The 70762-nt window shown below is 47.6% G+C and overlaps 3 protein-coding genes and 1 long non-coding RNA gene across 9 annotated transcripts in view; 2 read left to right on the top strand and 2 right to left on the bottom strand.

Moving 5' to 3' along the window:
• Nucleotides 1–3992, top strand: part of Zfp609 (zinc finger protein 609) — a 133591-nt gene extending 129599 nt beyond the window's left edge. For 2 of the 3 annotated variants that reach the window (XM_087563028.1, NM_001173371.1), the window contains 1 exon segment: nucleotides 1–3992. This exon segment is cut by the window's left edge and continues 89 nt beyond it. The gene's annotated coding sequence lies outside the window, so the exon portion shown is untranslated. 3 annotated transcript variants of the gene reach the window in all.
• Nucleotides 3993–5042: 1050 nt separating this feature from the next.
• Oaz2 (ornithine decarboxylase antizyme 2) lies at nucleotides 5043–18893 on the bottom strand. Of its 2 annotated transcripts, none has more exon segments than NM_001109899.2 (5): nucleotides 5043–6245; nucleotides 6437–6522; nucleotides 7359–7534; nucleotides 8441–8598; nucleotides 18707–18893. In NM_001109899.2, coding segments are annotated over 5 exon segments (570 nt in total). In that variant the 5' UTR covers nucleotides 18727–18893; the 3' UTR covers nucleotides 5043–6114.
• Nucleotides 18894–19035: 142 nt separating this feature from the next.
• Nucleotides 19036–22582, top strand: LOC103693122 (uncharacterized). The gene is made up of 3 exons (XR_015627789.1): nucleotides 19036–19120; nucleotides 20218–20306; nucleotides 22462–22582. It is a non-coding gene; the product is annotated as an uncharacterized LOC103693122 (long non-coding RNA).
• Nucleotides 22583–34286: 11704 nt separating this feature from the next.
• Rbpms2 (RNA binding protein, mRNA processing factor 2) lies at nucleotides 34287–65589 on the bottom strand. 3 transcript variants are annotated; one of them, XM_087563460.1, is made up of 9 exons: nucleotides 65147–65589; nucleotides 63793–64001; nucleotides 44923–45000; nucleotides 44340–44378; nucleotides 43369–43431; nucleotides 42934–43084; nucleotides 42376–42527; nucleotides 35608–35677; nucleotides 34287–35374 (listed from the first exon to the last, which is right to left on the bottom strand). In XM_087563460.1, the coding sequence occupies exons 2-8, from the start codon at nucleotides 63877–63879 to the stop codon at nucleotides 35615–35617; spliced, it is 633 nt and encodes a 210-aa protein (XP_087419586.1). In that variant the 5' UTR covers nucleotides 63880–64001; nucleotides 65147–65589; the 3' UTR covers nucleotides 34287–35374; nucleotides 35608–35614.
• Nucleotides 65590–70762: the final 5173 nt, after the last annotated feature.

Genomic DNA, 70762 nt, shown 5'->3' with positions numbered 1-70762 from the left:
GTGTTGATCATCCTGTTTGCCATTCCTACCGTGACTGAAGGCAGACCTTGGCTTTCTCACCTCCACTAGACCCTCCGACCCCCTGACCCTCCCTCTTCCTCAGGAGCTGGAGAACTGGTACTTTGCAAAAATATTTATTCTCTCAGCCACAGTTCTGACTGTTGTGGCATCTATGAGATGAAGGCATAGGAGCAACTGAGAAAACAGCCTCATCCCAGAGAAATGACTGCTCTGTTACCTTAGCCCCTGGTCTACTGCCAGAGCAGCACCACACACACCTGGGAGGGACCCCAAGCATGGGATAAGGTCTGAAGACAGCACAGCAGCCATACCCCTCACTGTCATTACCACCATAAACCAGATTCCATATCTCTTCAGTGGTTTGGGCCCTGGGAACTGGCAGCACGTGGAGAAATTAGAATCTCAGGAAAGAAGTAGGGGCTGTTTCCTCTGTAATTACGAAGACAAGGTCTTCAAGTGTGGAGACATCCCCCTCTGATGTGAGCACAGATAAATGCTCAGAGCCTAACCCGTAAAGGGTTAAAGTGAGGCTCTTGCCCCACCATTGTCTTGTGCTCCTGTTAGGAGAAGACAGGGATTCTAGCACCAGCACAGGCTCTCTGGGGATGCTGGGAGGAGCTGGAGCATAAATGGAGTCTGTGAAATTGAATCTGCTTCCTCACCAAAATTCCTGCTGCTTTTCATCTCCCAACTCCTTGCCCTTTCTCTTTCTTTTTTAACCCCTTGGTGCCTTTCCCAGGGGGGGATTCCCCATACTGACCTCACCTCCTCTACTGCTTGGCTCCTACAACTCAGGCAGAATAGACTTCTTCCCGGCATGGGTAACCTTGGATCTGCCACATCACTTTAGAGCAGCAACCAGAAGGCAGGCTGTTCTTGGAGACATTGAGTACCCTTCTCATTTAGGGTCACAAATGTGTACATCCCAGTTTCTCTGTCTACAGGTACATGATTTATACAGTTCACTCTGTAACTCCATATGTGCCAATATGAAAAGTGTCTTTGTAACACACATTTTTTAGGGGCTGCTGGCCAAGGAAGGTGATTTGCTCCTTAGACCCTAAAACAGCATATCCAAGCATTGCATGCCCAAGTCAGAGTGGACTCAGTGAATGAGGCTTTGAGGTGGCAGGCATTTCTCTATTCTCCTGAGCTACAAAGTCATGTTAGGGGAAAGTGATGACCTAGTTGTTGGAGTCACTTCTCCGCCTGTGGGATGTTTTCTAGTTCTCTGCTATTGCAGGGTATCACCCCTTTGTTCCCCTTTCCTCCTGTCTTTGCCCTTTGTACTGCAAGAGAGAGAGAGAGAAAGATGCACAGATACCAGCTTAGGCTAATGGGGAGCTTGTAACAAGTGTGTCAAAAATGACAGTTTGAGAGCAGGAAGGTGGGAAAGTGGGGTGGTGGGAGACAGTAAGCACAAAGCCCAAGAGAAACCAACTCCCAAGAACCCACAGACCCTCCCTGTCAGGCTCTGGTAGTTAGCACCTCTGACCTCCAAACCTTCCTGTTTCCAAGTCCTTGTTTTTGTTCAAGTTGGGTTCTGGGCACTTGGAAAAATCCTTTTGTTTTAGAACCGTTTGCAGGACTCCAAACAGCCTCCTTACCATCATCGTTCCCTCTGCCCCATGCTGCCCCAGTAAGTAGTAGTTTGGGCAGTGACCCCCTTTCATTAATGAAAGTAGATGTTGGGGATACCATCTTACCTAACCCGATACCCTTACTAAGAAAGTGACTGTCAACCCAGTTATGCCCCCAAGACTCCAGTGAGTATAGCCATGCTCCCATCTGTTCCTGTTTTTTAAATATGGTTGTGTGTTTTGTATGTATCTGTGGCACTGGCTTTCAGTGTGCTTTGTACATATTGTAAAGACCAAACCATTGGAGCAATTTTGTTTTTCATTGAGTAGGCATGGCTCACATTCCTGCCCTTTCCACTTCACCTTATAACTGAGGAGGTGTGTCTGTATTTGCAAGACAGCCTTAGCTTCTGCAGAGGAAACAGCTTTCTCTCTCACCTCTCCCTTTCCCCTCCATCCGTCTGTCTCTCCCCTTCCTCTCCCTCTGTCCATCTGTCTCTCTCCCCTCTTCCCCTAGAAAAAGTCAGCTCTTTGTCCCCTCTGCCCAAGTGCCCTCGAAGAACAGGCGTTGCTCTGAAAGAGGTTAGCAGTAGAAAAACGACACTGTTCTCAGCTTGATCCTCCTGGTCCCTGGTCTGAGTCCAGTGTTCTCTCTCTGAAATGGCACTGCACAGCTGCAGCTGTGGCAGTTCCTGACCAGTGCTTCTATTGGCTGTCCACCTCCACACTCCACAGCAGGGAAAGAAAGACGATCTGGTCCAGACCACCAAACCAAGCCTCTCACCAAGCCACCCTGGTGCCCGTGCTCTTGGTGTTAATGATCTCAAGAGACCCATGTGAAAGAGAAGCTATAGGAAGTAGGGGCCTCAACCCTGAGGAAGGGCAGCTACCTTGACAGCTCTGCTGGAGTCACATCTGCGTCCTTGTTTATGGTGGCCAGCTCACTTCAGCTCCTCCCCATCTTACACTCGTACATGTAGTCCCCACCTAGCCTACACTCTCCACACATCTCCAAGAAACACAGAAGGGTCAGAGGGTGCCCTCTGATGATCATTTCATGCACCTCCTCTCCAGGCTCCAGGGTGGGGTGGGGGGACTTAGTTTGAGGAGTTAAGACTGCAGAAGGGCTAGAGAATTGGATGTAGGTTTGAGGCCTCATCACTTACCCCATGTACCCTCTCTATGTACTCTGATGCCCCCCCAAGATTCAGCTGGGCAGCTAGCTGGCCCATAACTCTGGGCCTTTGTCATTTATTACTAGGGCATCCCAGGAAACCTTCCAGTGATTCCCTGCCATGGGCCCCTCCCAGGCCTTGTCCCCAGCCCCTCCTGCCCCAGCCCACCCGCTTGCCTTGGTGCTCAGCCCTCCCGTTGGGAGCAGGTTGGGGCAAGCAGGAGGCCCGGGCTGGAGGGACAGTGTTGCTGTTCATAGCTTTTGTTCCATTGGCGTTGCTCTGTTGAATTTAATTTCAGTCTTCCTGATTCTTCCCTTCTGTAAAGTGTACATTACCAAGTTCCTTGTTTTTTTACATATATATATATAAATATATATATATATATATACAAACTGTACTCTTTTTGCCTTTGTACATTCAGGCAAGAAGAGAAAATAAATCTTTTTAAGAGACAATCACAAATCTGTGAGGGCTGCTGATTATTTCTCCTGGAGTTTGCTGCTGAGCTGCTGCCTCCTCCCCTAGCTGTTCTGTTCCCCCTCAGCTTCCCTGTCTTTTCTCTAGTCCTGCTCCATAGCTCCTCAGCTTCACCTTTCCTGGCTGACAGCAAGCTATTGATCCCAGTGTGCCGACTCCCTGCCCTGTAGCTTCTCTGCCCAGCATCATTTCCCAGCTTGGCCACTGGCTGATCCTGTATCCTGACTTCTTTTTTTAACCCTTAGATCTCATTCACCAAAGTGGCTTTGGACCCCTGGGTGTTCTGGGACCTGCCTCCCAGAGGCCCTTGGCTTTGGACATTCATTCATCTATGAAACTATGCACCTGGGAGCTCTCTGCCTGAGATTTTGCACTACTTAAACCTGCCTGGGCGTTAGAATGAAAGGTTTTTAGGAACAAGTGGGAAATTACCTGCCCCACCCCCACCCAAGCACTCCACCCCACACTACCCCTAGCCTCAGAGGTCTGCTGGTCCTAGGACTCCTCCTGGACTCCATGGTTACCCTATGACATCAGGGCTAAGGAACTATTGGTAAGAACTTTTAAGACTCTGAAACAGCCCAGCCAAACCATGTTCAGCCTTTCTTCTTTCCTTACCTTCTCTCCCCTCTTCCCCCTTTGTTTCTACTTCCTTTTCTTAATTGGCTTTGGAATTGAAGTATATTTTTAAATTATTTGTTGTATTTATTGAATAAAGTTTTTAATGTCCCTGTTCTTACATTTAGACTAAAGTTTGCCTTTCACGTATCTCCCCCTACCCCTCTTTACCACCCCCAAATTTTCTACTTCCTAAGTTGCTTTTGTAAAAATGAAGTACGGCTGCCTGCTAACCAGGACTGTGTTCTGTCAGTGGGAGTCTTCAGCAGGCCCTCCTTTCCTCCTCTTTTTGGGCAGGGACCTCTTTGGGTAGGTATATGGTTTACGAGTCAGCCCATTGGCTGTGACAGGAAGCATCAGCACCAGCAGCGTGTCCCCATCTGCTTTGTGAGCTTTGGCTGACAGGAAAGGACTGTCCCCCCTATTTGTGGATGAGTATCTCAGGCTTGACATCTGACTCGTCCTTTAGGCTGCCTCTAGGAGTCATCTGTTGGATGGGGGCTGTTTTCAAGCCAGTCACTTTGAAAGTTTAGTGATTTAGCTAAATACAATACAGGTAAGTTCCATGAAAAAACAGGCTGAAAATTGGACAAAGCCTGTAATAAGAAAGTAAGGGTTGACTATAAGGCAACTGCAAAGGTAGAACAACATTGCCTTGAGGGTGAGGAGGTGTCTGAGAAGTCTGAGAAGTAAGGCAGTGGGGGTGCTTAGCCCCCGCTCCAGGACCACTGAGAGGTGATGCTTTATGCTGGTGGTACACAGAGCCACAAAACATGCAGTAGAACACTGAATGTGCTGCTTAGAGCCTTGAGCCAGGCATGATGGCACTGCAGAGGCCAAGCCAGAGAGACTGTGTCCAAAAGGAAAAAGAAAAAGACTTCAGGAATAAAGTTAGGCAGTGTCATAAAAAGTAAAGATTTAAGTCCCAGCCCTGTGTGTAACAACTAGAACTCTGAGTTGGTCTTCATCACAGGAAAGTGTTATGTATACACCTTTCTCTCTCTATGGGCACTTAGTGTGTCCCACTCCTAGCAACCCTGAGTTTCACAGTATAACATGGCCCCAGAGACCAGCAGCCTTGTCCCTGGGAAATATGTATCACACTTGAATTACGTTAAGCTCTGGTCACAGTAGGAAAGTTTGTGCTGGTACAGAAATAAACAACAGGCCACCACAACTTTAAATCAGTTTATTGACACAGTAACACAACACACTTGCCTCCCTGACACCCCCACACCCAATGTAGCTCTCTCTCCCTTTTTTCTTTAGAACAAGCCGTTTGGTGAAAGCAGTAAAAGGCTGGTCATTTCTGCAACCCAGCCCTACCCCTCGGTCCTGCAGCCTCGGCTCTGTTCTGAACCTGTTACAGAGGCAGTCAGTACTATGCTTGGCCAGCCAGAGGCATCCAGTTACAGATTCCCCCACAAACCCCAGGCCCTGAGTTTGGTATTCTTTCTCTCTGTTCTTGCTAGGAAAGAGATCTTGAGGCCCAGGCCACAGAGGCAAGAACTCTGGTGGTAACTTGAGATGTAGTTTGGCTAGTTTCTTAAGGCCCAGGCACCCCCAAAAAAGCCCTGGTGTGGGGGATGAGTTTCAGTGCCCCTATGTAAAATGCACGGGTAACATTAAACAGACTCAGCCAGCTTAACCAAATGCCTGAATAACACTAAGCTGTAAAGAAAGCAAGGTCAGACCTGCTTACACCAGGCCAGACACAAAATGCCGGAAGCTCAAGGTGGAGTGTCAAACACAACCCAAGGACACTGCCCAGGAGCTAAAAGCCTATACTCAGGAGCCCCTGGATGACAAGAAGCAAAGAAAGAAAATACCTAAGTCTTAAAAATCAAAAGAAAGCCCAACTCCAAGGAGACCGACCTGAGCCTGACAGTCCTGCCCAACAGCCCTCCAGACCTTGTCCTAGACCAGGCAATCCCTCCCCCTCCAGGCAATGTCCTCCCTTGGGGTAGATGGAGCACATCACAGCGAAGTTTAAAAAGCTTCTAATGCCAGTTCATAAACATCTTCATTTACTATTGGTGATTACATGTGAATAATATGCTTATACTGTTCTTTATGGAAAACAATTTCAACGAGTCAACTCCGAGAACACAATGGGCAACCCTCAACCTGAGCCCCTCAATGTCCTTCCCTAGACAGCCAGAAACCCTCTCCTCTGTCCCAAGGCTGCCTAACTTCCCCGCTTCCCCCACTGTGGCTCTTGGGCAAAGCATCCTCTGTGACCATTAGTCCTCATCAGACAAGTTCTGGTCCAGGGGGTAAACCATAAACATCACATCTGGCCGAGAGGGGACACAGGGATGACCTGGACGCACAATCTCAAAGCCCAAGAAGCTGAACGTCTTCAGGAGTGGAGCTGCAGAAAATGAAGCACAGAAGGGACTCTGGTGAGGCTCAAATGCAGGGAAACCCAAAGATCAATCAATCAAACAAGTACTAGGTCCTCAGGCACTTCCTTCCCCTCAGCCACAACTCTCCAGCTTGGTAAGGCAAATGTACACGGTGTACAGCCCTCTGCACAGGTGTCAGACTGTTGTGACTGCTCACCTCTGTCTTCCCGGCCCTTCCTGAAGCAGATGAAGACGTAGTTCACTTTCATCTTCTCCTCAGCAAACTCTAGCAGTGCTAATAATCTGCAGAAACAGCACTGCTCAGGTCCACTACCACCTTCTTAGACCTCCTCCCCTCCCCACCCTTAAAAGGACCTTCTGAGCCTAAAGCCAGCAAAATTGATATAAAATCTCCAAAGAGTTTCCCATTTGAAGACCCCCAACCTATAGCCCTACATGAAGAGAAAAATGAGTCACGGACCCTGGGAAAAGGGGGTGGTTCTCTCTATACATACATAACTTGAGTTCTTCCTGATAGCAATACTGTTTTAAAGTAATGCAAATCACAAGACAGTATGGGGCCTTCAATAGAGCCCAGTTTATTGTGCTCCTTAACACTGACAGGAATGCTCTGAGCCCAGTTTCCTCAATAAACTGAGGCCAGGTTTAGTGGCTCACACATTAAATCTTGGCACTCAGGAGACAGTGGGTTTCAATGAGTCTGGTCTGGTCTGGTCTACATAGTTTCAAGATAATCAGAGCAATACAGTAAAAAGAAAAATAGAAACTGGCGTCAGTCAAGAGAGTGTCCTGGGTCTGCCTTTTACACACAGGCTACTTCAGGAACAGTGCCCAATCCAATAAAATTCCACCATTTTACCTGTATTCCCTGGTCTTTGGGATTGTACCTTTGTGTGCAGGCTCAAGAGGAACTTGGCATCTTCTGGGAATCTGATAAACTGGTGAATGACTGGTTAATATGCTATAATTTGCTTCAATTATAACCCAGAGCAAGCCTGATTTACTAGCTAAAAATGATTTATAACACAACATCACCTACAAGACTAAGGGAGAAGACACAGACACCCACCGTAAAGCCACTGTCCTGCAGACAGACACTCTCTCCATTGGTTCCTTACCCTTCTTTGCTCCCATCAGCTAATAATCCATCTGGGATTTCTACAAACAGGCTCTGGCTGGACAGGACTGCATCCCAGGAAGACACCTTCACCTCGGTGACCTCATACTGGAAGTGCACAATGTGAGGTTTTCCATCGCTCACGGGGAGATCCTGGGTTACAGTGAGCTTCTCGTCCTGGGAGGGAAAGTTAGGGCAGAGGGCAGGGTCTCTACTACTGGCCACATGCTTTACTCCCTAAACCAAAGTGCTGGCACCTCTTGGGCCATTTTCAGAGTTGTGTGGATCTGGGTCATTTCAGAAATACAGTAGTCTAGGTCAGCTAACTACAGCCATTTCTAAGAACAGCTGCTGTTGATAAAAGCCAGAATGAGATGGGAAAGATCTTTACTAAGAACCAACTGAGTGCTGAGCACTATGCAAAGTAATATTGGTGCACTAATAAATCTACCTTAAATATGAGCTAGCAAGGCAAGAGCAATTTAGCAACTGACCCAAGGTTCCTACAAACATGAAGTTCTAGCATTGCTATGCTGGAGACTGGAGCAGGAGGAGTTAAAGGCCAGCCTGGACTACATAAGACCTTTTGTTGTTATTTTGTTTTTGAGACAGTATCTCACTATATATAGCCCAGCTGTCCTGGAACTCCTAGAGATCCACCTGCCTTTGTTCCAAAGTGTTGGATTAAAGGCATGAGCTGGCATGTGTGGCCTGAGGCCTTGCCTTGAAGTAAAAGATAACTGGGCGTGGAGTATGCACCTGTGATCCCAGCACTCATGTCCTCACACACAGAATTCTGAGGCCCTGCCAACTTTTCCATTCCCTGAAAAAGCAGCTGAACTGGGTCCTGAGCCTCAATCACTATAAGATTAAAAGGCAACAAACAGTACTGGTAATTCTCCCTCTATGATTCCAATAAGGCATATACAGCTTCAACTGAAAAAAAGTTATCAATTCCCATTTTTTCCTCAGTCACTTACTACTTCTGCCTAAGAGAAGACTAAGGAAAAATTAAGCATTTGAGCAGCTACTCAGTGGGATCTAGAGGCTCCACCCAAGTGTCTATACCAAAATCCTCCTTACCTTATATATTAGAGCTGAGAGAGAAGGATCCCTGCCGCCCCCTCGCCCACCGGGGATCTTCGACAGTGGGTGAGGGGCATCAGGAGCACCACAGAGGCCCTGGAACAATGTGCCTGCAGCACTGGAGCTGGGGACAGTTACTCAAAGGCAAAATACTACTGCAAGAGACAAAAAGTCAAACAGTAAACACCAAGCCATTTAGCCTATATCCCTCCAGCCCCTGCCCTCCCTCTGCCTACACAAGTATTCTAAGGCTTCCCCACCGCTCAAGTTTTCTTCTTAAACCTCTACAAATGCTACTTTAATCAAGAAGCACATAGTCCTAGAAGTTCAAAGGAATCCTGATGGATTATCCAACCAGAGGATCACCTATCAAACAAACATCAGCAAGCTCTTAACATCGGGTTTACCCGCTCCTAGCTTGCCTGCTAAGTCTCCAGCATCATGTCCTCTCATCAGTCTCTTTCTTTAGCCATCTGTGCCTTAACCACCAATATAGCACAATCACTAAGCTTCAAATGAAGCGTCCACATGGGCTGGGTACTGTGGGCTGAGAAACTGCCAAGGCTACTCATTTTCCCATCCTCAGCAAAGGAAACTGGTCTAGGGTTATGGACAAAGCATAGGTGATATTGACACTGCCACAACAGACACAGGCACGAGCAAAGTACATGCTGGATCTACATAAAGTAAGGAGACTCCAGCTCACAGATGTTTAAAGGCTCTAGAGGATGTTACAACCACCTGTGTACCCTGGTTGTCAGGTACTTTTTTTCAAGACAAGGTTTCTCTGTATAGTCCTAGCTATCCTAGAGTTCAATATGTAGACCAGGCTGGCCTTGAACTAGGGAGGTATACCTGCCTCTGCTTTCTGAGTGCTGGATTAAAGGTGTTCACCACCACTGTCTGGCTGAAAGCCACTTTAATTTTCAGGAAAACACAAAACTACTGCCGTCTTTGGTTCTGGCTTACTGACAGGGTAAGAGGAAGCCTGTGGATGTGTACCATGACCCAGGACAGACCTGTCCCATAGCCACAACACACTGCCACAGGGGAACTAGAAGCAGTGAACAGGAGTGCTACAGGCAGCTCCCTGCACGATTGTTAACAACCTGAAACCTGGACCGGCCAAGTGTATGTGGTTTAATCTACACTACAGAAATCAACGTTTGCTGGAAATTGGGGCTTTTTTCCTCACTGAAACGGTGCATGGTTTGCTGGTGTAAAGTTTTTACCTGAAAAGCAACAAAAGTGAACATACCTAATATGGCCTAACCACCAACTAGTTTGTATCAATGTTCTAGCTGAGGAAAGGAAATGCAAGCCCACCCTGACTCAGTTCTCAAAGAATCTTCTCAAGGGATTCCAACTGGGGATCTAAAAACGTACTAGAATGTTTGAGAAACTGAGCTCCTGGGGTGGTATCCACATCTGCAGATGATTACACATACCCACCTCTTGCCTTCTGGAAATCCTCAGGGAATACTCAACTCCTAGTTTCCAGCTACTGAACTAGGACAGGTATTATTTTCTACTTTAGACAAAGTTATTGTGATTTCCCCTTCTAAAATAATAAGGAACAGAATAACCATGACCAGGCCAACAACAACAACAACAACAACAAAAAAAAAAAAAAAAGGCTGGACTACTAGGGAAAATAGCTGGCTGGGTAGCTATTGTACACTGGCAGAACTATCCCAAGGACTGAGCAAATCCCATCTGTGATGATCAGAAGTGCTTGATTTACAAAACAGCTAGACACCAAGGCCCTTGCAATTCTAGAATTCTGCTGTCAGACTCCTACTAACTGGACATAACCCTTACATTCCAACCAGCATCCTGATTCTTAATGAAGTCTTGATCAGAGATGGCAGAAACAAGAGGCTGCCCCTAAAAAGGATCACAGTACAGTGATGGAGGGGCAGGGGCACATAATCCTCTTTTCCTAGAAATAATCCCTGGGGCCTGCCTCTTTCCTACACTAATCTGTAAACCCATGTTATTTCTGGTTTCCTTATCTCTGAATAAATGCAACAAGTCCATACCTTGATAAAATATCTCTCTCTCCTCTCTCTCTCTCTCTCTCTCTCTCTCTCTCTCTCTCTCTCTCTCTCTCTCTCTCACACACACACACACACACACACACACACAGGATCATCGAATGCAAGCCTGTTGTTATAAAAACCCTGTAGAAAGTGACATGTGTCCAAAACCAGTTCCCTTAAGAGAAACAACTGAGTATACATGAGATCACTATCTTCACTGTCCATTATAATACACTGATTAGTTACCTGTGTGAATGGCAGATCACTATACTCAAAATATCTGATTGTCATTTCCAAAGGGATGAGGGATGGGCATAAATTATGGGACATGAAACTGCCTGGCAACAACCTTCTAATATTGCTCAAACGATATCAAAATCAGCTGCCAGTTAAATGAGGAATGAAATTTTAAAACATTTGAAAGAGGGTTGGGGATTTAGCTCAGTGGTAGAGCGCCTGCCTAGCAAGCGCAAGGCCCTGGGTTCGGTCCCCAGCTCTGGGGGAAAAAAAAGGGCTGGAGAGATGGGTCAGCAGTTAAGAGCACCGACTGCTCTTCCAGAGGTCCTGAGTTCAATCCCCAGCAACCACATGGTGGCTCACAACCATCTGTAATGAGATCTGATGCCCCCTTCTGATGTGTCTAAAGACAGCTACAGTGTACTCACATATGTAAAATAAATCTTAAAAAAAAAAAAAGAATTTAAGCACAAGGGAACTGCCCCCCACCCCCATCCCACCCAGGTTTCTCTGTATAGCCCTGTCTGTCTTGGAACTCTGATCTGTAGGCCAGGCTGGCCTTGAACTCAAGAAATCACCTGCCCCTGCCAGGTGCTGGGATTGAAGGTGTGTACCACCTCTTCGAGGTTTGAGAATGTGGCGTCTTAAAGACAAGTCTCTTAACACAAGATAGAAAGACTTCGTATTCAGTTTAGTTTTATTTCAGCTTTGCCAATTGCCAATCCTTCCACAGATTTTAGCCATTCCACTAGAGGGCATAAATGACTCAATCCCTTATACCAAAAAGATGATTTAAATTTATTCTAGCATGAGATGGAAGAGAAGGCACAACAGGTAAGGACTTGCCACCAAGCCCAGTGACCTCAGTTCAATCCCTTGATCGAACATGGAAAAATGAACTAGCCTTTGGCCTTCATACACTATGCACACACACAATAGATGAACATTTTTTTTAAAAAGTTTAAGGCCAGAGACGTAAAAAGATAAGCTAAGGAAAGTCAGAGGGGCTGGAGAGATGGCTCAGAGGTTAAGAGCACTGACTGCTCTTCCAGAGGTCCTGAGTTCAATTTCCAGCAACCACATGGTGACTCACAACCATCTGTAATGGAATCTGATGCCCTCTTCTGGTGTGTCTAGGGACAGCTACAGTGGACTCATACACATAGAATAAATAAATCTTTAAAAAAGAAAAGTCAAATGTATTATACTGCACCCAGACATCCAGCAAATAGACGACCATACTAGAAATAAATGTGTCTGGTATCTACCTAAAAAGCAGCTCAAGACACTGGAGCTTAGAGCTGATGTTAGAGCTTCTTGTTTACTCAGCTGTTAAAGGACCCAGCCCTGGAAACACACCTCAGATCACCTATATACAATTCACTTACTGCTGGTAATTCACGTATCACAAGGACGGGGATATAGCAAAGTGGGAGTGTCTGCCTAGTACAGGCAGGGCCCTGGGTTCGACTCTCCAACAATCAATGTGTCTGTGAATCTACTGCCTGAAACGTCCCTAGCACACAAGCCACAGTTTCATATGATGACTATCAACAGGTACCAGATGTATACAAGGGAAATGATGCTAAGCAAAATTTTTATCATTGGAATCAGATTTTTAGATCTTACTAATTAAAACAATTAACTTTTTTTTTCAAGTATATTTGTGTTGAAATAGGGTTTTACTTAACTCTTGTCTTAAACTCACCAATCCTGATCCTCCTGCTTGCCTCTCCCAAGAGCTGGGATTAAGGTGTGCAACTCCACACCAAGGCTATCAAATATCTTAACAAAGGACTTCAGGGCTGAAGATGTAGCTGAGAGGTAAGACAACCGGCCTAGAATGTAAAGGCCATGTGTCTTAGTGAGCCCCAGTACACAAGGAAAGGGAAAAAACTCAACAAATGCTCATTTGTAGTCCCAGGTCTCTGGAAGCGGAAGCAGGAGACTGCTCTGAGTTCAAAGCTACATAGTGATTTAAGGGTGTGAGACCTTGTCTCAAAACAGTCCAAAGGCAGGGCTGGGAGAGGTGGCTCAGCGGTTAAGAGCACCCGACTACTCTTCCAGAGGTCCTGAGTTCAATTCCCAGCAATCACATGGTGGCTCACAACCATCTGTAAAGAGATCTGATGCCCTCTTCTGTATGTCTGAAGACAGCTACAGTGTACTTATATATAATAAATGAATAAATCTTTAAAAAAAATAAATAAGGGGCTGGGGATTTAGCTCAGTGGTAGAGCGCTTACCTAGGAAGCGCAAGGCCCTGGGTTCGGTCCCCAGCTCCGAAAAAAATAACCAAAATAAATAAATAAATAAATAAATAAATAAATAATAAAAAACAGTCCAAAGGGGGCTGGAGAGATGGCTCATCAGTTAAGAGCACTGACTGCTCTTCCAAAGGTTTGAGTTCAATTCCCAGCAACCACTCAGTGCCTCACAACCATCTCTAATAGGATCTGATGCCCTCTTCTGGTGTGTGTGAAGGCAGCTACAGTACTCATATACATAATAAATAAATCATTTTAAAAAGAAAGTCCAAAAAACTTCCAGCTTACTTTGTCATTTCCTTTTTTTTTTTTTTTTTTTTTTTTTTAGTTTGCTCAAAACACAACCTAATCTAACAAATACTTGGAATTCAAATTCTCCAATTGTTTAGTTTTTCACTCCAATGCAGTGGCCCCAACCATTCAGGTCTGCTCCCTTTCATTCCCACTGCCTGTCAGAGAATCATCAGCTGGCCTTGGTAGTATCAAATGAAAAGACACAAAAATAACACTCAAGTATTCTACATCCATTCCCTCCACTTCTGACCCATTCGTGTCTCAAATCCTGCTTCACACAATACCCAAGGCACCCTCAGTTCCCTCACATGGGTTGCTTGTACTCTAGGGCTAGGAATATCTCTGATGAGTAATCCTTACGTAAAGCAAGACTAACCCAGAACTACAAGCACACTTAGCAATAAGGATGCAAGAAGAAAGGTAGGAATTGTCAGCTACCTTCAACCTAAAGTGACCACACAGGATGATTTCCAACTGTCAATTCTTCTCTGCATCTGAGAGAGAAGCCATGTATAGTACCATGCATTAGTCACTTAAGTCACTTCACCAGAGCTGTTACAAGCTCCAAAGGGAGTCTACTCAGTAATCAGTATGATTATAAGAAAATGACATCACCACTCTGAATCATAGGCTGAAAGCAAAAATAGGTTTTGGTTGATTTTTTACAAGAAGCATACATCTGATGGCAGCCCAAATATCTGTATCCGATGTTTGCTAATCACAACTAACAATGGTACATCTGCCAATGGCAGGCACAACCCTATTGCCACTTGTGGTTGCTGGATAGCTAACAATTGTACTGTACTTTAAGATATTTTTCCATTTTAAAGACTTCAGTGTAGTTTATACTGATAGCTCTCCACATAGTCCAGCTTCTCCTCGAAGGCACGATTACATCATTGTTTATATACTATCAAAAGCGTAGGAAATTTTTTTAAAGCTCTTAACAAGAATTTGCTGCAGCTGCACTGAGCCATTAGAGTCTACTCTACAACCTCCTGTTTTGTTTTTGCTTTGTGTTTCTTCTGTTGTAGTTTGCCACCAAAGTCTTATTAACCATGTAGCCCTGGCTAGTCTAGAACTCACTATGTGGACCAGGCTGGCCTATATCTGTCTACCACTGCCTCCTGGGATTAAAAGCCTGTCACCATGCCCAGCCTTATCACTTTTGATTGTTGGTTTGCTCTTTGAGAGACAGAGTTTCGCTGTGGGCCATGGCTGTCCTGGAACTTGCTTTGCAGACCAGGCTGGCCTCAACTCAGAGTCTGCCTGCGCCTGCCTCCTGAGTGCCGGGGTTAGAGGTATGAGCCTCCAGGCCCACCTTGTTTTATATATGTTGGGATTTTACCTGCATGAACACCTGGGCTTGTGAAGGCCAGAGGCGGCTTTGGATTTCCTGGGATTGATATTACAGATGATTATAAACTAGCACGTGGACACTGGACACTGAACCCAGGTCCTCTGAAAGAGAAGCCAGTACTCTTCTTTTTTTTTTTTTTATTCTTTTTTTCGGAGCTGGGGACCGAACCCAGGGCCTTGTGCTTGCTAGGCAAGCGCTCTACCACTGAGCTAAATCCCCAACCCTGTCAGTGCTCTTAACCACTGAGCCATGCCTCCAGTCCCAGACCTTCCAAATCTAACCACTGTACACCAGTTCAAAAAAGAATGAATGGCTTTTTCCATAAATGCTCATTTGTAACATGCCTCTGTCCTACTCCTCAGTCTCCTTCATATATAAGCACAGCTCTAGGGCTAAATTTGGATTTCTTGGCAGAATGGGGATTTGCTATTATTAGTCCCCATTGCTTTCTAAAGCATACAACCAATGTAGTGACTATACTAGCTGTCAGTCTCCCTACTGCCCCACACTCGTCAAGCAAAACTGATGAGAAAGGAGAATTAACAATACCAAATTATTTGGAAAGAGACAGAAATTCCATTACAGAGGAAGCCATGCAGTGAAGATACTATAGATGGCCCCTGAAGTATTATTGGGAGCTCTCTACCCTGCAAAAAAACACCTGTGGAACCTAATGTTTTTCTCTAGAGCCCAACACACAGAGTGACTATAATATGGCTAACCAAGCCAATGTTGACTCTACATACTCGATTGTCACATGGTACCAAGCAAGCCCCAGACAGATACTGTGTCCCCAGTCCCTACAAATCTAGGCTGAGATAAGGTCATGAAATTTGACTTCCTCTTCAATTTCAACCTATTGTTCAAAGCCCACAAAACAGGGTCTCGTACTTGCTCTTCTCCTTCCCATCAGCAGGGATTCTGACACTTTAGATAGAGATACTAATCTGACTGCGAGAAAGGAAGAGCCTTGTTTTCAAAACACTGCCAGCTCTTCTGCAACTATTTCTTCCAGGGAAGTAGGCCTCCCTCTCCTGAATTTTTCACTGGAGCCAGGGAAGCTGGGAAGCCCATCCCCCACCCAATGGGAACTAAACTCTTAGCCAGCTCCCTACACTGCACATTAAAAATACCAACACTGCCTGGGAAGAACATCCGGCTGTTATCAGAACCCCCAGCTAAGACTCCAACAGGATTCCTTTCAGAAAGTTAAGGGCCGCAGAGGAGGCTGGGAAGCACACTATGGAAACAAGATTGCCATAAAGCAAAGAAACCAGACACCCAGTACACCCCACCCCACCCCCAGGCCAAAGGAGATGAGCCTGATCCAAGGACCAGCTTTTGCCCAGGCCTGGCAGGCCCACTGACTCCTCCCTCCACCTGCCTCACACAGCCAAGCCCCTCAAATTACCAACACACTAAAGCAAGGGCCCTGGAGACAAGTGAGCCTGTTTTGCCACTTAGGCAGCTAGAAAGAACCTTCCAAGTTAAGCTAACTCAACCCCCTTCTTTTTACATGTAAGCACATTGGCTAGGTGCCACACAATTAGACTACGAGAGCTCACACTCAGGTAGTGAAAGCCTGTAAGTGTTGGTCTCAAATACTCAAATCTGTGGCTCAAGCTGCAAAGAACTTGGCACCTAGACCCAATTAGTCCAAAGGACTCCTAAGAATGACTGCTGAAATGCCCCACTTCCAACCCCAAAGAAAAACCCCATCTCACATACCCTCCAACCTTGCCCTCCATCCTCAGCACACACAGTCTTCCAGACCACAACAGCACCTTTTGCATCCTGCATCATCCAAGGATACACCCACCTCCACCTCCTGAGCTGTGAAGGACTGGGTTAAAGAAGATAGAATCAAAGAATGGAATGCTCTGGGGACCTACATGGAGAGTCTCTGAAAAGGAAAAGGGAAAAGCAGGATGGGACTGACTACAGGCTAAAAAGGTTTGGTAGTTTGATGATTACTGGCTCAAGCACAACCAAAACAAACCAGGAAATAGGAAGTAAGTGAGGTTCCTATGTGGAAAGATGAAATGGGTATAGAAAATGGCCAAAAATGGAGCAGTAACAGTAAAGAAGGGTAAAAAAAAAAAAAAAAAAAAAAAAAAAAAAAAAAAAAAAAACAGGATTTCTTTGTGTCTCCCTAGCCGGCATAGAACTTGCAGAACAGACTGGTCTTGAACTCAAGAGATCCATCTGCCTCTGCCACCTGAGTGCTAGGATCAAAGGCGTGCACACCACCACTATCAGGCTAAGAGTTTCTTTCTGAACAAAGGAAGACCAAGAACTCCCTTGACAGTAGAGGAGGGGCTGACACTGCAGGAATGTGATGGGAACAAGGCTAAGGCCTTCTTGGGGTGAGAATACTTTTCAACCCAGGCTCCACTTGAGAATTGGAGAGCTTAAAAAACACCACTAACCAGGCTTTACCCTAGACCATTTGGAGTAATCTAGGAAAGAACAGAAAACTGTTTTTGTTGTTGTTGTTGTTGTTGTTGTTGTTGTTGTTGTTGTTTGTGTTTGTTTTAAATATGTACTAGATTTAAGACACACTGAAATGTGAGGAAAACAGAGCTGGAGAAAAGATGGAGAAGTATCAAGCAGGAAAGAGAAAGTATCAACATCACTTAGGGAAAAAGAAACCCAAGCTTCAAGAGGACCCTTGAGTGGCTGGGCCCTATATGAACAACCACAAGAAAGATAACTTGTAGGAGGGAGTCATCTAGCTTTGGAGGCATGGTAACAGTTTAAGGGATGGATCTGTTTGCTCAAGGTCAGAGGCCATAAAAGTCCAATGTGAGGATAAAGGATCTAGGATGGGGTCTGAATGGGTTTCAAAAAAGTTTTGGAGGATTTAGCAACAATCCCTACATGAGGGATAAGGGAAAGGAATCACATCTGAGTTGCTAATGGAAGCCACAATAATACAAAAGCAAGTGGCATCACAATTCCTGGGAAGTGGGAAAATTATGGAATAGTTTTGGAGAAGAGCAGCTATCTGGGGCAGAAACACAGGATATCTGTGGAAGTGGAAAGAGGAGAAGGAACTAAAGGACTTATGCCTACTTTGGTTGAAAGTTAAGAAACCTACACCATTTCAAAAGAACAGTGCATTTCAAATCCTGGGGGAAATGGGGATTGGGTCTTGAGGTAGGTAACTTCCAAAGGCCCAGGGTCCTGTTCTGGAGACACTGGAGTGAAATTGAAATGGGGATAGCACTTAAAAATCTTCCCAGGAAAGGGGACAGGCTAAGTTGGGCTAATGTACTGACTTTAAAGATTTGGGGGCAGGGGGTGGGGTTGAGAAGGTAAGATGATTTCCAACGGAGACTCTGTAGTGTTTAAAGGGTAGGAGTGTATAGAAGAGTGTTGGCGACATCACTGGGAAAGCAGGGTAGAGAGCAGGAATGGAATCCATAGTGTTCGAGAAATAAAGAGTCTGGGGTTCCCAGACAGGAAAATGGGGCCTACCTGGAGGATGGGGAAAGAAAGTGGGACCAAGGAGTAACTGCACATCCAAAGGAGGTGGGAAGAGGAGTAAAGGGTCAAGATGAGAACTGCCAGACAGATCTTGTCTTTGGGAAGAGCCAGGCAGGGCTGAGAGAGAGTCGTCTGCCTGGGGAGCAGTTTTCACTAGAGAATGGATTTAAAGCAATTAAGTGACTTGTGGAGCAGTAAGTAAGATTTAGAGAAGGTAAGAACCAATTCGGGGAATCTGTGGGAGAAAGCCCACAGTAAGGGGAACTGGGCACCGTTCCTAAGAAAATGGGGCGACTGACTGGAAGGCTATGTCCAGGTTGGGGGGGGGGGGGGGGGGGGCTCCGGGCGAGGAGGAAACCCGGATGAGGGGGATGGGCCGGGCTGGAGGAAGGGGGCTAAAGGACGGAAGGAGGCCCGATTTCAAAGCTCGGGTGGCAGGGATGTCGAAGGGGGAACAGGGGAAACGAAGCGAGCCCTGGGGGCTGGGGGCAAGCTGCTGGAAGGGGTGGGGGGGCGAAGGCCTCTGGAGCTGCGGAGGGAGGATGGGGGCGGGGAGCCTGCGCCGGGCCGTTACCTGTCCTGGGTGTTTATCATCCTCGGTGGCTCTGCTCAGGGTGGGAGGAGGCGGCGCGGGGAGTGGGTAGGTGGACGAGTGGGTGGGTGTGGGGTCGCGCGCGCGGGCCGGTCTCTGCGGGCTAAGTCCCTGTCAGGCCGCGGGCCGAGAGCCCTCCTCTTGCCTCAGCGAGCGCCTGCCTCCAACTGACCCTCCCCGGCCGCCGCCGCCGCGCAACCGCCCCGCCCCCAAGCGCCTCATCTGCATAGCCCCACCCAGCGCCGCTTGGTGTCCTGGGAAACTGGGGCCCACAACAAAGGGCAAAGCACCGCCCCGCCTTAGGCGCAGGCGTAGCAAGGGCAAGCTATCATCTTGGGAAGAGGGGCGGGAGCCCGGGGGAAAGCCAGGAAGGAGGTCTGGATGCCAGGGACTCAGGTTCGGATTGACCAAAGCCAGTCTTTATTTCTGCTTTTGTTCTTTCTTAATAATTTATGTATGTTTATTTTATATACACATTGGTGTTTTGCCAGAATGTATCTCTGTATGAGGATGTCAGATCCCCTGGAACAGGAGTTACAGTGTGAGCTGCCATGTAGGGGCTGGGAATTGAACCCAAGTCCTCTGGAAGAGCAGCCAGTGCTTTTATCCACTGAACCCTCTCCCCTCATTCATATCTGCTTTTTCTTTGTTTTTTGATACAGACTTTGTAGCTCAGACTAGCTTCAATCAAACTCGCTGTAAAATGACTGCCTTTACTTCCTACCTTTCCACCAAGTGCTGGGAATATGAGTGTGCCTTGCCACACTGGGCACTTGCTGCTCTTTGTGTATGGCCCGAAGAGTTATGTCATTAAACAAAACAAAATCTGAAATAGAAGAATTACTATTCACTATTAGTACCATTTCCAGTATGAATCTAATCCCACAGATCTTTTCCTTCAATTCATAATGCAGATTAATCAGTCAATGGACAGCAAGCACCTTTATTGCCCCAGCCATCTTGCTGGTCCCCCACTGTGGGTTGAAAATAACCATCTCTCCATTTTGGAGAAAATCTCAAGTCAGCCCCTCACAACAGTGACTGACCAAGCACACTGCCATGTGAAGCCAGCTTTGTAGGTCAAGATTATAGGCTCCTCACTAACTTACCGACAATTGTCTCCAGTCAGTCAATGCAAGCTACTTCAATGGACCATGCAAGGCACCTAGTGCACTGCCACTGTCTTGACTGGTCCTCTAATCACAGATTGGTGTCAAACCTGTGCATAGACTGCAATCAGTAGCCATTGTGTAAGCCTTTATCCTAGCACCAGAGGCAGGGACAGGTGGATCTCTGCAAATTAAACACCAGCTTGTGGTATGCAGTGCGTTCCAGTCTAGCCAATGCAACACAACGAGACCCTATCTCAGACGGGGGCAGGAGGGGGTGGTAGTGCGCTCTCAGACCACAGTGGTCACCTCAAATCATCCATTCATTTAGTCCAAGTTCAGTAAATAAACATGTACTCACTTATGTGCTTCTGGCATGGGCAGGAGTCCAGGAATATTCCACGATGGGCTGGGCAATATACCTACCTTGGATGTCACAATCTGGCCAGGGAGAGAGGCCATCACAATATGAGGTAAGTACTCCGTCTGAAGGACACTGCAGAGAAAGCAGCAAGTGGAAGAAACAACTTGAAACACTAATTTTTTACTTTGGTATTACTCCAAAATGCAGCGGTCACAGTGACCTCCATTGCAGCACAGTCCCAAATGATGGTACCCCTTGGGACCTAAGGATTCTATCACACACACAAGATTGTAGTTTTCAGATCATGGGGATAGGGAAATAGTACAGAAGCAAGAATGGGGCTTTCGAACTAAGTTTTTTTTTTTTTTCTTTCAACAAAAGTTGAAGCGGTAAAAGAATAGCTGTGGTTGTTATCGGATACTCAGAACTCTCTGGCAGTGGCTCACCTTGCTGGGCATGGTGGTGCTTGCCATTAGTCTCAGCACCGGGGAGGCAGAGGCAGACAGATCTCTGAGTTGAGGTCAGCCTCTCTCGGTAGTTCCAAGACACGGGGAAACTCTCTCAAAGTCCCTTCCCCCAACAACAACAAAAACTTCAGCAGGGCAGGAATGGCATGAGCCCTTAATCCCAGCACTCAGGAAGCAGAGACAGGCAGTTCTCTGTGACTTCCAGACCGGCCTGGTCTACAGTGAGTTCCAGGACAGCCAGGGTTACACAGAGAAACCTTTCCTCAAAGGGGGCAAAATCCTCTATCTTGTCACCCTTAGCCATTCCTACCTATCCTTCCAAGTTGAAGTCAGGTTGTAACGGAACTGGACTATTAAACCTAGCTCCACCCACCTGCCCAACCCTCCTGCCCCAGAAGAGAGTGCCTCAGGCTGTGACAGACCATCTTGACCAAGTTACCCTGTGACCTAAAGAACACTTTCTGGTTAATCAGTTGACGATTACTAAGAGCACATTATGACAATGACGCCAACCATTTACTAAGCATTCTTGTGGGTTTGTGTGAGGTTGGATGGAATGTATGTGTATGTACACATGTATGTACACATGTATGTGTATATACACATTCACTTGTGTGCAGGTGCATCTGGGCTGTGTGTATGTATAAATGTCTGAGGCCAGAGGACAGCCTGAGGCTATACTCCTCAGGTGTCAGCTACTAGGTTGATGGAGTGAGTGACAGAGACCTAGAATTCACCAAGTAAGCTAGGCTGGCTGGATCCCCACCTTCCCCCACAAAACCCCTGGAATCCCCATCTTCCTAGACCTAGAACAAACCAGCACTCATTTTTGGGGGAGGGGTTAATTTTGGGGGGGTTGGGAAGGGGTTCATACTCAGGTCTGGGTACGTGCAAGGCAAGCCCTGTACTAGCTAAGGTTCTGAAGCACTAATTTTTTTACAACTCTGTTTGTTTGTTTGTTTGTTTGTTTGTTTGTTTGTTTGTTTGAGACAGGGTTTCTCTGTGTCACCCTGGCTATCCTGGATCTCTCTCTCTCTGTGTAACCCAGGCTGGCCTCAAACTCAGAGATCTACCTACCTCTCTCTCCTGGAGTTCTGGGATCAAAGGCGTGCACCACCACCATCAGACCTTAATTTTTATTTTTTGGTAAAGAGAATTACTGTCAATGTTTATTGACTCATCTATAGCAAGAAACGTACTTGCTCGATTTCAAAGCTACCAGATGAAGTTAGATGCTGTATCCAGGGTTGTCTAGATCCCAGCAGGAGTCAGAAGCATGTGCCGCAGCCTGCAGTTTAGGAAGTGACCATCTTCCTGCGATTAGGCCAGCAAGTGAGAAATCACAAAGATGGGAGCCGCCTTCCTCCACCTACACTGTCCTGCACAACTGCTCCTAGCTATTTAAATTTCCATTAACTTAAATAACATAGAGTTTGTGGTGTAACCCCACAGTAAAATGCTGGCCCTGGGTTGGATCCATCCCCAAACCAAAATACCTGATGGTGCAACATGAGAAGACAAAAGTAAACTGGTCTGCTTGCCAGCCCTGTGACTGAACTAGTCAGGTCTGAAGCCCTGTCTGACCTGTGTGAAAATCAAGTGAATTGGCACCCGAGCAAGTCTCAGCTTAGTGTCTAGGAGATACCTCACGAACATAAGGCAGCCCTTGTGTCCTCTAGAAAGAGGAGAGTAAGGATATTCAGGAACACAGAGTAGGCAGGAAAGGATCAGAGGGAGAATACATTCTTACAAAAGTGGACTTTGAAGAGGTTTTGCTCACTTTTGTATCCCTTCCAGCTGCTCTAACCAACCAAGGCCCAGGCTCCCAGCTCCACACCTGTGATCAGCTCCTTGATCAGGCCTTTTGGGATGAAAGCTCCAAGACTGAAAAATAAAAAGGAATTACTGTGTAATTAAATTCTTTGACTTTGAACTCCTGATCATCCTGCCTCCCAAGTGTGGGATTCAGGCATGCGCCTGGTTTCCACAGTACTGGAGATCAAACCCAGGGCTTCATGCATGTTAGGCTGTTTGCAGTCTAACAATAGAGTTACACACACCCAGCCCTAAAATCCATCTTTTTTTATTTTCTTCTAATATTTGTTTGTCTTGGTTTTTTGAGATAGTGTTTTTCTGTGTAATAGCCCTGGCTATCCTGAACTTGCTTTGTACACCAGGCCATCCTTTAACTCACCTAAATCCACCTGTCTCTGCCTCCTGAGTGCTGGGATTAAAAAGTGTGTGCCAATCCAGCAGGGTAAACTTTGAGGCTGGCTTTGAATCTATTAAGCAGCCATCAATGACCTTGATCAACCTGCCCCCACCTCTCAAGTGTGAGATGACGGGCGCACACCTTCACAGAAGCTATTTAATTTTCCAATGGGTTCTCACTCTGTAATCCAGGCTGGCCTAGACCCCTTGGGATCTATTTATTAATCCTCCTGCCTCAAACCAAGTACCACAATGAGAGGTGTGTGCCACACCAGTCATAAACCAGGCATTTCGAGGTTAGGGAACTGAACACTGAACCTGGGACTGACTGGGAGTCAGGGACGAGAGCAGAACGCTATTTTAGACCAAGTGGTGGTTCCCACCATCCTCCAGCACAAAGAGGCTGGAAGTGATGAGTTTACTGCCATGTGTCCCCGAGGGAGCACTTCCACTATCCCAGTGGGAGGACTTGCCAGGTCTAGAAGGGCATCCGACCTTGATATGGTGAGAAAGAGGGAAGGAAGACACTGTGGGCTACCACACCCCAGGGAAAAGACCAACGGAAGGAAGAGGAGGACTTGCTCCCCAGGGGAGGTCTCCTAGCAGAAATGAGGCCTGAACTGTGAGAACGCCCAGGAGCAGCAGGGCAGCCAGAGGTCAGAGTCCACGGCCTGCTGAAGACCTGGCCTGGCCTTGGGCTCTAGGCACTGTGCCCACTCTCTGATCTGCCACATTGTTCAGCAATTTCCTCCTCTGAAAGTAGAGGGGGGAGTCCTGGGGGGGGGCAGGGCTCCTAAGGCCAAGAATGGCCAACAGTACATTGAGCAGGGTGGGGTGGGCCTCCACAGGGAAGGGGCCTCAGCTCATTCCCATGACTGGCTGCCCTTCCGGCTGCTTGGGACTGTGGGACTTCATGGGAAAAGTCTTGGGAGTGCTAGTACAGTAACTATGAGAGTGTGTGTGTGTGTGTGTGTGTGTGTGTGTGTGTGTGTGTGTTTATGCAAGACACATTTTCCACTTTAGGCATAGGACTCTGCCCTTTGAGAACTAGTTACCAGGGTATGTTTGTTCCCACTGGACTCTGTCCAGAGAGAAGCATAGAAACCAGCCCTAAAGCCTGAAATTACCCTGGAGGCCACTGGACCAACTCCCTGGGGCTCTCCTCACTCCTGGCAATACTGATCACCTGACCTTTCTGGACTAACAGGGATCCTTCTAGAACTTCCTAGCTTCCCAGCAGAACTCTTATTACTGGGTGGATGTAAAAAAGCAGGTGGAAACCCATGAGAGTCAGAAGCCAGTCAGCCAGCCATTTCCACAGCATCAATGAGACAGTCCAGAACCCTTTGGAACCACTGAGATAGCAGAACCAAGCCCATGGCCATGGATGGACAGAAGCCCAATGCTCTGCCTTCAGGCAAAAGGCTCTAAGAGTACCACAGGCCAAAGGTGGCTCCAGCCCCAGCTTTTCTAACCAGCACAAAAATTAAGAACTTTGTGAGTCAAACAGATTTCAAACAGTGATCTATAATCTAATGAAAATCAATAGAGCTGGATGGTGGTGATTCACGCCTTTACCTCCAGCACTAGGGAGCCAGCCTGGTCTACATATTGAGTCCCAAGTCAGCCAAAACTACATTGTAAGACCCTGACTTTGAAATCGGAACACTGAAAATAAGGCCAGCATTGAGCACATTCCCCTTAGACCTGGCACTTGTAGTCCCAGCACTCAGAAGTGCTGTGTGGCCGGGTGTTGGTGGCAACGAACCCCTTTCAGCCCAACACTCGATAGGCAGAGGCAGCAGGGTCTCTTTGACTGCAGGGCCAGCCTGGTCTACAGAGAGAGTTCCAGCACAGCCAGGGCCACACAGAGAAACCCTGACTCAATAAACAAACAACAGACCCTGTTTGAGAAAACCACACTAGAGGCGAGGTCGTGGTTTAGTTGATAAAGCATTTGCCTAACACTCGTGCAGCCTTGCGCTTGACCTTTAGCACCAGTGCTGCTGGAATTCCTTCCTGTGGAAGACAAGCAACAGTCACCCTCCTCCTAAGGTCCCAGGGACAAACGGCTGCACCATTCCACCAAACATCCCTCTGGGAAGCTGTAGCACTTACTGGACTTCCTCACTGAACACAGCTGAGGAAATGACATACAGGGGTGTGCGTACTCCTCCAGGTAAAGGCCATAAGTCTTCAACAAGAAGGGGTGAGGGCTTCTAGAGTCTTCCCCAGTCTGTGGTTCTCGACCTTCCTAATGTTGCAACCCTTTAACACAGCTCCTCATGTTGTGGTGAGCGTCAGCCATTACCATTAAATTATCTCTCGGCTACTTCATAGCTGTAATTTTACTACTGTTATGAATTGTAAGGTAAATATCTGCTATGCTGGCCATCTGATAGGGATCCCCAAAGCAGTTGAGACCCACAGATTGAGAACTGCTGCTCTAGCTTCTCCCTGAGGTCACAGTTAAAGCAGAGCTGCATATAACTGGGAACAGCTGGCTGCTTAGGTGAGGGTCTCTGGTCCTTCCTGCCTCTCTGTAGCTGGATATAAACAGCCAGCAAACCTGGACACGGTGTTGCAGACTTTTATCCCAGCACCTGGGAGGCAGAGGCAGGCAGACCTCTGAGTTCAAGGTCACCCCAGTCTATAGAGTTCCAGGATAGTTAGGGCTACACAGAGAAACCCTGTCTTGAAAACCCAAAAATAAATAATAGCCAAGTCCAGCTGGGCCAATTATTTTGAAAGAGGGCACAGCTAAACTCTCCACAATGGTGATTGCTTCACTCACAGAAAAGTCACAACAACCAGATAAACCAGGAGTGCTGGTAAATGCTTGTAATGTCAGCACTGGAGAGGCGGAGGCAGGAAGATCAGAAGTTTAAGGTTATCTTTGGTCATATATGAAATTTAAGGCTAGCCTGGTCTACATGAAACCTTTCCTTAAAAAACAAACAAAACAATACAAGCTGACGTGACGGAGCAGTAATATCACCTCGAGGCTCAGTGGTAAAGAGAAGGGACCAGAGTTTGCCTCTAGCACACACATCAGACAGCTCACAACTGTCTGCAACTCCAGCTCCAGGCAGACCCAAGACCCAAAACCTCCGGCTTCCATGGGTACCTGCCCTCTTGTACTAAACTCCACACAGACCACACACATACACACCTTTAATCTCAGCAAGAGACTGAAAAGAGACAGGCAGGCAGACCTTTGTGAGTTCAAGGCCAGCCTGATCTACAGAGTGAGTTCCAGGACAGCCAGGGCTACACAGAGAAACCCTGTCTTGAAAAAAAAATCATAAACACACACACACACACACACACACACACACACACACACACACACACACACACCTTTCAGAAGAGCTTGGACTACCCATTCCTCCATTTTGCCGCAGTCCCCTCCAGTTCCTGCTGTCCCTGGCACTGAGACTGAATTTGAGTTGCCGTTGCTCATTTTACACCGCCATGGTTATTATACTTTGACTTGGTCAAAACTGAGGATACATGGGCTGGAGAAATGGCTCAGTGGTTAAGAAAACGGACTGCTCCTCCAGAGGTCCTGAGTTCAATTCCCAGCAATCACATGATGGCTCACAACCGTCTGTAATGGGATGTGATGCCCTCTTCTTCTTCTTTTTTTTTTTAAAGATTTATTCATTTATTATATATAAGTACACTGTAGCTGTCTTCAGACACACCAGAAGAGGGCATCGGAAGAAGAAGGGGCTGACTCACAGGTTCAGAGGTTCAGTCCATTATCATCAAGGTGGGAGCATGGCAGCATCCAGGCAGGTGTGGTGCCCACAGGCACTTCGGTGATGGTCCTAAGCTTTAGTTTTATGAGATTATACCCATGCATATTTAAACAGTAAGCCAAAGGCTGGCTCGGTGGTGAAGAGCATTTGTTATTTTTGCAGAAGACTAGGGTTTAATTCCTAACACCTACACTATAGCTCACAACTGTCTCTATCTGCACCTCCAGATCTGATGCTCTTTTCTGACCTCCGAGGGCACTAGGCATGTTCATGGTGCACATACATACATACATGCAGGCAAAACACTCATACAAATAATGAATCTTAAAAAAAAGTCTGAAAGGCCAGAACCCAGACCTCATGATGTAACTGAAGCTTACTCCCCAGTTTATTTCACACTTGTGTGGTGATCTGGTCTACTGACAGTTCCCATCATGCCCTGCTTTGCCCTCCATACATGCTTCTTCCTTCTGGGAAGAATATGTATTCTTTGTCTTTTACCAGGTCACTTGTAGCCCTTCTCTCAATTAGAAGCACAGACAACCATGCCCAGCTTCACCATCATAATATTTCAATCATTTGCTTTATATGCACCCTAGGGCTGGAGAGATGGCTCAGTGGTTAAGGGCACTGACTGCTCTTCCAGAGGTCCTGAGTTCAAATCCCAGCAACCACATGGTGGCTCACAACCATCTGTAATGAGATCTGATGCCCTCTTCTGGTGTGTCTGAAGACAGTGATGGTGTATTCACATATATAAAATAAATAAATCTTTTAAAAAATGCACTCTAAATGTTTGTTTTTTTCTAATCACATACCCAAACCATGTGTGTTGGCTCACACCTATAATCCCAGCACTTGGGAGGCTAAAGATTGCCTTGAGTTTCTGGCCAACATGGACTACAATATGAGAGCTTTATAAAAAAAATAGTAACAATAGTAAGACAATTTTCCCCCTGAAACAATGTCTCCAGAGAGCCCTGGTTGTCCTGAAACATACCATGTAGACCAGGTTGGCCTCAAACTCACTGTCTATGACTTTCTTTCTTTTTTTTTTTGAAGTATTTATTTTATGTATGTGAGTACACTGTAGCTGTCTTCAGACACACCAGAAGAAGACATCGGATTCCATTACAGATGGTTGTGAGCCACCTTGTGGGTTGCTGGGAATTGAACTCAGGACCTCTGGAAAAGCAGTCAGTCCTCTTAACCACTGAGCCATCTCTCCAGTCCCTGTCTATGACCTTTCAAACACCAGGTTAAAAGTGTGTGCCACCAAGCCTAGCCCAATAATACAATTGTTTAAAGGGCATGGTGGTACATTCCTCTAATCCTGGCACTGAGATAGAAAGGCAGGAGGATCAGGAGGACTTCAAAGTCATCCTCAGTTACACAGTGAGTTCAGTGCTAACCTGGGCCCTGTGCGATCCTATTTCAACTACTCCACCCCTTCACCCAAAAAACAGAAAACAAAACAAACAGACATGTATACATGATACACATAACCAGCCGTATCCAGCATTCTGCCTCTGCCCCCTGGTGGCCTCTTGCAGGCACCCAAAAACATCCTTACAAACCCATGTCCAGTGGGCAAAGGTAAGATGCCTAGGTAAAGTGGCCTTTGTGCATAGCTCTCTGCCAGCTATGGAAAGTTACTATGGATGAACGGGGGCTGCCAAACACGCATAGCTGAGCACTTGAAGGCAGATGTTTGCCCATAGATGTCACTGCACAGACTCAAAAACTAAAAGTTCTTTGAGCTGCAGATGCAGAACGACAAGCATAATTTAACCCACAGAAAGGCTTTCGGGCTTTCATTTTTCGTTATAGGGTTTCTCCTTGTAACCCTAGTTTTCCCAGAACATGTTCTGTAGACCAGGCTGGCCTCAATCTCAAAGATCTGCCTGCCTCTGCCTCCCAAGTACTGGGATTAAAGGTGTGCTACCCAGTTTGCTTTCGTGGTGTTTTTGTTTTGTTAGTTTCTGTTTGATTAGTTACCAACAAATTATGAATTTTCACATTAAATTCTGAGTGTCTTTCTATAGAAAAATATTTCATCCGCACAGGCCCCGCCCTGCTGAGCAGCAAGAGCTGAGAACGGCTCAGCCCGGGACCTGCCCTCCGGTTACTGCTGCCTCCCTGGGCCTCATCCTCCCTGGCTCCTACAGGCCTGGTGTGTGCAACTCCTGGCCGAGCCTAGAACTTCCTGGAGAACAGGGTGGCACACATCTGCCCTGGGAAGCATCCAGCTCTTGACTCAGAACCGCTCCTCTAACATTAGCCAGCTTACTTTTGACAACATCAGGAACGTGAACGTTAGTGCCCTCGGGCACTTCATTGTGCCTCCAGAAAGTTCCCACTGCCTTCCCTGGGTGGGGGACTCCTAAAGAAGTTAGGTTCTCCTGAGGACACATGGGAGGAGACTTGCCTAAACAATGTCTCAGAAGTGAAGGAGCCAGTTAGCTGCCACGTGTAAGGTCCTACCAAGTGCGCTGGACTCGTCCCAGGCAGTGACCGGGAATGTTTGCAAAGATGAAATAAACAACACCTAGTGGCACTGTGAGGTGCCACTGTATACAATGCAAAGTGACACTGGGGAGGCTGGAAGGGGAATATTTCAAGTTTCAGGTACCAGAGGGGTCTACTTCCGTCATTCCAGTGGGCAGAAAGTCTACCAACTTAAACAAGGAAGTAAAAGCTCTGGGAATAATAGCTATAGTTAGAAGGTATGCGACCAGGGTTGGGGATTTAGCTCAGTGGTAGAGCGCTTGCCCTGGGTTCGGTCCCCAGCTCCGAAAAAAAGAAAAAAAAAAAAAAAAAAAAGAAGGTATGCGACCAGTCATTACTAAAGATGTCCAGTAATGAAGCAAGCAGAGGGCGCTCTGTTACCCAGATTGCTTGACACTAACAACGTCAACCAGGGTAGCCGTGAACTTGCAAAGATCCCTCTGCCTTTGCATCCCAAGTGATGGGATTACAGGCTGACATATCCCACCCAACCCAGTCTGTGACACCTTTTATACCAGCTCTGTATAGCCGATTGGACTTGGACTTGGACATATCTCTCTGCTTTTTAGGGCTGAAGCTCCCCTACCAGTGAGCCGAGATTGCTGAACACTTCAGACATTGTGGGGACTAACACGGTTGCGCCCTGGGATCGGTAGTTTATGCAACTGTCTAGGATGTAAAGCATACATATATCCAGGAGGAGGTCCCTGCCTGTGAATGATTCCTCAACTCGGAGCTTCGAAGCAGGGTCCAGATAGTTCACGGCTAAGCCAAGTGTGTCCTGGAGGATCCAAAGGAAAGCAGTCAAATGGCTTTGAGCTCTTTCACCAAAAGAGGGCACCCCAGCCTCAGGGTCTAGATGGCGCCTCAGCCATCACCAGCAAAGGGAAGAAACCAGAGAAACCTCACCCTGCCAGAGACAAGGTACAACAAAGGCACATGGGCGCAGGATAGAGGCAGGAGGAGAAGAGACAGGCGTGGCTGCAAGCTCAGCACCAGGATGCAGAATGAGGGGCCAAGGTCATCTACAACTACATAGTAAATTCAAGGTTATCCTGGGCTTACGTGAAACTGTCTCAAACAAAAACCGTGACAAAAAAGCAACAAAACCCCTAATAAATTAAATAGAGCTTCCTGGGGCCAGTGTATGCCATGCCTATAAGCACAGGAAAGAACAGCTAGAGTAGGCTCACCCTAGCTCTCCCGGCTAAGGAGAAGGCACTGCCGTCTACAGTGAACACAAGCCTGTCCTGCCCTGGAGAGTTGGGCTGACTGCAACCATTGATATGCAATGTGTATGCTAACTCACACGGAGCCACACGGAGCGAAGCGAGGGCAGTCCTGAGGAAATCTTAGCGGAGACCTGGGCTCTGCCTTTTGCACCTCACCACCTTCAAACAGCATCTCTCCTCCAGTCTCTCTTCCCTGAGCAGAGCTCATTCCCAGGAGACAACCTGCAGTCTAGGAACGCGACTCTGAATTTAGACAGAAACAGACCCATCAGAGATGCCTCCCATTCATTCCCCTGTCCTGGGAAGCCAGGGGGGAGAATGACATCCATACACCTAACTCTTCCCATTCCTGGGTATTTCTCACTTCAGCAGCTCACCATCCAGGTCTCTGATTGTATATGCCATTCTAAGAACAGAAACTGAACCTTATTCTCCACCTTGCACCAAGTGCTAGGCTCCAGTGGAGCAGTGTGTGTCTGTGTGTGTGTGTGTGTGTGTGTGTGTGTGCGAGTGCGCGCGTGTGCATGCAAGCTAACAGATGATTTTCGAGAAAGGCATGACTTTGTTCAAAAATGCCAAAATGATACTTTTTTATTTCAAAAGCATGTTGAAACAAAATTTAAAACTATTTTTAATGTATTTATTTAATTTATGAGTACACTGTAGCTGTCTTCAGACACACCAAAAGAGGGCATCGGATCCCATTACGGATGGTTGTGAGCCACCATGTGGTTGCTGGGAATTGAACTCAGGACCTCTGGAAGAGTAGCCAGTGCTCTTCACTGCTGAGCCATCTCTCCAGCACCCCCCTCCCTTTAAAAACTATTTCTATATTAATACCTCACAGAATTGTTCAATGGGACCCCAAGGATCACCAAATAAACTCAACTTTATTATTTGCTGGGACCCAAGAGTCATATTTTTTACCACTGGCTCCTAACGCAGTAAGAATCAGTTTCAGGGTTGGGGATTTAGCTCAGTGGTAGAGCGCTTGCCTAGCAAGCACAAGGTCCTGGGTTCGGTCCCCAGCTCTGGAAAAAAAAAAAAAAAAAAGAAAAGAGTACTTGTAAAAGAATCAGTTTCAGCTGAGCAGTTACACATGCCCTTAATTCCAGCATTTGGGAGGTCAACAGGTGGATGGAGATCTGTGAGTTTGAGGTTAAGAGCACGTTGCTGGTTCGTGCAGGGGCCCTGTTTCATTCATAGCACCCACACTCTGGCTCAGAGCTCGAGCCCCAGGGGATCTGACTTTTCTGGCTTCTGCAGGTACCAGTCATGCACATGGTATGTAGAAACATGTTCTCAAAACACAAACACACTTTAAAAAAAAAAAGAGAACTGTGTGTGTGTATAAGTGTACTTTGTGCACGCAGGTGGCTGAGAAGTTAGAGAGTGTCTGGTGTTCCCAGTGGCTGTGACCTTCTGTTTACAGATGGTAAGAATAAATGCAGGGTCTCCTGCTGAGCCTGCAGCTTACAGGCCTGCCTCCTCCCGTTAGCCCTCTTACCCGGGGTCCCCCTTTCTCCTGCTCAGTCTTAGGATTACAGGTGGACCACCACAGTTTTTCTGCAGGTTCTGGGGATCCGAACTCTGGTCTTCTTGCTTGTAAAACAAGTGCTTTGCCCATTGAGTCATCTCCCTGTGTGGGAACTTGAAAAGACATTTATTTATGGTGTCTGAAGATGTGTGCATTGTGCACATAGGGAAGTGTTGGCATGATCTGAAGAAATTGGTTCTCCTTTTCTACTATGTGAACCCCCAACATAAAGCTCAGGATGTCAGGCGTGGTGGCCAACACCTTTACCTGCTAGAACCAGTTTTGATAGCTCCATGGGAGCTTTTGCCTTCAGTCTTCATAGCTATTAAAAGTAGATGAAAGTACATTTCCCGCTTCAATGGACTTTGATGGTGATCACACCACACACCTCTCATGTCTCTCACATGTATGTGTGGTAAAGGTCACATCGGGACAGGAGTGGATGACCCCGGTTTTAGAATCCTGAAACAGAGCCGGGTGGTGGCGGGACACAACTTTGATCCCGGCACTCAGGAGACACAGGCAGGTGGATCACTGAGCTTGAGGCCAGTCTGATCTACATAGCAAGTTCCAAGGCAGGAACCTGGAGACAAGAACGGAAGCAGAGGCCTCGGTGGGGGTGCTTAGCCTGCTTTCTTGTACGCCCAGGACCAGTGTCCTGGTCCACTGCCTCCTGGGTGCTGGCCCCTCCCACATCAGTCATTAATCAAGAAGATGCCCCAGACACGCCTATAGGCCACGATGATGGAGGCGATGATGGAGGCTTTTCTCAATTCCCTCTTCCCAGATGATCCTGGCTTGTGCCAAGTTGACAGAACCTAATCAGGATGACACCCCTGCTGGCTCTCAGCATACCACATGCATTCTGAACAAGGCTGCTTGAGTCCAGCTTTACCCTGTCCCTGCCAGGCAGCTCCTTGACTATGGGTGGCTCTGCTTGTGAACTCAACCCCAGGCCAGATGTGACTGTCCATCGAGGCCTTTCTACAGAGGCCCCGCCTCAGCAAAGCTCCAGCCGAAAGGGTGCAGGACCTCCCTTCCTCTCATATCAATGCCTAGGCCCTGCTCAGTAAAGTGTGAAGGAGTCCCCCTCCTTTCCCCGAAGCCACAGGCACAGGGGCTTTTAAATTATGGAGTAGCTTTCTCTGTCCCTCTCAGGAAGACCCAACTGCCCCAACTAAATAATTCAGCACCTTGGGAAGACCCAATGGATCCTGACACAGCTGAAGTAGGTCAGACCACAACGTGGCCCCAGGAGGGGGCTGTCAAAAACATAACAGCTTTTTCTCCATGCTTGAAGGAGCTGCAGTCTGGGAAGGCCCTTGCTCACATAGCAGTGAGAGGCACCAGGCTACAAAGAGCTCTTTCCTGGAACAAGTGCAGGTATGTCCCCTCCTGAGTTTTCCTCTAGGTTCCAGGCAACCTGCCCACCTGCCACCCCGAGTTACCCCATAGCTTGTACTTGCCTGGGTTCTTCCCAGCACACTTAGCACCTAGATGCATGTCACCCCTGACACCTGAGCAGTTAACAGTCTACACCCAGGCCACACAAGAGAAGGGGTGAGGTGCCAGTCATTCAGTTCAAATGGAGCCAGCCACAACCATTTTGCTCAGAGGAAACCAGTAGGAGGCAGGCTCTGCTCACTGGCCCTGCCCTCTAGGACCAGGGCGGACAAAGCAAACTCTAAAACCACTCCCTCTAGGAAGGGCTGCAAAGGATTCCAAGCCACTTCTCACATTAAACTAAAACACAGATCACAGTAGAGTTAGGGCGGCCATGGGCACCCTGTCCATGCCAACCCAGGCTCCCAGCACAACCTAACTTTGAAGACCGTCTGCTCTCTTCCCAGGAATCAGCTGCAGTCCACAGCTAAGAGCACGGGTTAGTTTAACCCATCACAGGCAAGGTTTTGTGGCTCCTCTGTCCCTACAGGCCAACCTTTCAGATGTACACCAAGGTCAGACTCCAGAGAGAACGTAGCACACCAACTTCAGTGTTTCTGTCCTAGAGGGCTTGAGAAGACCACAGGGTCGGAAGGATGAAGGTGGGCAGACAAAGGCACACCAGGGTCCCAGGCTGGGTGCAGAGTAGACAAAGGGTCCCAGGCTGGGTGCAGGGACTAAGGCTTTCTTTCTACCTTCAGGATTCCCTGAGCAAGGAGGAAATTCATCATACAGTATGGGATGATGGATTAAACACTGGTGCAGTCACTCCCCACTCTGAGACAGGGTCCTCGGCTTGGTACACAAGGCAACAATAAAATGGCAGCTCTGAGGTGTCCCCACCCAGATGGCCACCAGGAGTCCCTGTTGCCATCCCTCAGCCCAGCAGCCTGCATCCCATGGATTATAGAAGCAAAAGTCAGAGCAGTCACTTCAGGTTTTTATTTTGCATTTCATTTATGATCCAGTTTCACATTCTCACAGGGTCACCAATTACAAGAGCCACCTCCAGACGTCATTGTCGGAAGTAGCCAGACATCCAAGCTGAGGTTAAAGGTGAAGCAGACATGCTCGTCAACTAAAACAAAATTGCACAATTTATCCTTCATCTCATTCTTAAACCAACACCCGACACAAAGGCTGACGGCTGAAGAACGGAAACCCCTTTTCTTCTTCATGCTTCAAACTAAACATTAAACTTATCTGACAGGCTGAACAAGGTCTCTTCAATAATTAATGGTAAACACATGAAAAACCCTTTATGATCCATAAATATTTTGTTACACAGGGTACAAAAATACTTTTCACGTTTTGGTTGGTTTCGAAGTTCAGGAAGAATGAGGGGCAGTGGCAGAGTGGGGTACATGGGGGAGGCAATCGCAAGGAAGGCTTCTTAGACTTGTCGGCCTGGAGAAGGAGACGATGCAGGACTCTGATTGGACATGGAACTCAGAGGCTGTGGATCTACTGCTGGATGAGAACGGAGTCTGCATGTGTGTGCGTGCGTGCGTGTGCGTGTGCATCTGCATTAGGAGCTGGGGCCCCCAAGGCAGAAGTGACCACAGGGTCAGGCCCCCCCGAAGCAGGGTGGGTGCAGGAGTCGGGAGTGGAGAGGAGTAGGCTGAACCAGCCTCCGTTGCCAAGACCTGTTGCTACGGCGACAGTGTGGGAACAAACCGTACACACATATGCACAAGTGTCACAATTCATAAACATGCAAAATTAAACGTCCCTTTTCCTTGATGGGGAGCTACAGGTACAAGTTTGAGCAGGAGGTCAGGCTGCGCTGGGTCCCAGTGAGGCCTGCAAGCTGGACCTAGGTATCCAAGGCCTCTGATCCTCCCGAAGGCCTTGGAGAACTGAGGAAGAAAACAGGAGCCATCCAGAGTCAGGCTTCAGATTCACAGTGTCTAGAGGGAAGCAGCAGGTCCGTCCGCACAGGCCTCGGGTGGCAGTGAGGGCAGAGCCCTGTTCTGGCCCCATACAACCCAGGACCAACTCCAGGGTGACAAGACCTGAAGGGAAGGGAAAAGAGCCATCAGCAGAGTAGAATGGGAGCTGCTATGGAGGCTGTGAAAGGGGATGCAGGGTCACTACAGGACAGAGGGGTGAGGTAGCCAGGGGCCCCTGCCCTGTAAACAGGCTCTGGAGGCCACAGCCTGAGCAAGCACCCAAGGACAAGGAGAAGGGATCTGTGGCATGTGAGTGGCCAGCATGAAGGACACTGACCCCAAGGGCCAACACTTACTGAGGAGCTAACAGAACTGGCGATATTTCCACCCTTGCTGAGCGGTGTCCGAGGAGGGGTACCAGCGCACCTGCAAGAGACGCCCGTCAGGACATACAGCTCCTTCCCTCAGCCCTCAGCAGGAGCCGGAGTCTTACGGCTGTCCAGGCTGCCGCTCGGTAGAGCCTGGGCCAGCTACTCGCCCCTAAGCATCAGCTTCTTTCTCTTAAGAATAGGAAGTCACCACCTGGCATACCTCTGCAGGTCAGGGTTCCGCAAGGAGGACGTCAGGATTTGAACCTCACTTTTTAAAATACTGTGAGTGTACACGTGTCCATTTGTGCATGCTTTGGGCATACATGAAATTACAGCACACCTTGAGGGAGTTGGTCCTCTCCTTCAACCACATGAACTTCAGTTCATCTCATCGGCGTGACACACAAGTGTCTTTACCCGCTGAGCCATCTTGAAGGCCTCTGGGTTTTTTGTTTTGAGACGGGAGCTCAAGAGTCTCAGGGTGGCTTTGACTTAAATAACTAAGAATGACCTTGAATTTCTGATCCTACTGCCTCTCCCTTTTGAGTGCTGGGATTAGAGAAGTGAGCAGCTATGTTTGCTTTTTATGCAGTGCAGGGGGATTGAACGTGGGGCTTCAAGCATCCCACGCCAACTCTGCCAACATGATGCAAGTGAGACAGCAGGTAAGACATTACGACATCAAAGCCAATGTGGTCGCTGAGGAGTGGGTCTCCACACATGGGCCCTGGCAATTCTTCAATGCAGCCATTTCTATCTATCCCACACTCTTGTTACATGGCTCCTAAGTTCAGAGACTCAAAAGCCCTACTGAGCCCTCAGGCAGGAGGAGACAGCTTTAGACAGTCCCAGAAGGCCCCAAAGCTGGATTCTCAGAGAATGGTCAATAAAACAGTATATATCCCTCTCTGAGAGCTAGATGTCTGGCAAGAACAGCTGAGCAGAACCCGTTCCAGCAGTGCACAGCCAGGGAGGAGCACGTCAGCCCCAGCTTCACCCAAGACTGTCTGGGTGGAGGTTGGTCTGAGTACCCAGGGACAGTCTAGAGTCCCCTTAGGAAAGAGTGGGGTGGTTTAAGAGCTACTGTAGAGGATGAGTTAGAAGCTGGACATTCAGATGACACACATGGAGCTGTGGCAGGCACACCCAGTAGGCCCACTTGGCTGCATGTGATTCCTGTCTCTTGGGTAAGCAGAAAGGGTATGACCATTGCCAGGCCCTCTGGGCTGAGGAAGATGATCTAGGAAACTGCTCTCGTGTCCCTCCCAACTCTTGGTGCTACTTGAAGAGTACAGCACTTAGGCCATCACATCCTCCAAGGACAGACAGGCAGTGATGAGAAGTTAGGGACTGATTATCCCAACACTGTATACTTGGCACATAGTAGGACAGGCTCATTCTTCTCCTGGCTACAGCTGTAAAGGAGGAAGCTCCTCAGGCCCACAGCTGGACTAGGATATTCTTAGCTGGATGCCAGGTTAGACACTAGAACGTATTCACAAGCAAGGCTCTAAGAAGTAGTAGTAGTTTGGCCACCACACAAGCTCAGGGCTCCAGCCAGCTCAGAATCTTCTCATGAGCCCTGCCTACCACCCTTCACCCAGCTGGAGCAGCCCCGTGACAACCAGTGCTTGGCTGGCTGGGAGCCCATGGGACCAGGCAGAGGGTAATTGGAGGGAAACTTTCCATACAGGGGAGCGGAGGCCTCACATGGCTGCTCAAAAGTCTCTCCCATACTTGCTCCTCAGGTCTCTCAACTACAGCAGTTCCTTGGCCCTAGATAATAGAGGTAGGGGATGGGAACATTTCTGGGCAGCCAAGCCACTGATGCCAAAGGAACGTACTCAGTGGGGTTGCTGTGGAACATCTCACAGACGCCTGGAATAAGCCCGTGGCCTGGGTCCTCTAAGAGCATCCCAGTCCCTTTCTGTGTCTCCTCCTCTTGTCCTCTGACCTCCATACATGCACCATAGCACTCATGCCCACATAAACATCATAGATAGGGAGGAAGAGGAGGAAGAGGAAGAAGAGGAGGAAGAGGAGGAGAAGGAGGAGAATAAATGTTTTAAATGATCACGGCATCAACAAACTTCACTCCTTGCCTGTCAAGATTATCAAGTTTGTACCATGACTTTGTAACAGGTCCAGGAATTCGCCATACGCCATAAGGAAAACCCATCAAGCCAACGACCCACAAATGTGTGCAAGAAGCAATTTTCAACAACGTCTTTGACACCTGCCAGGAGCTGGTGCATTTATACAATGCTGTGCCAGCCAGGCACCTGGGCATAAATCTTGTTACTGACATGGAAAACTAAGTGTCCTAAGATTAAGTTCCAGCAAGCATGGTGGTTACGCTCCTTATGACAGAACTAAGGTGGGTAGAGATAAAAGAGTGAGGAGTTCCAGGCTGGCCTTGGGTACATGAAACTTTGTCTCAAAAAGCCAAAAGAAGGGGCTGGAGAGATGGCTCAGTGGTTAAGAGCATTGACTGCTCTTCCAGAGGTCCTGAGTTCAATTCCCAGCAACCACATGGTGGCTCACAACCATCTGTAATGGGATCTGATGCCCTCTTCTGGTGTGTCTGAAGACAGCTACAGTGTATTCATATACACGCACTAAGCTAAAAAAAAAAAAAAAAAAGCGAAAAGAAACAAATTGATGACTTTGTATAGAAAATGTTATGAAGGACCCACACCTATGGATTTTTACTTATATACGCACTCCCAAATACAGTAATTTATTTATTTATGTACCATCAAGTGTGCATGTGATGTGTATGCCAGTGTGTGAGTGGAATCTGTTCTCTTACCTCTCTAAGGGTTTCAGGGATCAAATTCAGGTCACCATGCTTGGCTACAAGCACCTTAACCCTCCTGAGCCATCTTACCACGTTCCCCAAAAAAGAATTTTTAAAACAGAGGCAGCCATCCCTGGGCATGAAAGAACACGTCTTATATTCCAGCACTGAAGCTGAGGCAGGAGGACTTCCACAAGTTTAAGGCTTTTCATTTTTAAAGGAAAGAGAAAGGTTTTCCCTTGAGTAGAATAAGCCAAGGTTAAGAGAAACCCATTCTGTGTAGTGTTCTCTCCCTAAATGCAGATCTGCAGGTGCTTAAAGGCTTCTGAGGTACCTGCCATATGCCACATGCTGTGCGTGCATGAGTTTCACTCATGAATTTCACTTTGAGTGTCAAGAGTCCCATTACACAGGCAGGAAAACATGCAAGGCAGTTTGTGTCCTTGTGGCCATACCTCCTCCCACAGCTCCCTGCTCACAGGGAAAGTTTGCTATCGAGACAGTTTCAGTGAAGCACACGTTGACTACAATCTGCTGTGTAGTAGAGGCTGGGCTGAACTCTGGTGGAAACCCTTCTGTTTCCACCTCCCTAATGCTGGGGCTCAGAGGCAGAGGCCACAATGCCTGCCTCAGTAGAAGCCTGTTACGTTAGAACAAGAGAGCCACAGAATTCTCTTCAGGGTCCTCCTGCAGGCGTGTTCTGTGCAGCCACCGAGCTACGGAGGCTGGGATGCACGGGACAGTGGAGCGATGGAGGGTATTAGTTCTCTAACCTTCTTCGCCTTTTATTTTTTACCAGCCACCATTTCTCGCTGCCCTTCATATTTCTGTTGGTTCTCTGGGTCAGGACCTCTTACTTAGACTCGTGTCCCCTCCATGTTTAGATACTTCTAGCCTCCACTTCTGGTGCAGTGCTGTCATGGAGCAGTGGGGAGGGGTTCTTGAAAGGGGAAAACAAGACATCACTACATGGAATATGGAATATGCTGTATGCTTGTTAACTACACCTGGCATCTTCTACTGTGGGTGTTCAGGGACTCTGAAAAACAGGGTCAGAACTAGACTGTTTTGTCATTAGTCTCCCTCCAAGATATACCAGCGTGCTTTAGGGTGGCCTCCTTCCTGTTCCCAGGAAGGCGAGAATGCAGTACCTCAGGCAGACACAGACCTCAGGCATCCAGCAAGACAATAATCTTCCTGCCCTAGCAACCATAAACTCTGGCACTTTGACAGTACTTTATTTACGCTGATAGCTGCATCAAAGCTGAGTGTGATAGAACACAGTTACCCTAGCATTCTAAGATGGGGACAGATTAGGCGATCAAGGCCACCCTAGGCTTCATGAGACACTGTCTCAAAAAGCAAAAAGCCCAACACTTGGGAGGCAGAGGCAGGTGAACTATTAACTTAAGGCCAGCCTGGTCTGCATGGAGAGTTAGAGCAACCAGGGCTACACAGAGAAACCCTGTATTTAAGAAAGGGGGGTGAGGATGGGGTTGGAGAGATGGCTCAGTGGTTAAGGACACTGGCTGCTCTTCCACAGGTCTTGAGTTCAGTCCCCAGCACCCACATGGTGGTTCACAACCATCTGTAACGGGATCTCATGCCCTCTTCTAGGTGTACATGCAGATAGAGTCCTCATATACATCAAATAAAGTTTTAATGTGGAGGAAGGTGTCTGGGGGACGGAACCCTTGAGATGTAGCTCAGTTGATAGTATTTGCTTAGTATTCATCCTGAATACCAAAAGTTAAACCAGGGTGATGCCTGCCTGTGATCTCTGCACTCTGGAGGTGGAGACGGAGATAAGCTCAATCAAGGCCATCCCGGGGACCCTTGGCTGCACATTACAATAGAAATCATCCTGGAGTACATGAGACCTTGGCTACAAACCCAAACCAAAGCACGACAAACAAACAAACAAAAGTGTGTGTGTGTGTGTGTGTGTGTGTGTGTGGCGCCCACCTTCAAGTAAGTACTACTGTCACTGTGTAACAAGGAAATGGAGAAATTTAAAGCAACTTGTCAAAGGTCACACAGAGGTTGAGTAATGGGGGCCAGGATCTGGACTATAGTTAGAAAGCAGTAGAGAATGGGAAGAAGCTGGAAAGGGACCGCAGGACAGGGACCTGTAGCAGGACACAGCTCCCAGTTACAAGAGCAGAGGAGCCACTCCTGGGTTCTCTTGACAAACCTGACCCAGCCCATCCGTCTCATTTTACAAATGAGCACACGTAAGCTCAAAGGTGAAGATCAAGTAGCTAATTAGTAGCAGAGCTGGGATCACAGTGCCTCCCACTGTTCCTGCATTCAAAGCACCCAGACCTACAGCATGCATGCCTGTGAGTGCATGCGTGCACGCACACACACACACACACACACACACACACGCACGCACGCACACACAGCTTTCCCATCACCTACTCCGCTCCTGTGTTAATACTCAAACCTTCCCCTCTGGAAGACATCAGCTACCTTAGATGAGTTTTCCAGATGCACAGGGTGCTCAGCTGGAGAAAGCACCACGTTAACCACATGTTGGCCCAATACAGTCAGAGCCTCCTGTAGAGAACTCCCTGCTGGGACTCACCTGCAATGACAGTGGCCCTTGGCCTGGGACAAACTGAGTCTCAACCCCCTCAAACGACTCAGACATGGGTGTGTACTCAGACCCCAAGTACAGCACCCAGTTCTGGTTCCTGTGAACCCTCCCTCCCAAGCCTTTTCTGTCCTTTCTCCCTAATCCCTTTCTACTGCCCAGGTGAGGAGCAAATAAACAGCCACCTCCAAGTGTTCCTTTCTTGATGGTATAGGACACACCCCATGCTGGATGGCCACTTTCGATGACTTGTTCTAAGCAGAGGTTTAGAGAGGCTCAAGACCGCCTCTGATCCCCTCCTGTGGCTGCTTGTCCCCTACAAATAGCTACTCTCTTTTTTCTGCCCCCCAAGTGCTCAGTTCCCAAACTTGTAATCCCAGTACTTGGTGGGCTGAGGTAGGAGAACTACCGACAGCCTAAAGAGCAACGCTGTCTGAGAGAAACAGAACAGAAAACAAACAAACAAAGAAGAACGAGAACAAAAAAAAGCCAGGCATTGTGTTATATGCTTGCAATTCCAGCATTTGGGAGGTAGAGGCAGGAGTATCAGGAGCTCAAGGTCAGCCAGGGCTACAGAAGTCTTTCCACCACCACTACCACCCCCCTCTTTAAAAACCTAAATAGATCTACCAACAAAGCAAAATACTTGAGCTGATAAAACCTACCAAAAAAACAAAAAACAAAACAAAACAACAACAACAAAAAAAAACCAACAAAAAACACACACACAAAAAAAAAAACACAACCAGGGCTGACAAGACGGTTTGGCCCACGTGGTAGAGAACTGATTCCTAAAAGTTGTCTTATAATCTCCACATATGAGACACACAAACAGGAGCCCTAAACTATCCTGGCAGAGTCCTGGCCTTCATTGTGTTACTCTCCAACTCCAAACATTCTGAAGGCACAGTATATTATTTTAGTTTTCCACAGAAATAATTGAGGCAAGCAAACCTTTAAAAGCTCGATAAAGTTCATAAAGACAGGAAGGCTGAGCAGACCCCGCCTGTATGTCCCTGGTTTCTGCTTTTAACATTCAGATCCCCAGGGACACTGATTCCAAAAAATCTGGGAAGATAACCGTCACGGAGGTGGGTTTCTTTTTTGTTGTTTTTGTGGGCGGGGGGGGGGGGGGGTACACCATGTCTCACAATTTAGCTCAGGCTGTCTTAAAATTCCCAGCAATCTTCCTGCCTCAATTTCCTAAATACTAAGATTACAGACATGAGCTACCAATCCTGAGAGAAGACAATTCTGTTGCTGCAACCCCAGAGACAGGAGCGGCCTACGCCAAAGTAGGCAGATCCAGCTTGTCTGTCTTGAGTCTTCTATTCCTTTACCCAAAATGGCTTACCTGAGCATGCAGGGCGGCGGCAGCAGCAGCAGTGGCAGCTGGGTAGGTGAACGTAGTATGTGAAATGGCTGGGGTCAGCTCTGTGGTGTAGAGAGGGTAAGGGGCCCAGGCCTCTGGGGACGCAGGAATCAGAGCGGCCCCCATCAGGTCATCTATAACAGGAGACAACAGCCTCCACAGTCAGAACGCTCTCTTCCCTTCCAACACCCCTTTCCAAACAGAAAAGGACCCAGCACTATAGCGGAACCATAGTTCCCCTTCCTCAAGACTGGGGAGAAAGCTCCATGAACTTATTCAGCATGATGAATACCCTCTTTCAAGATGATCTCCAGCAGGCCACAGATAGCTTATATTAAACAAAGAAATCACGGAAAGGCTTCAAGAAAATCTCACAGCCCTGGAGCCTTGGAGCTCAGCCTTCCTGAGACTAGAAAAGGCTGCAGAGGACGAAGTGGTTCTAAGTTTCAGGGTAGGTGGATATGGGTGAAAGAAGGTCCCAGGAAAAGGAGACTGATCTCAGGATCTTAACATGAGCAGTTTAATGAGAGCTCCACTCACAAGGGTCCCGAGCGATCAAGTGTGCTCCTAGGGCAGGGTGGACGCTGGTGGGGTTTGGTGTTGCTATCAGTTTGCTCTTGGCCATCTTGGTGTTGGCTTTTGCAAACTCTAGCCTCAGGGTCTGTGGGTTCTCCGGATCAAAGCGAATACCCTATATGGGAAGAAAAGAGACGCATACAAGGACCCACATCCACACAGAGGGCCCCAGAAGCAAGCTCGGCTGTACGGCTTTCCCACACAGGGCTACAGTACAGGGAAGCTGGTGAGCTTGGGTAATGACACGTTCACAAACCAGGCAGCCAAAGATCCTGCCCTGGGACGGGTGGGAAATACAAACGCACGTGTTTATTGGGTGTGCAGTAGGGGAAGATCTGCAGTGGACAGAACAGGGACAATTAGCCTCGTCAGAGAAAGGCATGTCCTCTGTCTACTCACATTCAATGCGTTTTTGGCTGCTTCTGCTCCTGCCCGGCTGTCAAAGATCACAAAACCAACAGGCTAGTAGGAAGAAAGAGAGAACAAACTTGTATCTCTCCCTGTCTTACACCCACACCTCAGGTCCAGTACTTGTCTAGCATGTCTAAGACATTGGGGCTGACCTCCCCAACTCCCAAAATACACAAACATAATAACAACAACAGGAGGAGGAGGAGGAGGAACAACAACAACAACAGGAGGAGGTGGAGGAGGAAGAAGAAGACCACCACCACCACCACCACCACCACCACCACCACCACCACCACCACCACCACCACCACCACCACCACCACTTATGTGACTTGCTGGTTAGAGAATACAGAAGAAATAGAGCTCTTGCCCATCCCCTCCTTAAGGTATGTCTGGAAGACTCACAAGTCACAATCCTCTAAGTTAGGTGCCCCTTCTAAGTACCACACTATTAAATGATAGCAAAACACCGGTCCAAGGGCCATATTAAATATCATCTTTTCTGTAAGTTTTGTTGTTGTTTGTTTTTTTGTTTTATTTTTAATTTAAAGCAGCCCCAAGGACTAAAGTGAGGTCTGGCAGCTGTAACCACAACCCCAGAAGCATTTGTAAATGCATGCAGAGAAGGTTGAGAACCTCTGACTTCACATGCCAGTGGCCCCCAGAAGGCTCTGGGCTCTGGCCTCCTGCAGCATGGCCAGCTGCTGTCTCATCTCTACCCTCTTCAGCCACTGGGGCCAGGCAGTCTGTGGTTCTAGAACGCCAGAGCCAGACAGAAAGGAGAGAGGCTGACAAGGCCCAGCTGGCTAGAAAAGAGGAGAGAGCTATGGAGGCTGTCCTTCTGTCGGGGCAGAAGCAGGACAGCAGCAGAAAGGAGTGAGTCTCCGCCTTCAAACAGTAGGACAAAAGTTTCAGTCCAATACCAGCCCAGGCTGGGAGGAAACTGGGAGAAAAATTACCTGTCTTGAAGTGAGCTTGATCAAGGACCCTTCGTAGCCCTGTGGAGAGAAGTGGCCATTCCAGGGGGTCAGAAGCTGTTGCTGTGCTCACCCAGCACTGTCTCCCCCCCCATCAGCCTCATCTTTCCTCAGTAATCCCCTGAGTCATTCTCCAAAGGCAACCCTCACACCGATGCTGAGTTCTTGCTGCCTTAGTGTTCTGAATCCCATGGTGCAGCAGTGCCCAGGGCATTCCCAGGGTTCTACTAACTTGTAATTCAAGAGCAAGTCCCTTATCCAGTTTCTTCAGCTTTTAAAAAAAAAAAAAAAAAAAAAAAAGGCTACATACACCGAATCGCAAGAATTCCCCATGTGGTAAAGTCTTTAAGATTCTTTACCATCTCCACTTTACAGATGAGTAAACAAGGGTTCGGCAGGACCGAGAAATTGGCACAAGACGAGGGTCAGCAGAACCAGCATAGATAGAGCCAGGCCTGTGACCCTAGTTTCTGAAAACCTTTCTGTAGTTCAATGCACAACAGAGATCGTTCTCGCTGCTCAGCCCTGACCCTGGGCTCTGGGGGACTCCTGGATCCTGACTTACCTTGAACGGCCGGAAAAGCAGGTAGAGTTCTCTAGGCTTAATATCCACAGGGAGGCCACTGACAAACAGTGTCCGGACCTAAAGACAGAGACCACAGTGGTCAGCGTTGTTCATTCATGAGGTAGGACTTAAAGAGACCGAGTGTGTCCCAGGCCTCCTGTACACATGCACTTTCACAGCTCTGAATCTATCAAAGCTCCCTTTAGGCTTCACACAACACCCGAGCACATCTCCAGCAAAAGAGGCAAGGCGGAGGAGCACCCGTATATAACCATACCACCCTTTTCCAGACCCAAAGACCACCGCACCTAAGAGAGTGAGAGTACCCCACTCCGTAAATAAGCACATAAAAATGACGGATATGCCACACAGCCATAAGAATCAGAGTATAGGGGTTGGGGATTTAGCTCAGTGGTAGAGCGCTTGCCTAGCAAGCGCAAAGCCCTGGGTTCGGTTCCCAGCTCAAAAAAAAAAAGAAAAAAGAAAAAAAAAAAGAATCAGAGTATAGACCTGAGTACCCACACAATAAGCTGGACATCCCATGGTCACTTGTAACCACAGCTCTGAGAAAGATGGAGACAGGAGGATAATGGAACTGGCTGGCTTCCAGCTAGGTTCAGGAAATAAGTGGAGTGACAGAAGACACTAGCACCCTCTTCTGGCCAATACTAATCTTGTGGACACAAACTCACATGTGTGAGCACACACAGACACAGACACACACACACACACACACACACACACACACACACACACACACACAACTAAATCTTTTTTTTAAAAAAAGGTTCTATTTTGCCAGAAGCAATCTCATAAGCCCCTGGTGGTAAAGCTCTGGAGAGGCAAAGACACACAGGGAGTTTTTCTTGTGCTCTGCAAACAGGGTGCGGGTGGAAGGGAGGAAGGGCTCGGGCTGCTATGTTTTCTACCCTCCACTCCACAGTAGCTGGGAATGAGTTATAGTTTTATCTTTAAACCTAGATAGCACTTAGCAAATGCTATTAAAAAGTTACTAAGCTTAGCTGGGTGTGAAGGCACTAACCTTTAATCTCAGCGCTAGGGGTGCAGAGGTAGGCGGATATAAGTCTGAGGACAACCTGGGCTACACAGAGAAAATCTGTCTCAAAAAACCAACCAAACAAACTTTATGGAGCTGGGTATGCTGGCAGTCACACGTAATCCCAATGCCTGAAAGGCTGAGGCAGCAGGATCAGGAGTTCAAGGTCATCCTTGGCTACAGTGACCTTGGGCCAATCTCAGCTACAAGTTTACTGGGTATGGAGATTGGTAACAAGCTGGAAATAAAACAATTACTTCAATGGATTAAAGGGCACCCACCGTGTCCATCTGGCTTTGTTTGTTGGTTTGTTTTTGAGAAGGTCTCTGTAGAACTCACTATGTAGACCAGGCTAGTCTTAAACTCACACAGCACCATCCAGTTTTCACCTGAATTTTAAAATATTGTGTGTTTTGCATGCATATAAGAATATGCACCACATGCATGCCTGGTGCCCTTGGAGGCCAAAATAGGGTTTTGCATTCTCTAGAACTAGAAATACAAAAGTTCTTGAACCAACATGTAGGTACTGAGAATCGAACTCTCTAACCCCCAACCTGGCTTTTTAAGTGGATCTTAACTTCAGTCCTCGAACACGCAGGCCAAGTGTTTTGCCTACTGCCTCCAGGGCCCCATAGTTGAGTTTTTTTTTTTTTTTTTTTTTTTTGTTCTTTTTTTCGGAGCTGGGGACCGAACCCAGGGCCTTGCGCTTCCTAGGTAAGCGCTCTACCACTGAGCTAAATCCCCAGCCCCCTAGTTGAGTTTTGAAAAGTAAAATCTTGCCAGGTTCCCACAAGATGGTTTGATGTTGTAATGAGTGCCCTCCTTGTGGTCACCAATGGGTAATGAAGTCAGATCTAAACACCAGGTTTTATTCTATGACTCCTGGCTTCTGGAACCACAGGTAGAGTACTTGAGAGAAACAGTAGACCTGTTTGCCTTACCTAACTTCTATTTTTGTTTTGTTTGTTTGTTTGTTTTTGTGATACTAGAATCCTGTACATGCTAGGCAGGCACTCTACTACTGAGCTACAATTCCTAGGTTTGTGTGCGTGTGCATGTTTTGAGACAGGGGGTGTCTTTACCAAGCCCTGGCTGTCCTGGAACTCTCTCTAGACCAGGCTAACCTTGAACTCAAAGATCTGACTGTCTCTGCTTCTCTAATGCTTGAATTTAAGGCATTTGCCACCATGCCCAGCCAATTCCTAGTTTTGTTTTGTTTTTTTAAAATCTTTTTGAGACTACATCTTGCTTAAAAAGCTCAGGTTAGTCTTAAACTTTAAATCCTTTCACTTCTGTCTCCCAGGCACTGGGACAGGTATGTCACAGGGGCCTCTGCTATGCAAATGATGCTGGCATCTGGTGTTAAAGTAGGCACAGCACTTGGGGGCTGTGGTGGGAATAGAAGGTCCTCTATGTGTAGCTCTGGCTATCCTAAAATTTGCTTTGTAGACCAGACTGGCCTTGAACTCACAGAGATTCAAGGTGTGAGCCACCATTTCCTGTCTATAGCTCTTAAACCTATTTTATGTGTATGTATTTTATGTGTATGTATGTACGTACGTCTGTGTAGGTCAGACAACTTGGAGGAGTTCTCTCCCTCCACCATGTGGACCTCAGAGGCTTGATGGCAGAAGCCTTTACCCACTGAGCCATCTTGCCCACCTGGTCTTCTGGCTTAGATGTGTTAAAATAAAAACACAGCTTTCATTTATGCATTTACTTTTAAATAATTATTCTGAGAGAGAGAAAGTGTGTGAGTGAGTGTGTGTGTGTGTGTGTGTGTGTGTGTGTGTGTGTGTGTGTGTATACACATACCTGTGGAGGAACGAGGAGGGCACCAGTCCCCTGGAGCTGAGTTACAGTAATGGGCTACCTGACATGGACACTGGGAACTGATCCTAGTTCTTTTCTCTGCAATAACAGTGCCTGTAAGTGTGGAACCATCCATCTTACCAGCGCTGTACATGTATTCAAGAGCTGTCAAAAAGTCACCCTTGCTGCCAAGGCTGATAACTTGAGTTTCATCTCTGGAATAAGTTGTCCACCCCCTTACTCCCCCCACCCCCATACACCTGTGGCATACTGGTAAACATAGGTGGACACACACACACACACACACACACACACACACACACACACTGTAAAGCCAGCACCAAGTTTATTATGGCACCACTGAAGAGGCAGAACCAGGAAGATCAAAACACATCTTGCCAGGCTCAGCAGTTAAGAGCACTTGGTATTTTGTAGATTACTTGGGAATGGTTCACAGCACCCACCTGACAGCTTACAACCTTCTGTAGCCCAATGCCAGAAGACCTAATGCCCTCTTCTGGCTTTTGAGAGCACCATACACAAATACAGACATATAAAATATATCTAAAAAAATTATTTAAAACAAACAGGATAGCCAGGTGGTGGTGGCAAATGCCTTTAATCCCAGTACTCTGGAGGCAGAGGCAGGAGGGAGGGTCTCTGAGTTCAAGGCAAGCCTGGTCCTACAGAGAGAACTCAAGGCCAGCCAGGGCTACATAGGGAAGCCCTGTCTTGAAAAACCTGGGGGAAAAGTGTACAAGTAAATCCCAGGCAAGTGACTCACCCAAGGTCACAGAGAGGACCACTGACTCAAAATCCAAGTCTCTCTGCTACATAGCCTGGCTTTGGGGCACCAGGAAATATAGGACCTCAGTGCAGATAGGGTCTGTCCCACCAGATGGGATTCTGAGTGCAAGCTGCCTACTGAAGGGGGCACAGTAGTCATCTTGTCTTCCCCAGAGCAGCACCACAGAAACTTCCGCCTCAGCCCTCTCCAGAGCATGCCTATCTCAGCTCAGGCTAATTTTAATCCCTCCCTCAAACGGCTCTTTGGCCAGACCTCCCCAGAGGCCCCTTAAATAGCAAGTTCTCAGCACTAAGTTTCCTGCTTGGTGTGGGAATGGGGCATGAGCTCTGGGATCTTTCCTCATCTCCAAGCTTCTCTGGCCTGCTCCCTCTGGTTTCCATCGCCTGTGTTCTAAACCTCCTCAAAGGCAACAGTGTGGTTCCCTGCATGTGCCTGACTATCCTGACAGAAACAAAGCAGGTATGGATTAGGTGACTGGTCCCATCTACAAGCCACAGGCCCTCTGCTGAAGCCAAGTCTAGGGGCTAAGTCACGGAAAGTCTGACCAGGTCACAGGAAGTCTAACCTGAGCACTCTATCCCAGCCAATTACATCCTTTTATCTCCCTTGTTAAGAGAGAGGCAGTAAGAAAGGATCAATAGGGGCTGGAGAGATGGCTCAGTGGTTAAGAGCACTGACTGCTCTTCCAGAGGTCCTGAGTTCAAATCCCAGCAACCACATGGTGGCTCACAACCATCTGTAATGGGATCCCATGTTGTCTGAAGACAGCAACAGTGTACTCGTATATAAAAAATAAATCTTTTTTTTTAAAAAAAGAAAGGATCAATAACTTGTTTTTTATTTTATTTTTTGTTATTGTTGATATTTGTTTTCATAGACAGGGTTTCTGTGTGTAGCACTGGCTGTCCTGGACTCTCTACGTAGACCACACTGGTCTTGAACTCAGAGATCCACCTGCCTCTGCTTCCGGGACTAAAGGAGTGCACCACCAACACAACACCCTTTTCATTTCCCTGAGCTGGGTCTTAGTATGTACTTAGGACTGACCCTGAATTCAAGTGTAGCTTAATTTGACTTCAAGCTCACAGCCTTCTTGTCACCTCCCCAAGAATTGGGATTGTAGGCATATGTCACCACTATCAGCTTTGCAAGCAACTTGGCTCACCAAGGAACAGCGCTGAGTGAGACCCAGGCACTCAAGACTGGTCTGTGCCTACAGCAACCCCCTGGAGAAGTTGCACTCTAAGGCCCATAGCTGGGTCTCCTCCTTTCTCAAGCTTTTTATTACAGATGATAGGAAAACACAGAAAGTAGCAAACTAAAGGTAGAGGGAGGTATGAGCTCAACAGGCTGGACAGCAGTCCACAGATGGTGGACTGCTTCCACCATCAGACTCCACACAACCCCATGCACCCCAGGTCTTCATCTCAGAGCAGCTGCTCCGGCCCCGTTCTCACTCATCAGCATCCATCCTTTTGGCTGGGTTTTCTCAGTTCCCATCCGCTGCCCTGGAGTCCTGCTGTGGCCCTTGGTACCCTTGGGAGGGCTACATAGGGAAGCCCCACCAGTCGGAGCTGTTCTAGCAAGCCACCTACACAAAGCCTTAGAGACAAGAATAAGCCTCAAAACGTGTCCACCTTTCAAAGCATCTACTAAGGCCCTGTCACTCAAGATCTCTCTCTCCATATTCAGTTCCTCTAAAGAAACTTAGCCAGAGACCAGCAAGGCAAAATGACACTATGAACAGCCAAGAGAACAGGATCTCTTGGAGCAGAGAATGGATCTCATCTTTAGGCTGTGGCCCAGGGAAGTTACTTCATCTTTCTGAATGTTTCAATCTATTCAACAATCTATACAACACAGACATCAAGACCAAGAGAGTTCTCCTTACTCTAGCACACATATAACGGTCAACAAAGAGCATGAAATGATTTACCTCTTACCTGTCAGCTACCAAGGGCCAGAGACCGGGGAACTCCCAAAGCTGCTCTTCCCTTACACAAGCCTTACGACCTATCTCTGTTCTACAGAGGCTGGGAGTGCAGCAGAAGTCCAGCTTCCACTTGCTATGTCACACCACAGGCTGTAGTTGGATGTCCAACTTCTTGGGACTCTCTAGGTCTTTACTGTCCCTCAGAGAGAAGGGCCTTCTCCTAGGCTCTTTCTGTCCAACCAGTGTCAGCCTCGTACTCAGTATGCACAGGCACAGGGCCAGGGCAGTTCCCATCTTAAAATCTACATGGTGGAAACTCATCCTCCTGGTAAACAGATTCAATGGGAGATTTTGTTTTATTTTTTTTGAAACAGGGTTGTGTCACTCTAGCTGTCCTGAAACTAACTCTGTGGACCACACTGGCCTTGAACTTAGAGATCTGCCTGCCTGTCTCCAGAGTGCTTTGATTAAAGGCATGATGTGCCACCATGCCTGTAAAGGGAGATTCTTGACCACATTGCCTAATGGCATGGGACAGGAGACCCAGGCTCAGAGGGTGGGTGTCTTCTCCATGTTGTATGTAACAAGTGAAGTTGTTATTTTGTTTGTTTTTTTTAAAAAGATTTATTTAATTTATGTAAATACACGGTTCCTATCTTCAGACACCCCAGAAGAAGGCATCAGATCCCATTACGGATGGTTGTGAGCCACCATATGGTTGCTGGGAATTGAACTCAGGACCTCTGAAGAGCAGTCAGTGCTCTTACCTGCCGAGTCACCTCTCCAGCCCATTTGTTTTTGAGACAGGGTATCATAAATCTAAATCCTGGATCTTCTTGCTTCGATTTCCTAAGTACTGTATATAACAGGTGTGCACCCCTAAGTCTGGCTAGGGTTCACTTTCTGGAGAGAAATAATAAGAAGGGCTCTAATGAGTCCATTCACACCTAAGGGTCAATGAAAATCTTCCTTCAAATAAACTCACAGTTGTTTAAAGAGACAAAAGGGGCTGGAGAGAGGGCTCCACAGTTGAGAGCACTGACTGTTCTTCCAGAGGTCCCGAGTTCAATTCACAACGGCTCACTATTGTCTATAGCTGTAGTCCCACGGGATTCTGTACCTTCTTCTGGTCTGCAAATGCAAAAGTAGATGAAGACAAAACATCCATACACACACACACACACATACATACATACATACATACATACACACATACACATACATACATGCATACATACATGCATACATACATGCATACATACATGCATGCATACATACATACATACATACATACATACATACATACATCTTCTAAAAAGAAGAACCAGTTGGTGGTGGCATATGCCTTTAATCCTAATACTCTGGAAGCAGAGGCAACAGGATCTCATCCCAGCCTGGTTTACAGAGTGAGTTCCAGGACAGCTGAGGCTATACACGAAGAGATCCTGTCTCCAAAACAAACAAAAACAAAACAAACAAAAATACCAAACAAACAAAAGAAAGGAAGAAAAAAAATTAAACAAGCTTTCAGAAACAAAGTACTAGTGACTTCTAGGTAAGACATGGTTGGGAAGATACTGGAGGCAGCCTAAAGGTCATGGCTCAAACAGCAACTGCTTAGACTTCCCTCCTCTTGGAGATCACACAGGGTTCTAAAATGGGAGTGGGAGGTCCTCTTCATTAGAGAACTTATCCTCAGGATGGGGACCCAGCAGCTCACTAAGTCTATGTCTTCTATGTAAGTGGGACAGAGCTGACATTGTTCAGGATTGGGAGAAATATCCCAGTCTTACTTTTTGTTTTGTTTTCTGAGATGGGGTCCCACGAACTCCAAATTGGTCTCTGCCGCCCCACGTGGCTGAAGATGACCTTGAATTCCTGACCGCCTGCTTCCACCTCCCAACTGTACCACTGTGTTCAGTTTCTATTCTACACAGCTTTTTACACCCAGAAAGACCTCCTTCATACCAAGCACTAAATGCTCGCTGCTCAATTACTGTGGCTAAGAGGATGGGCTCCATAAATGCCAGATTTTATTATCGATGGAAAGGGTAAACACTGCTTTCAACAACAATGTGACACCCATGGCCGTTAAACCCTCTTACCCTTTAACTCCTCTGAAGGACAACCACAGCCTTCCTCAAACCCCAGCCATAGAAGAGCCAAGACAGGACCTCAAGGATCACTTCCCTAGAAATATTGCTAAAGAACATCAGAGCTTGCCTGGCATAAATCCTGCCACTAGGATAGGACTCAGGGAGAAGGTACGCACAGGAAAACTTTTGACTTTGGCAATAAAAATATCCTACAAAAGAGATAAAATCAAGAAAGGAAAGAGGTGGGCTGGAGAGATGGCTCAGTGGTTAAGAGCACTGACTGCTCTTCCAGAGGTCCTGAATTCAAATCCCAGCACCCACACGGTGGCTCACTGCCATCTGTAATGGGATCTGATGCCCTCTTCTGTTGTATCTGAAGACAGCTACAGTGTAGTTATATATAATAAATAAATAAATCTTTAAAAAAAAAAGAAAGAGGGGTTGGGGATTTAGCTCAGTGGTAGAGCACTTGCCTAGGAAGCGCAAGGCCCTGGGTTCCGTCCCCAGCTCCGAAAAAAAAAAAAAAAAGAACCAAAAAAAAAAAAAAAAGAAAGAAAGAAAGGAAAGAGGCTAGAAGGCATGCACCACCACACTGGAAATCTCAGTACTTAGGAGGTAGAGGAGGAGGGTCTGGACTACAGTGAGATGCTGTCAAGAAACCAAAATGACCAGAGGGTCTAGAAGCCAGTTCAGTGGCTAAAAGTGCTAGTGATCTAAAGTCAACCTCCAGAACCCAGTGCTGTATATCAGGAGACAGCAAAACAGCCCTACAGCTTATGGGATAGCAGGCCTGAAGACGCAGGGACATAGAAACAATAGAAATCAAACCTTGCCTCAACAAAGGGAAGGCAAGTGGCTCCCGCCGGTGTCTCACACGTTGTGACCCACCCACACAAACCAAAAAGTAAAAACTGAAAGATAATTTTTGAAAAGGGAAAAAAATAAAAGAAAATTAATTCTCTAAATCTTTTTTGTTGTTGTTGTTTGTTTGGTGTAGTCTATTTGCAGCCCTAGAGAGTGAACCCAAGTCTTGGTCCAGCAAGCCAAGAGCTCTCCTACTGAGTTTTCTCCAGAAGTCTTTTAGCATCTCTTAAAGATAGAATTCAAACTGGAAAGGGACTGCTGCCTAACCATCCATTCCGTCAACGTTCCAGTGACTCTCTCTCAAGTCCCGCCCACTCACGGCGGGAGCTAGGGCTCCTGGAGTCCTCTGGATGGAAAACACTACTTAGGAGGGGGAGGGGAGAGGAGGGAAATCCAAACTGGGAAAAACAAGACTCCTGTAAGCCCTTCCCACATCCTTCCCCTATTCTGAGTTCTCAGTAGTAACCCAAATAAAGAATATTTGAGCTGGAAGACACTGTATTTTTAGATGAGAAAACCAGGACCCAGGGGTCCAGTGAGCTGCTAGCAGCCATTGCACAAGTAAAAAGTAGCTTTAAGGTCCCCAAGTGCTTGGCTCATGAGTCGATGCCCCCTCTCCAGACTCTGATCTTACTAGGTCAGTCTGTTTAGGCCCCAGTGTGAAGCAGCCTTATTCCCACCCCCCACCCCACCCCCCCATCCCCAGACAAGCTGCTTTCAGCTCTGACCAAAGGAGAGAGAAACAGTACCTTAAAGATCACCAGGGTGGGTGAGGGAGGGTGATGCTGTGGTTAGTCCTAAACAGACCGGCTTTAAAGAGGTAAAAGGAGCAGGCAAGCCAATGTGGCTCACACCTGTAACACCAACACTCTGGAGGCTGAGGCAAGAGAATAGCCATGAGATTTTGAGACTAGACTCGGAGTTCTAAGACGGTCCAAAGCTGGGTCTGATAGAACCTTTGATCCCAGAAGTGGGGAAGGCAGAGTTACAGACCTGCCTGGTGTACATAGCAGGTTCTAAGCCAGACAGACTCACAGAGTCACAACACTGTCTCACAAACAAATGAGGTGGGAGGTAAAACCGGAAGACTGCCATCTCTGTCCTCTATGTGAGTAACACCGTCTTCCTCTATTTCTTTCTGGATAGGTGTTAGTCAATCAGTGGAACGCACAGGCACACACCCTCTGTCTACATATAAAGTTTTCCTGACACAAAAACATCCTATAGAGATGCTATAATCCTGGGATGTGAAGTGATCACTGCAAGGGAGACTCCACTGAAGCAAGAAACTGGATTCAGGCTTCACTTCCTGACCGTAAGACAACTGCCAACAAGACTTAGAGAAATGCAAGAAAAAAAGCCTTAAATTAGTTATCAGGAGGCCTAGGGTGAAGTCTCAGGCTCTACTTACTGCCAAAGGACAAGTGGCTGCAGGCCTATCTCTGCTATAAAGAACAGCTCCCCTCACAATTCCAACAGTATAAAAACCCAAATTTTTCCTTCTTCCTTTCTAGATGATCTGTCACCATTTGTCCCAGGAAGGCACTGAACCTAGCTGCCTAAACAATTCTCCCCTGTCAACCTCTCAAAGCAGAGATGACAGGTATGTACTACTGCACTTACGTTACCAGACTTTCTTTGTGCATACACTGCAGAATGAGCCATGAAGAACGAACCACTCCTGGACTCCTCGAAGGTCATGGAGACTCAGAGTAAGGGCCAGGTGTGGTGGCACACAGCTTTATTCCCAGCTCCCAGGCAGAGGCAAGCCAGCCTGATCTACAGAGTTCCAGGACAGCTGGGTTTACACAGAGACTATCTCAAAACACTAACTACTCAGGGTAAGACGGGAGCAATGCTCTCCTGAGAGCCTCGGTGCTTCTGCCCACAAGAAAGCAAAGGGTGGCACATAAAGGACAGACAAATCCTGTGAGTAAGGCAAAAGCTAGGTGGTGTGCCTTTAGGCCACCTTGGGCCCAGGACTATGAAGGGGGTGGGTCACCGCTGGACCAATGCTGAGGTTGCCAGGTAGGAACCTCAGGGCAATCAGTCGGATCTCAGGGGCCACCTTTTCTTTGATGTGCTTGAGGGTGAAGTAGGATTCTGCTTGGGTCCTAGGCTTGGTCTTGGCACAGCAAGTTAAATCTCACCCCTCCCAGGGAAAGAAGGCTCTGTATAGGGCCACTTGACGCGGGGTGGATGGAATGTTAGCAACATGGCCTGCAGACCCAGGACTTATAAGGCACTAATCGTGGGCACAGGGAAAGAGCAAGCAGCACTGTGGTAAGCAGTGGCTATGAACCTAGAGACACGGGCTCCCTGGAGTCCAGTACTCTGGCTCAGTGGCTCCCTAACACAACAACCATATGGTTTTCTAGGTAGTTCTTGATCACATGACACCTTATCCCAAAGCTTTTGATCATTATCGCTAAATCAGACCAGGTAGAAAGTCCCAGACCTCAGTGTCTGTCCCATCATTGTGACTGCCCAGCAAACTCCAGCCCCCAATTACATGTCATCAGAGGTTGGCTGTGAGGTTGTATTCTGAACCACACTTTGTAGTTACATTTGTTCATACAAACCAATCACTGGCTCGTACGCTTGACACCCCTTTTGAGATAGCAGATGAAACAGGCAGGTATGGGCTCCCGTTTTTTACAGACAAGCCAGCTCTGGGATTAGATAGCCTGAAGACAAGAGCTGGAGGTTAAAGTTCAAGATGCTTGGAAAATTTGGGGCTCTTACCCTCCAGGCTGTAAAATATACCCTAAAGTATTGACTGTGTATAGGAGTGGGAAGAACAGAGACTGGGGACTACCAGCAAGTGATCTAAGGGGAGAAACAGAGCTGAGTAAGTAAAGTACTGAGTAAGGCTTCAGGCTTCATCCTCTTAAGCTGTTCCTTGCCTCAGGAGAAGGCTTCATGTTTTATGAACACAATCAGTCAAAGCCTGTCATGCGCACTGACCTATGTCTCATTTAGAAAACTAAAGCTGACAAGAAATGCCACGCTGTGCAGAGTTGGTGCTACAGGAGGATGCTGGCGGCAGATGTGATGGCCATGTGGCTCCAGGTGAAACAGAGGGCACACCCAGAGGCATTCCCAGCATTAAAGAACTCTCACAAGTCCACCTTCCTCCCCATTCGCCTTGTGTGATGGGCTATCATGATATCACTTGCTTTCATGCCTGGCGTCTTAGTCATTTTCCTATTTCTGAGAAGAGACACCATGATCAAGGGAACACTTATTAAAGAAAACATTTTCATGAGGAGCTTGCTTGCAGTTTCAGAGGTTTAGTTCACCATCGTGGGAACACGTATGGCACTGAGGCAATAGCTGAGCGCTACATCCTCATCCACAGATTACAAAAGACAAACACTGGACTGGATGTGGGCTTTTGAAAACCTCAAAGCTCACCCCCAGTGATACGCTCCCTCCAACAGGAACATGCATCTCCTAATCCTTTTGATCCAATCAGAGTTCTACTCCCTGGTGACTAAGCATTCATATGGCAAAGGGTGGGCATAGTCAGATCATAGCTCACATGGAGCTCCATTCCGGATAGCCCTGAACCAGGGACTGACTCTCCCTCCTCTCCATCTGGTCCAGGACCCAATGGGATAAATGGCTTAAAACAAAGAAAAGGCAGCACCCCCAGACCCTGCTGTGACCCTAACATGGAATTTAGCAATACCAATCCAGAAGACAGGAGGCTGGAGAACCAGCATGTTCAAATACTGAATGGGACTCAATAGCTGACTCTCTATGGAGCAAACCAGCCAGGATGCCTACATATAGAGAAGAGATGGAATCCCAAGAAAATGTCTCTAGAATGGCAGTAGTCACTTGAGAGCAAAACTGTTCATTTCTTTAATTAAGGCGTTCACAGTGGTCTGTGGAAATGAGGTATGGAAACAATCAGCCCCATTTATAGATGACTAAGGCTTAGGACTCCTGTAGAGAACTTAAATATAACCGAGTCATTTTCGTAATTCCCAGACAATGGCAATTCTGAACGTGTATGATAAAATAAAGCTTTTGTCTGGAGGCCATTACTCATCATCCACGGCCAGGTCTTAGGTTGGCACCAGCCTACAACAGACAGCCTGACTCAATCACTAGGTACCGTCTACTTTGGGGACCCAGAACTCAACCCTCACATTTTTTGGTTGCAGCTGGGCACGGTGACACTTTAATCCCAGCACTCAAGCATTGGCAGGCAGATCTCTGTGAGTTTGAGGTTGACCCGGTCTAATGTGGTCTACTTAGCAAGTTCTAGTACTATTAAGCCAAGGACCCTGTCTCAAAACAAAAGCATATTCCTTTTCTCCGGGGCTGCAAGTGTAGAATCTCAGACGTAGAATATCTGAGTAGCAAGCACAGAGGCCTGGGTTTGACCACAGGTACGAGGAAAGCCAGAAACTGATTACATTTTTCCCCCTTCACACTACCACATCTCACCAACCCTAATGTAAAACAGAAGAGGTGCAGTGTGTGGTTAAGCACTGACTCCAGCCCTGAGAAAGCAAGCCTCTGGTCTCTGTTTAATGTAAGGACTCTGCAGTGCTACTATAAGAGGAAGAACTAAGATGGATACTCAGCACAATGCCTAAGGCATACACTACAGACAAGTTTACTTACTACTAGCAATGCAGCCTCTTCATCGAGCAGAGAAGACAGATACATCCACACAGCCCCTAAAGAGCGGAGGAGACTGACCTCTTCACAGATTCCTCCTGGATCCATTTGCCTGGGCCATGCTTCCATGTAAGTGCCTAGAAATATAGAAGACTTCCTCCCTCATTGGAGAGCTTCAGACAAGCACCAAGCTGTGTGTAGGTTTATGTTGGTGGTTGGGGTGGATGGTTTGTTATGTTTTTCTGTGGTTTGCTTTTTCTTTTCCTTTCTTTTTTCTCTTATTTAGCCCTGGTTGGCCTGGAACTCACTATGCAGACTGCCTGCCTCTACCTCCCAAGTGCTGGGATTAGAGATGTGCAGCAAAATAAGCCTAGCCTTTTTGGAGAGAGAAAAGGTCTCTTCAGGTAGCCCAGGGTAATCCAGCTGTAGTGGTTTGAATAAGAATGGCTCCCATAGGCTCATATATTTGAATGCTTAGCCACCAGGAAGTGGCACTCTTTGAAAGGATTAGGGGATGTGGCCTTCTTGGAGGAAGTGTGTCACTGGGGGTGGGCTCTGGGGTTTCAAAAGCCCACGCTGAGCTTAAGTGTCTGTGTGTCTCTGCCTTTGGATCAGGATGTGGCTCTCAAGTATTTTTCTAGCACCATGCCTCCTGCCATACTTCCCATTATCTGAAACTGTAAACAAGCCCCTGATTAAAATGCTTTCCTTTCTCTTTTGTAAGAGTTGCCTTGGGCTGGAGAGATGGCTCAGTGGTTAAGAGCACTGACTGCTCTTCCAGAGGTCCTGAGTTCAAATCCCAGCAACCACATGGTGGCTCACAACCATCTGTAAAGGGATCCGATGCCTTCTTCTGGTGTGTCTGAAGACAGCAACAGTGTACTCATATACAAAATAAATAAATAAATCTTTAAAAAAAAAAAGTTGCCTTGGTCATGGTGTCTCTTCACAACAAGACTTATAATATAGCTAATGACCTTGAAGTCCCATCCCTCCTGCTCCTTCCCAAACGCTGGGATTTGAAGCATTCAACACCATATCCAGCTTTGTTTGGTGGGTTTGGATGTGTGTATCGAGACAGGCTTTTGTTCTGTAGTCCTCCCTGGCTTAAAATTCCTATGTAATTCAGAATAGCCTTGAACTTAAGACTGTCTTTTTGTCTCAACCTCTTCAGAGCTAGAATCACAGGCATGACCCATCCACACTCATCTTCAAAATGTTTCTGATGTCAAGGAAAAGAAAAGGGAAATGGAGGACTAGAGAGATGGTTTGGTAGTTAAAAGCCCTTACTGGGCTTGCATGGTACCTAAGTTCAATTAGGTACCAGAATCCACCTATAACTGAAGTCCCAGGAGACCTGGTGCTTCCTTATGGCCTACAAGAGCATTGCACTTACATACACTAACACACACATATCCTAGACAGAACTAAAAACTAAAATTTGAAGGAAAAAAAGAGGGGAAGATGCCCATGTCATACACTGGACTCTAGAATTCCTTTGCATTCATTTAGACTAACCTTGGCCTGTCCATCACTGCAGGCCTGATATCGTCCTACCTCACACCTCCGAGAGGAGAGTTAAGCTCTAACTTATCAAAGGGGCCTGTCACCCGGTGAGGATACATCCTCTCATCCCAGCTACTGTGGGAAGGAAGGGTAACAGTCATAGGTCCAATTATAGATACACTGACTACCACTACTCCTGACTTTCTACACTTTACAATTAGGTTAACAGAAAACTTTACAATCTGGGAGTGATAGCACATGCCTTTAATCCCAGCATTGGGGAAGCAGAATCAAGAGGAACTCTGTTAAGTTTCAGGTCATCCAGGGCTAGGTAGTGAGACCCTGTCTTAAAAACAAACTAACTTCTTTCAGTCTTAGAAACTTATACCTTCAATTCAAGAATCCAAATACCACACTTCGATGACTTAAGGATGCTTTGTAATTAAAAATTACTGTAGGTTAATCCCAGCACCTGGGAGGCAGAGGCAGATCAAGTTCTAGGCCAGTTAGGCCTCTAAAAATAAAGTTACTGTAGGGGGCTAGGATTCTGCTCAATGACAGACCACTTGCTTGCTTAGTTAGCATCAGTGATGCCTTGGGGATTAATCCTTAGCACCAAAAAAAAAAAAAAAAAAAAAAAAAAAAACCAAAACAAATACAAAAAGTAACTATGGACAAGTCTCCAAACTCATCAAATTACATGTTGAATAAATGTAGCTTCATCAGTGTCAATCATACGGCAATAAAGTAGCTTTAAGTAACATTGACTAGTAGCACACACCTGTAATTCCAATAATACAGTAAAGCCAGTGTTCAGAAGGCTGAGGCAGGAGGATCAAGAATTTGAGGTCATGATGACTAAGCAACATCGTTTCAGGATAGGATAGCAATCCTAGACAGCCTATGCCATGTAGCAAGACCCTCTCAATAAATAAATACCACACACTGCTCTCCATAGACACTACCTCCCCACCTAAGAGAATCACTATAATCTAAGCAGGATTTTCAGGATCTATGTAACGACATCTGGTGCTCTATCAAGACCACCTGGAGGAGGGTATAGCCTTCGACTAAACAGAAACTTCAGCTTCTCCCTCAATTCCCACTGTCAAAGAGTCTCAAAGCTTTTAACACATTTCAAGCGCAAGAAAGCGGCAATTTCCTCCCTACTTCACATGTTCTCGGACCTTTCATAATGTGGCTTTAGCTTTTGCTATTTCTCCACATAGCAAAATACTAGCAGCTATCTAAATAAACAGCGAGGACCCATAATCCATACGACCCTGCTGCTCCCTTCAAAAAAAAGCTTTGCTTTTGAAACAAGGCCTCACTCTCTGGAGCCAAGCTAGCCTTGAACCTAGGCTTCTCGTGCCTCTGCCCTGGGAGTCACCCTTTGATGTATGCCATACATTTTGGAATGTCCTTTTCACTCACTAGCAACCTCCTACCCTACTCACCCTCATCTCAGGGAGAGCTAACCTCTAGCTTCCTAGTGTCACCTTGGTAGACACCACCACCACTCCCAGGCAAGTCCTCCTCACTCCCACCCCTGCCTGCAATCCTTTCATCTATATCCCTGAGAAGGACCTGAGGTTCACAGTGTGGATGAATCCTCATAGAGCAGGCGGCAAGCAGGGAAACCTGACTATACAAAAGCAGTTCAAGTTGAGCCAGGGCTTCATTCCTCCTAGAACCAAGAAAACACATCCTTCTGCAACCTGGTATCCTTGGGAAGTGAGGTGTTAAAGGTAGACTGTAGCCTTTACTTCTCCAGGCTTGCTATAGCTAATCAATAGATGATTGGGAAGAGCCAGTTTTGGCCACAGCCGTAAATCACCAATGCCAACAGTATTTTGGGATGACCCTTTTAGGGACTGTAAAACTGACTGCTTGGGACCACCTAAACTGAAGGAGACAAGCTCCAGCCAAGCAACCAGAAAGAGATGGAGCTGAGAGTTCGTGGGTTACTGATCAAAATGCTGTTGAGGGAAGGGACTCTTATTCTCACCAGACAAGAGCAGACAAGGGGAACCAGGAGATCCCCCATACCCTTATTTTAATTTGTTTTTATGTGGTCGTGGTGGAGAACGAGTGCTAGGGCACTCTGTGGGGACTAGAGGACAACTTCCAAGAATTACTTCTCTCTCTTTCTCTCCACCATGAGGATTCCACCGAGCAGATAGTCAAGCTTGGTACCAAAACACCTTTACCCAGTTACCTATTTTACCAGTTCTATTTTATCTTTCAAATTGAAATGCTTCATGGTTTTTGCGTCACTTTTAACAGAGCCCATGCTGATCTATCTTGTATTCTTATTTTAATATACATGCTGCCCAAATAAGGACCTACAGCTTATTACTCTGCTAAATACTAAATTCAAGCCCATGTCCCTCTGCAGGTACCACTCAGGACTCTGAACCACCAAGGCCTACCTCCAGTCCCTTAGAGGAAAGAGCAGTGGCTCTACTTTTTGAATAGCCTGCCCTCTCTCCCAGAAAGACAATTTTTAAAAGTAACCAAAGCCCCACACACTTTTTCTAACTCTTCCGTGTGGCCATCTGGCTAGTTCCCTCCCCCAGAACAGTGGGGCTGAGGATCTGGTCAGCCTTTCATTAAGTGTGAAGTCCCTGCTGAGGGTCAACCTTTTAATAGATGCAGAATTTGGGGGTCCTGAAACAGCTTCAGGAAAATCACTTGCCCTGCCTCAATTTCAGCACAAGGGGTGGGAAAACAAGCTGGGATGGCAGACACAATAATAGCAAACAACACACTCCTCACTCCCAACTCTCAGAGGAGAGTCTAAAAATCAGGTAGACCAGGATGGGGTGAAGGCCCTCAAAGGCTCAAAAAGGACAAAGCCAACAGAAATCAAGACCAGCTACTACTCCAGAACTACGAGCAGAGACGCCAGGCGTTCCCCCTCCTCCCACTTTCCATCGTTTGAGTGAATCATTGCATATAATTCCCTGCCTCCTTGTTCCGGGATCCAAACCTAGATTATCAAGATGTCATGCCACTGGTGCACCAAAGCTGGTAGCAGGCCTCTTGCTGGCCCAACCCAACAGCGGGTCATTAGCACAACCAGTAAGAAACATCAGGGCCTCTGCGGTTTCTACCCCAGACCAAGGGGAAGGGCGCTAGGGCTGGATAACTGACCCTCGGTTTCCTGGGCAAAAGTATGCCAGGGCGGGGCAGGAAGGGTCTCTCAGCCTTGGAGTGACACAGCATACGTTTCCTAGAAGTATGGAACCCCTAGCAGTTGGGCCAGCCGGCCAGCCAGCCTGCCGGCCTGCCTGCCTAGCTTCCATTCGCTGCTACCTTTAAGGGTTTTTTTATCCTCCACATGTGCGTCGTCCTTACCAGCCGACGAAACCACAGGCACTGGTGATTCCTTGACGCGGTCTCATAGCCCCCTTTTCAGCAATAGGGCAGTTGAACAAGATTATGTTACCTCTCTTTGGAAGATCCCACCCAAGCCAGTTTGGGGTACTGGTGTGGCTACTAGGTCAAAGGGCAAGAACAGGGAACACTCAATGAGTCTAAGTTCTCTCTTTTCCAACTTTAATTAAATTGCCGGTTCAACTCTCTGAAGAAGCCAAGTTCTGAGACAGGGAGGAAAGCCCGCCTGCTCAGAGACCACAGCTCTAACCTAGGCGCTGGGCGGCTGGCCAGGCCTCCAAGGTCACCGGGAGGGGTCGAGGTGGAAAGACTGGAGGGTGAGCAAGCCTCCTGCATGACCACCGGGATAATCCCTCTCAGCTCCTTCCAGCCCGGGCGGGGGTCCAGGCCACCCAGGAGGCGCGCCTCAGGCGAAGCGCAAGCCGGACCCGGCGTGGGGAAGGAGGGCAGCGGGCGTAGGACGCCCGCGGCGCCAGAAGCCCACCACGGGGACACGCGGATGGCGGCCGACGCGCGCCCTCCTAGATCCCCAGAGGGCGGGGAGACAATGCCGGCCCCGCCGGGCCAGTCCAGGCCGCACGCCCCCGCCCGCTGGACACGGGCTGCCCCTCCCCAGGGCGAAGGGCAGCGGCGGGAAGGCGCCAGGAGCGGTGGCCCGCACGACCTCGCGCCCCCTGTGGCCCCGCGTGCCCTGCTCCCGCGCCCACCTCCGCGTGCACCTCACGCGCGCCGGGTCCCGCGGCCGCACACCCACCTCCTCCTCCAGCGGGCCGCTGGGGCCCGTGCCGGTGCCGGTGCCCGCGCCCGTGCAGTGCTCGACGTCCGGCTTCAGGTTGCTCATGGTGAGGGGGACGCGGAGAGGGGAGAGGGACGGTCGGTCCCGTGGTGGGCAGGGGCACGGCGAGCCGTGCGCCCCTGAGGAGAGTGCGGGCTCGTGAGGAAACCGGCTGCTGCCGCGTCAGGCTAAGGAGAAAGGAAGGGGGTCACATTAAGTTTGGCGGGTGCGGGAGGTGGCCGGAGGGGCAAGACACCGGGAACCCGAGCGGAGCCCGTGCGGCCGCCGCCTCCGGCTTTTCACTGCGGCCCGCGAGTGCGCTCGCGGCGGCGGGGGGCGGGCGCCGGGGGAGGGGGCGGGCGCCGGAACCGGCCTCAGCTGGGGCCCGGCCCGCCCCTCCCCCGCCCCGCGGTCTCCGGGGGAACGCGCAGCCAATCCCCGCAGCCCACTGCGGGCTCGCCCCGGCCCGGGCCGCGACGCTCCGGCCTCTTTGCCTTCCTCAGCTCGGGCGTTTTCCCGTCTCCGTTTCCTCGGTCGACCCCCTCTCCCGTTCTCTCCGCCACTCGGCTCTCCGCACCCCACCGCTCCCTTCTCCAAGACAAGTTTTTAAACTTTGATGAACTCTTTCAGAGAACTTTTCTTAAAGGAGCCGCGCGCGCGCGCGGGTCTGGGTGGAGCTTGAGGTGACCCGCACGTTGCATCCCCAGCCAGGGCGGCGGCGACGGGGCTCCCAGTTTCATGCCCAGATGTGGAGGTGTAGGCTGTCGCGAGCACACCGTTCGCCCCAAATTCTTGTCCGGTCCGGGTCAGCACTTCTCTTCGCGCGTGGCGGCTGGGACCGGGTTCTGGGGGGGTGAAGGCGGGGAAGGGGGAGGGCGGCAAACACCTGATCTGGAGCGTGGCACCGAGTGGTTTTGCTGAGTGACCTTGAGGAAATCACTTCCCTCATCTGGCCTGAGGATTCCAGCCCAGTTGGTGGGAATTAGAATACAAACTATTCCCTCACTCCCTCTGCCCGCGTCACCTCCAAGAGGAGGTGAAGGGAACCTAATGGTTTTCAACTTCAGGAAAGGGTATCTCAACTAACCTAGAAAGGTTCCGTTCGTTACCGCCACCCCGCTTTTAAGACTTCTCACGGCTCGCTCTTTTTCCGCTCCAATTCCGAACCCCAGGGTGGGGGAGGGAAGAGCCGGCTGACGCCTAGGGCGGGGTCGCCCAAACTCCCACCCAGTGGTGGCGGGGGCGCGGCCTTAGGGCCGGATTTTCCCCCTGCCAAATAAATGCTGACCAGGGCGTCTCCTGCCAGCAGCCTGTAAAATAACCTCGCACCTACCTGAAGTCGCACTGGAACAGTAGCGGCCCCGACTGCCCGGAGTAGCCCTCAGAGCACTGGGGTCCTTTCGTGCGCCCCTGCCCATGAGTTCCTTCATGTGGACTGGGACATCCTAGCCACAGTCCCCGACAATCCTTGAGCAGCCATGGCTGAGAGGTGAGCGGATTGGGCTCGGCTCAGGTGTCTCCCGGTGGGATCTACTGTCCCGACTTAAAGCACTGAACTTAAGTCTTAGAAGCGGGATTTGGGGCGTGAGGCCGCACTCAGAGGCGGGTCCACAGGAAAAGCCTTGGTTTGCAGTCCCCGGTACCAGTTGGGAACCTTGACCTTGGACAGTGGCTTAGTCCCTTGGAACTTCCCGATGCGGACCTGCCAAATTGAGTTAGCTCCATCATGCGTGAGAGGTATGCTATGGCTCCCTAGTAACTTGTCATCTCACGGGTAAGTAAACTGAGGTCTTTGCCAGTGATATTCACCCATTTGGGAAGTAATTGTTGAAGTCCTACTGCGGCCTGGGCCTGGGGCTACTTGCCTATACTTAATGGTAACACAGAATTGCCACCACACTCGTACCAGTGTTTAGTTCAGGCCCTGACTTCTGCAGGAATCGGGCACTTGACAATCTGAGGTAGGCGCCACACTTTCCCAGTTTTCAAGATTCTTCCAGCTTCCAGCATCTCCAGGTGGTAACAATCTTGTGCTCATCAGATACCTCTACCACACTTTTCCCTCAGGCAAATCTTCCTACACTTCTCTTGAAGTCTCCTCCTTCCTTTGGCAAAGAGGAATTCCTCTTTCTCCCTCCTTCCCTTCAGGATCTGGCTCTAGAATTCTGCTGTAGCTCAGTTTTTTTCCAGAAGAGAAACCCAGTCAGTTTTCTAAACTCTCAAAGCCCCTGTAGGGTTGGTTTGAACTTTTCTAACACAGAGGAGTATCTTGTAGTTAAGGGCTCCATCTTAGAGATAAGAAACTGAGGCCCAAAGAAGTGACCGATGAGATGGGGGCCTCACATTAGAAAGCTGGTGATACTTTTAAAAAGAAACGTTTCTAATGCTAATATTTCATAAATACTGAAAAATACAAAAACAGCATAGCTCAGCCTTCCACTCTGTTCTGAACACATACTTCAACTTCACTCAAATTCTGGTGTCCATCTCCCCCTGGGTTTTTTGAGACAGGGTCTGTTTTGTTGAGCAGCTTGAACTCTTAGTCCTCCTACCTCCAGCTCTGAAGATCTAGGAGTGCATGCATCCACCCATCACTGTGAGCCACTGCACCCAGCACTTCCCCCTGAAATTACTTGTGGGGTTGAGGCACACAGGTCACGATACTTGTTTATTGGTCAGAGGACAACTTAAAAGAGGTTGGTTCTCTCTTTCCTCCTGGTGAGTCCCAGGATTCAAACTCCAGTCTATAGCTTTGGTGGTGAGTACCTTTACCTGCTGAGGTTGGTACCTCTTCCCTTAGTTGTTACAGAACAGAGCTGGAGGAACAGTACCAACCCTGCATGCACCAAGCCCTAGGAACATCTCTAGCACTGGGGACAGGGAGGAGGACTGATTGCCTAACCACTGTCAAGCATTGTCTTTAATATTACTCTTTCTCATTAGATATTATTTTCATTTTTCTCGTTTATTTGCTTTCACAAGAAATAATTTAAGCTAGGCAGTGGTAGTATATATATTTTTTAAAGATTTATTTATTTATTACATATAAGTACACTGTAGCTGTCTTCAGATACACCAGAAGAGGGCATCGGATCTCTTTACAGATGGTTGTGAGCCACCATGTGGTTGCTGGGAATTGAACTCAGGACCTCTGGAAGAGTAGTCGGGTGCTCTTAACCGTTGAGCCATCTCTCCAGCCCAGTAATGTATATTTTTAATACCAGCACTCGGGAGGCAGAGGCAATTGGATATCTGTGAGTTCAAAGCCAACCTGATATACAGAGGGAGCTCCGAGATAGTCAGAGCTTCACAGAGAAACCTTGTCTCAACTTAAAAAAAAAAAACAAAAAAAACCAGGGCTGGGGATTTAACTCAGTGGTAGAGCGCTTGTCTAGGAAGCGCAAGGCCCTGGGTTCGGTCCCCAGCTCCAAAAAAAAGAAAAAAAAAAAAAGAAAAAAAAAACCAAAAAACCTCTCCTTTTATTTTATGTAGTGTATGTTCCTGAGTGTGTATATGTAGTGTATGTGCCTGAGTGTGTATATGTAGTGTATGTGCCTGAGTGTGTATATGTAGTGTATGTGCCTGAGTGTGTATATGTAGTGTATGTGCCTGAGTGTGTATATGTAGTGTATGTGCCTGAGTGTGTATATGTAGTGTATGTGCCTGAGTGTGTATATGTAATGTATGTGCCTGAGTGTGTATATGTAGTGTATGTGCCTGAGTGTGTATAGTGTGCCACCTGCATATATATCCTCACAGAGGTGAGAAGATATCAAGAGTCCTTGGAACTTCAAGTCCTGGAAGAACAACAGCTGCTCTAACTGCCGAGCCATCTCTTTAGACCCATAAATAAGTAACACTTTGTATGAAGATTCATGTGTATGTGGAGGGAGGGAGTAGGTAATGTGCCTACATGTAGAGGCCAGAGCAGCACATCCAGTCTTTCTCACTTAGCTTCTTGTTGCCATGTTTCAGAGGGACGCTCTCTGCTAGGCTAATGAACTCTACCTTTCTGTCCCGAAATCTAGTCATGCCTGCTTTACATATATGCTTGAGGATTTGAACTCATGCTTGTAGAGCAAGAAGGCTCTGATCCACTGAGCCATCAGAACCATAAAGGTCCTTTTTTTTTTTTAATTTTATTTATTTATTTTTCATGTATATGTGTACACTGTAGCTGTCTTCAGACACACCGGAAGAGGGCATCAGATCTCATTACAGATGGTTGTGAGCCACGATGTGGTTGCTGGGATTTGAACTCAGGACCTCTGGAAGAGCAGTCAGTGCTCTTAACCACTGAGCCATCTCTCCAGCCCCACCATAAAGGTTCTTAATGTGTCAGAAAAGCTTTCTGTGTATGTGATACCTCTTAAGCACTTCAGAGGCAACTGATATTTTTTTCCCTGTGCCCTACAACCTCTGAAGTGTATTTTTAATCCTCAGGAGATTTGGAGATCAGGGAGAGCAGAAGGCTCTGCCCAGCCCACTTTTCCCTATGTGTCATTAGGATGTTTGATACTGCCTATAGGATCAGTCCTCATCTGGCTAGTAAGAGGAATCATGGTAGTACAGGTTTGGCTTCCTGCCTGGAGAATGGGAACTTTCACCATCTCCTCCAACTATGCCAGTCTTTCCTCCAGTCACCTCTGAGCTTCTCATGTTTCTGTTTCCTGCAATCTCCCTTACTCCAGTTTGCCCTTCCTCAGTTTCCACTCTCCTTTCCATATGCTCACAGTGCCGCCTTCTCTTTTGAGCCTAGGAATCCTTGTTTTGGAATCTTCCCAATTCTAACAAGTATCCCACAGAGGTATAGCCCCCATGCCTTCAGCAAAGAGCTTGAACAATGGCTTTTCATTAAAAGATCTTCAGCAAACTTTTGTTGAATAACATTGGGCTGCTTCTGTAGGAAGCTTCAGGGTTGTCTGGTACCTAAGCCCCTTTCTCTGATTTTCTGTACATATATTTCTTGTTTGTTTATTTACTCATTTATTTTAAGACAGGGTCACACTACACTACACTGTGTAGACCAGGCTGTCCTCCCAGCCACACTATTTCATTCTTTTTGTGTTTTGTTTTTCAAGACAGAGTTTCTCTGTGAAGCCTTGGCTGTCCTGGAAGTAGCTTTGTAGACCAGGCTGGCTTCGAACCCACGGAGATCTGTCTTCTTCTGCCTCTAAAGGCATCCACCATCACACCAGTTCATTCAGAAGAAGTAGAAAAAAAATCAGATAACCTCACTCCTGAGAAGCACCTCCCTGGTGTGTCTGGGTACTCCCAAGCAGATCTTAGGAATTCTGACTTCAACTTCACTACAAGATATCCTGGGCAATAATCATGTAGGTCAAGGACCTTGAGAGACTCAGAGGATAGGTGCTTTTGAGGCTTATTTTTTTGGTTGCTAGAAGTGTAAGAGGTCTTGGGGAATGGGAGAGTCAGTGGGGGGAGGGGTGGGACATGATGCTGCTCTGTTGTTCCTGAAATCTCTAGTTACATATTAGAAAACTAGGGCTTACAACAATTGGAGGAACTCCCGTAGCCCTTAGTAAATATCATTAGATGTCAGGGAAAGGACTTGAGTTTCATTGTTTGGCAAATAAAGAGCCCCTTGGTAATCCCAATAGGAAGAGGCAGAGAGATAGGAGGATCCCTGGGGCCCACTGTGACCAGCCCACCTTTATCAATCAGCTCAGGTCCCAGTGAGCTGTTCAAAAAAACAAGAAGAGGGGTTGGGGATTTAGCTCAGTGGTAGAGCGCTTGTCTAGGAAGCGCAAGGCCCTGGGTTCGGTCTCCAGCTCCAAAAAAAAAGAAAAGAAAAGAAAAAAAACAAGAAGAGTTCAGTCCCCAGCTCCGGGGGAGGTGGGCGGGTGGGGGGACAACAACAACAACAAAAAAAAAAGCAAGAAGAACTGTTCAAGGAAATGTTTATGTTTATGCACACTTTAGTCCTAGCAGAGGCAGGCAGATCTTAGTGACTTCAAGGCCAGCCTGGTCTACATAGCAAGCTCCAAGCCAGCCAAGGATATATATGTACAAGGTAAGACAGTCACAAAACACTAGAGAGGTTGGGAGGGAAACACTTCAGTGCGGAGTGTTGAGCAAGTCACTAACCAAGTATCAATAAATAAGCTATAAAACTGAAGTAATAGCACACACTCACAGGAACGCCAGGTGAGAGCTAGCAGTATCTGCAGGTTAAGTTAGACGGGTCATTTTTGTCTCAGAATGGCTGAGAAGTCTTTTTTTTCCCCCTTCCCTTATTCTGAGCCACTAGATCACTAGATCTCAGGTTCAAATCAGAAACAAATGATACACACACACACACACACACACACACATACACACACACACACACACACACACACACACACAACACACACACGCTACTACTCCCAGAGTAGCCTTACCACCCATCACCCAGGTGACCTGGCAACCGTGTGCCCTCTAGCAGGACTTTGGTTTCCTAAAGTAAAATTAGAGCTGTCTTTCAGGCTATCAAGAAGGTCACTCTGCCTTTCCTACATATGAAATGAGCTCCTAACCCTGACAGTTCTTTGATGGCCAAATGAGTATGATTATGAGATAGGAAGAGGGGACTAGGAACCTCACCGCAGAGTTCTAGAAAGACAATATCTCGCCTAGCAAGCGCAAGGCCCTGGGTTCGGTCCCCAGCTCCGAAAAAAAGAAAAAAAAAAAAAAAAAGAAAGACAATATCTCCTCCCGGCCTCACACCAAAAGATGTTTTTACTGCCTCTCTCCATCATTGGCTGAAAATTAAGAAACAATCAGAAGAGAGAGAGAGAGAGAGAGAGAGAGAGAGAGGTGTCTCATCTTTAAGTTCCATCTGTGACTTCTGAATGCTTTCCCCAGGTTCTGACAGGAAGAATAGAATTCAGGAACGAATGCTGAAGGGTGGCTCTGAGGCACAATGGAGAGTGCATTGGACTTCTAG

The sequence above is a fragment of the Rattus norvegicus genome, chromosome 8, assembly GCF_021556685.1.
Source record: "Rattus norvegicus strain SHRSP/BbbUtx chromosome 8, alternate assembly SHRSP_T2T, whole genome shotgun sequence".
Taxonomy (NCBI): Eukaryota; Metazoa; Chordata; class Mammalia; order Rodentia; family Muridae; genus Rattus; species Rattus norvegicus.
The sequence above is the reverse complement of the archived record's forward strand: the minus strand, read 5'-3'. Positions and strand labels throughout refer to the sequence as shown.

What these genes read in the sequence shown, in the direction of transcription:
- Rbpms2 (XM_087563460.1), bottom strand. Translation starts at nt 63,879, where the DNA reads ATGAGCAACCTGAAGCCGGACGTCGAGCACTGCACGGGCGCGGGCACC. An exon ending in CAGCCAAAAACGCATTGAAT is followed by an intron (nt 43,085 to 43,368) that starts GTGAGTAGACAG and finishes CTTCCCATATAG; the next exon opens with GGTATTCGCTTTGATCCGGA. An exon ending in CTTGATCGCTCGGGACCCTT is followed by an intron (nt 42,528 to 42,933) that starts GTGAGTGGAGCT and finishes CTCCTGTTATAG; the next exon opens with ATGACCTGATGGGGGCCGCT.